The sequence below is a fragment of the Pholis gunnellus genome, assembly GCF_910591455.1.
Source record: "Pholis gunnellus genome assembly, chromosome: 7".
NCBI lineage: Eukaryota > Metazoa > Chordata > Actinopteri > Perciformes > Pholidae > Pholis > Pholis gunnellus.
In genome coordinates this window covers 2,183,318-2,246,959 of record NC_136533.1, presented here as the reverse complement: position 1 = coordinate 2,246,959, position 63,642 = coordinate 2,183,318, and the positions used below count along the sequence as shown (strand labels likewise).

General features: G+C 42.8%; 5 protein-coding genes across 6 annotated transcripts in view; 1 reads left to right on the top strand and 4 right to left on the bottom strand.

Annotated features, from left to right (window-relative positions):
* Window positions 1-5,958: 5,958 nt before the first annotated feature.
* Window positions 5,959-9,088, bottom strand: hyal6 (hyaluronoglucosaminidase 6; the record flags this gene model as incomplete). The annotated part of the gene is made up of 3 exons (XM_079162804.1): window positions 5,959-6,432; window positions 7,704-7,793; window positions 8,153-9,088. 3 exons carry the CDS (start codon window positions 9,086-9,088, stop codon window positions 5,959-5,961), a joined length of 1,500 nt encoding a protein of 499 aa, XP_079018930.1.
* Window positions 9,089-21,383: 12,295 nt separating this feature from the next.
* Window positions 21,384-41,401, top strand: wasla (WASP like actin nucleation promoting factor a). The gene is made up of 11 exons (XM_079162854.1): window positions 21,384-21,787; window positions 26,728-26,862; window positions 27,888-27,974; window positions 28,702-28,798; window positions 29,863-29,886; window positions 34,915-35,122; window positions 35,716-35,758; window positions 37,128-37,281; window positions 38,771-39,408; window positions 39,504-39,612; window positions 39,964-41,401. The coding sequence occupies exons 1-11, from the start codon at window positions 21,683-21,685 to the stop codon at window positions 40,023-40,025; spliced, it is 1,662 nt and encodes a 553-aa protein (XP_079018980.1). The 5' UTR covers window positions 21,384-21,682; the 3' UTR covers window positions 40,026-41,401.
* A 3,872-nt stretch (window positions 41,402-45,273) lies between these two features.
* lmod2a (leiomodin 2 (cardiac) a) lies at window positions 45,274-50,481 on the bottom strand. The gene is made up of 3 exons (XM_079162799.1): window positions 50,044-50,481; window positions 47,000-48,235; window positions 45,274-45,514 (listed from the first exon to the last, which is right to left on the bottom strand). The coding sequence occupies exons 1-3, from the start codon at window positions 50,311-50,313 to the stop codon at window positions 45,494-45,496; spliced, it is 1,527 nt and encodes a 508-aa protein (XP_079018925.1). The 5' UTR covers window positions 50,314-50,481; the 3' UTR covers window positions 45,274-45,493.
* Window positions 50,482-54,503: 4,022 nt separating this feature from the next.
* Window positions 54,504-61,200, bottom strand: asb15a (ankyrin repeat and SOCS box containing 15a). Its single transcript, XM_079162779.1, has 10 exons — window positions 61,150-61,200; window positions 60,028-60,135; window positions 59,893-59,930; window positions 59,603-59,734; window positions 59,100-59,258; window positions 58,636-58,881; window positions 58,356-58,527; window positions 56,616-57,159; window positions 55,889-56,042; window positions 54,504-55,119 (listed from the first exon to the last, which is right to left on the bottom strand). Exons 1-10 carry the CDS (start codon window positions 61,176-61,178, stop codon window positions 54,962-54,964), a joined length of 1,740 nt encoding a protein of 579 aa, XP_079018905.1. The 5' UTR covers window positions 61,179-61,200; the 3' UTR covers window positions 54,504-54,961.
* A 1,045-nt stretch (window positions 61,201-62,245) lies between these two features.
* The window catches only part of LOC306698475 (ankyrin repeat and SOCS box protein 15-like), a 6,586-nt gene continuing 5,189 nt past the window's right edge, over window positions 62,246-63,642 (bottom strand). For both annotated transcript variants that reach the window (XM_079162781.1, XM_079162782.1), the window contains one exon: window positions 62,246-62,749. In XM_079162781.1, the coding sequence (XP_079018907.1) occupies window positions 62,574-62,749 (176 nt within the window). In that variant the 3' untranslated portion in view covers window positions 62,246-62,573. The remainder of the gene's footprint in view (window positions 62,750-63,642) is intronic.

Sequence of the window (63,642 nt, the reverse complement as noted above, 5' to 3'; positions counted from 1 at the left end):
TACAGGCATACAGTCTGATTAAAATATTGAAAACGACTGTATGCTAGCTTAGATAGCATGACCCGTAACTACACGACGCTAAAAGTATGGCTGAAAGAGTGCTGTTTGTTGGACCCATCTGAGTTCCTCAGATCGACTCCTCTGTACTTTAATTTTGAAATCCTTGGGGGGAATTATGTGTTTTCCAGAGGGGTAAGTCATCAGGCTTTGCTTACAGAGAGCAGGAAGTGAACTTTAGATGTTTCTTTTTTTTTCCATATGAGGTGGTTTTGGAGGTGAGACATCTTATCCATCTGGATCATCAGTCGTCGCAGTTTAGACCTCGTTAATTGTTTGTGTACCGAGGTGGTAAATGTTTATCTGCTTTCCCCTTCCCGGCCTCTAATCAAAGCAGCAGCAGATGAAGCTGACGGAGAGGCATCAGAGAGGTGATGAGCAGCTGATAAACAGCCAGTCAGAGCCGCAGACTGAAGCCGGGGACACAGGTCAGACTCGGACTGCACTATTATCTACGTCGTAACGATATAGTGCAGTAATGTCTGAGCGGAGAAGTCACTCTCCCTCTGTGTGTGTTGTAATCCCAGTGTGCATGTGAGCATGTGAGCGCACGCCGACGGTTAGCTCCATCCCGACCGATTGCGGAAGCTCAGGCGGCAACCTCCGGTTCTGCCGAGTGAAGCCGATGCTTCATGTGTTAAAGCTGCATTCTCTCTAGTGTCCACCAGGGGGCGACTCCTCTGGTTGTATAGAAGTCAATGAGAAAATGACTCTACTTCTCTCTTGATTTATTACCTCAGTAAACATTGTAAACATGAGTTTATGGTCTCAATCTCTAGTTTCAAGTCTTCTTCAATACAGCATGATGTTCATTTAGTAAATGATGGTCCATTTAGAGTCAAACAGACCATAAAGCAGGGGATGCTTTAGGGCGGATGAATAAATTAAAAACGTTTTTTTTAAATAAAACTATATATTTATGAGCCGTTTTTAAAGATCTATGTCTTCTTGAAAGATTTTTTATTTTTCATGGAATTTGTTGACTAATAGAACAATGTAAACATGAGGGAACTGAATGCCAGACTACATGGACAAAAACGTTGTTTGGAAGTTCTGTCCTGTAACTTGCAGATCACCGGTTTGATTTCTCACAAAGTGAAAAAGTTCTCAGACAGAATGTTCAACCTTTGCCAGCTTCAGTGCAGACGAGCTGAACACGCAGAGTGACTGCTGACACTGAACTAAAGCTGATTATGGTTATTAGCTAAACGTACAGGAGCTAACTGATGTCTGTGGGTTGCTAAATTACAGGTGTTTGGTTTCTGTGAGTTTAAGACACATTGAATGATGAACCTCTGGAGTTTATTTCATGAGGAGGATATTGGATACAGTGTTTGAGAAAAGGAGCTCTTTAAATGTGGTCGTGTAAAAACAGTTGAAGGAAACCGTGTCTTTAAAGAGTTTAACTTGATCTAACTTTCAATGACAACGTACTTCTCTTTGTTCTCACATTCTCTGGTTTGTGTTTAGAAGATGAAGAAGAAAAAAGCCCACGACAGGAAACGGGAGAGGATCGTGAATTGCAAAATGCTGAGGCTGTTTACTTCCTCGGCTGTCAATCATCATAATACGATAATAATAATAATAACACCGACAGAGTCACGCTGTCAGAATCACTCAGCTGAGTTTGCTTCAGCTCTGCTGAGAGGAGATTTGAAGGCTGTTAATCTGGTTCAGACATGCATTGTCCACAGAGGATGGATCTTAATGACTCTGCTGATCCTCTGACTTTTCATAGCGCCACCAAAAGGTTAAAAAAATAAGCTTTTTGAAAGTCTGAAGAAAGTTTGAGTGAATTTTATTTCGGTTGTCACACATTTGCTTCAAAGCGCTTCACAATCTGTACTGCACTCTATCGTTGGACCTCAGATCAAATAAAACGTAAGGTGCACACAAAGTGCACGATAAATAAAAAAAACTGAAAAAATACTCGTATGTGAATATTTCACATTTTATCTATTCATAATGGCAGCGATGCAAATTTGTCACATTTGCAGAACTTTTTCAATAAAAGGTTTGAATATTTTCATGCAGGCAGAGGATCAACTACCAGGATCCTGTTGACCCGGAGCAGCGTCTGGTAGTCTGTCTGAGGTCAAAGGTTTGATTGAGTTTCCTATCAGTGAAATGCTCTGAGTGAATCTGAGTTCTGGTAAACAAGTTACGCTGTCTATAGGTCTGGGGCTTTTATTGTGAAAGGTAAGAACAGAAGGAGCGGACCTGGTCTGAGCTGCCTTTTGTCAAGGTTGAGTCTTGGTTTGGACTACAAAGCCGCTACGCACAACGTGATTGGTTCAGGCCTTTATCGTCATGACGTTTCACACAAAAACAGAAATGTCAACCTCTTGGTAGCTTTAAAGAACGGGTCAGGAGTTCACCGGTCATTAGGAGTTCGTCTCCTGGAACCACGAACGTTTGTACAAAACTGTTTTCCGGTTGTGGGAGAAAAATGTATTTTTGTCTTGAAATATATTTGTGTAAAATCAATCATATCCATAATTTGAAATGTATCCATGTATATTCACACGCAATAGGTAAAGTTTGGGGATCACTAAAGTCAGTATGGTTCATCCTCCTGGGAGCATGAATATTTGTTTCTATCCATGCTCCAAGTTGACTAATCATTTTTTTCACTTTCTTTGCAAGTTTACAACATTCCTATACATTCAGTGCTTTGACGTCATTATGTGAAGTCTTTCTGCAGGATTCTTCTTTCTCACCTCTTCTCAAAGCTGCAGATCCTGTCAGCTGATATATGACAACAACCGACGTCTCAGCCGATCAACAACAACATCAATACAACCAGCAGGCAGGAGGTCAAGTAGGTCAAATAATAACTCATAGAATCCCTTTTCTGTCCACCAGCTATACCGTGAATAAAATACAAAATACACACAGTTTCGTAGTGAAAACAAATAGCTCAATTAATCAGAAACCATCACCACCGAATGCTTTATTCAGATGCAGTTCCTCCAATTTTCAAGATGATTTCACTTTTTATAAATTCTGTTTGTCTTTCTCGGGTGTGATTGGTCCTCGTTCCCATTTCTCACCCACCTATCCTCCACTCCTCCTCCTGCTAAATAAGATTCTCTCGCTCCAGAACAAGATGGTGGCAAATGGAAAACCCAAACTCAGAACTCTAAAATATCGCTCCACTAACTTGTAAGACTTTACAGATGGATGCTTTAACAGTTGCTACTCAACGGTAGAGTAACTTTGGAAAAACAAGTTAAATGTGAGAGATTCACACATTTTCTGCATTAGAAATAACAAATGACTGCCGGGAAGGAAAGAAATCTAAAAACTGATGTTTTTGGGAGGAAGGAGTGAGGTGTGGGTGTGATTATTTGACATTATTTTAAAGAACTGCAAAGCCAAGAGAGGATGAATGTTCCTCCTGAGTGGATCTGACAGTTTCCACTCAGCGTTTGGCGGTTCGTCGGTCCGATCAAAGGGTCCGTCCTCTGAGGAGCTGAGAACCACTAAAAGTTGATTCATTGTGATTTTCCTGGAAAAACTCTCCTTTTCTTTTATCCATTTATGAAATAATCTGAGTCACTGTGTTTTATGTGCCGGGCAAAGGTTCATGAAAAAAAGATTTAGAGAGAACAGCAGAGTAAAGGGAAAGATGGTGAAATACTGAGTTAGGTTTTAGAAAAGATGGTTGTTTGGGTTAAAATGACGACAACAGTGTTGATACATGTGACAGATGAATCAATGGTGACTTGACTTTCACATGAGGAACAAACCGCGGTCCCCCGGGTGAAGGGTCCGTGTTTGATGGACCCATCCACCATCGAATGCTGGAATGAAGCGGCGTGTGCTGCTAGGTGCATGTTTGAACTTTGTTTCCATACTTCCATTTCTTATGTTAAGGCTGGCTAACCACATGCTGACCTCAGCTCTGTACTTAACTCTCACAAAGAAAGAAAGACACTCAGTGTCTCCCCGAATGTTCAACCGTTCCTTCAAAGCTGCTAATTTGCTATCTGGTTAAAATGAGGTCAGTGATTACAGAACTGTAAATCTGTCGGCCATCACCTGCAGATAAATACATATAACATGCAGCTCTGCGGTCCTGCTGCAGCAGCGGATTAGTGATGAAACTCTAAAGCTGCTGTTTAGAGTCGAGTTGGCAAAGACCTTCATTTACAATCAGCTGACTTCAACACTTTCCGTAATCCTCAGTTGACTCTGTTTTGACAGCTTCTTCTTCTTCTTCTTCTTCTTCTTCTTCTTCTTCTTCTTCTTCTTCTTCTTCTTCTTCTTCTTCTTCTTGAATCATGAATTCGCAACAGAAGCTTCTCCAAACAGTAGTTTGGCGCCCGGCCGTCCCTCCCCGTCCCGTGGGACAAACAGAGACTATTGTTAAACTGTCTCGGTCACGTGACGCGTCCCGCCGCAGCTCGCTGTGACTCATCTGACCGGACAGGCTGACGACGAGCCGGCTGTGATGTCGGCACTCATCACAGTCATTATCCCGAATTAAACAAATGACTGTAAACACGACTCAACTGTCATCTTGGATTCTCGTTGATTTATTGATTGTTTTTCTGAGGATTTTGTAAGAAGTGTAATGTTTGTTTTTGTCCTGCTGCTGGAGAAAATTAACTCCAGAACTCTCTCTCTCTCTCTCTCTCTCTCTCTCTCTCTCTCTCTCTCTCTCTCTCTCTCTCTCTCTTTTTTCTCTCAAAGTTTTATTCAGCAAACCAGTCAAATTACAGAAGTTGCTGGTTGCCAAAGATCTTCTTTGTTAGTTTCAAACTTTTAAAAAAAATAGTTTTGCAGCAGATGATTGTGGATGACAGACCTGCAGACTGTTTTTCCAACCAACCATTCTTTCTTTATCTGCATCAGCTTATCTTTAGACACATAGAGACAGACGACCGTTCTCCATCACACATACGGGCAATTTATAGTCCACAATGAATCGAACCTTGTCTTTGGACTTTGGAGGAAGCTGGAGGACCCGGAGAAAACCCACGCAGACATATGGAGAACATGCAAACTCTCAGTGCAGAAGACAGTTTTGTTGTACGTAAACATGTAAGAATAATTTTAAAAACCCAAAAGCATCATCAGCATTGTTTGTATTCATCCCCCCCGGTAGGCTCTGCATGGTCTGTAGCTTGCAGTTTCACATGGAGACCCAGTTAGTTTCACAGCAAAATAATAATCCATGGAAATAAACAAGGCTGTGTATTTCTTCGAACATATGTTTGGAACACACTGAGCACACAGATTAACGGACACTAGAGTTGCTGTCGGTGCTCAGCCTCGAGGACGCAGTGGAAGGAGCTCACAGCGCTGAGCCTTCTGTGTGACACGGAGCCCCTCGATGTGGTCTGAACTGATTCCCGGTCGCCTGTTTTCAGATTGTATCCGAGGGTATAGATAACATTTGAGTTACAGCAGCTCATGATACGCTCATTTTGACAGACAACAGCTCTTACACACAAACATATTATCTGAGTTGCAACACAAGACTAGAGGTGTAATTGATAGGTTTCCATGCACGGTAAACAGTTGCCTGCTTTGTGTTTTTGTTGAATGACTGTACTGTTGTTGTTGTTGTTGTATCCCTAGAAACAACTGTACAAGGAGCTGGAGGACATTTTTATGTTTTTTTTGTCTTGTGTGCATTGGTCTTAAATTGTCAAATGTTCTTGTTTTGCTCTATCTGTTGTATTCCCAGTCCACACTTCTTCTGTCTTCTTTCTGTCGTCCATCTGTGAAGCACTCTGAGCTGCACCAAGCTGTTTGAAATATAAAGTTTGATTTATTGATTGATTTTTTTGGAGGTTTTCCCATTGATTTCAATGCAGTTTTCTTCATAAGAGGAACTGCAGCTGATCTCACTTCAGGTCTGGCTAACACGCTAACATGAAGTCTTGGCGTCTACAGTATCAGACACTTGATAACCAGACAGAGGCCGAGGAACATGATGATACAGAGACAGGAGAAATGGAGCGATAGGAGGAGCAGGATATCTCCCAGCAGGCTGTTCTCCCCGGGGTGAGGCAGGGGGAAGGCGGGGTGAGGAGGAGGGGGCGGAGCCTGGGGCATCTCGCAGTAAACGCCTGCCCAGCCCTGGTAGCACTGGCAGGTGAACTTGTGCTTCATGTCCAGGATGTCGTGGTTGTTGAGGTGGCCGCTGACGTGGAAGCGGGGGCCCCTGGGCGCCGGGTTGTGGTGGATGTGGAAGAAGCGCGGGTTCAGGTGCAGGTAGGCGCCCGAGTCCAGGCTCTTGCGGACGCATCTGCCGTTCTTCTTGCAAAGCGCTTTGCTGCACAGCTTGGCGGCGGAGGTGACGTTGATGACGTAATGTCCCAGCGGACCGTCGATGTACTTCTTCACTGTCAGGCAGTTCCTCTGGAGGAGGCAGGAGACAGACGTCATTAGTAGGGAGATCAGAGAACCCAAAGACGTTTAAAGAACTTAGTTCAATTAAAAGGAAACGTATCCTGATACAACTTTTTGTATGATATCTTGCAAAAGGTACACCTCGTTGTTTTCGGGAAAAGTCACCAACACGTGTCAATGTATGGGTCGTTACATGAAGACAGTCTTTTCAAAATAAGTTTCCGTTTTCACAGGAAACAACTCTGAAAAATACTTATTGAGGTTTAGGGAAAGATCATGAAATACTTATATATGTTTGGAAAAATATTGTAAAATACTTAGTTGTGTTTAAGAAATAGTTATATTTAAATTACAAAACTACTTATATTGTTTCAGGAAAAGACCGTGACCGTTTGGGTTAAAATAACTAAGCGCTGTTACTGAAGTACACAAATAAATCTGACTTCTTGTTTCATGTGTGGAACGAACAGCGAACTAATGGCTGAAAGATCGATGTATGTTTGACCCATTCCACTCCACTGTGTTGGCTTTCATGGTCTTTAGACTTATTTCGTGGGATATCTACGAACTACGGCGTGTTATTTTTTTGAAGGTATAGCTACCAATGCTGGATGAGGCCAGCCTGGAAAAGGACTGCGGACGGTTTCCAGGACTTCACAGTGATTTGTAAAAGGTTTCAAGAGTCTGATGACCGACCATGGAAACGTTCAACTCCAATGAGAATGAGCTCATTTCCAATGTTTCAGTTGTGTCATAGTATGTTTGAATTTTTCTCTTCAGTGATAATTACATTACAGATTTTCCTCCTTCTAGATTTACAGCCCTGTCTGCTGTAAACAGGATTTTAAACAATCCACAGACATCAGCAGAATTCCAGACCACGTTCTCCCATAAATCAGATGCTTTGTCTCAGTTTTTGACTGTCGGAGTTTGGTCAGAAAAAAACCCCAAATCACTATTTTTAGAAACATTCGGTTCGCTTTGTTTATGCACAGCGACTGCATGGAATTTCTGTCATTAAGATGTATTGTTCACGGATGCTTTGTGGCTTGTTTTGTGTAATGTATTCTATAATATAGTGGTAATGCTATATTATAATATGCATTCGGTTAAAGGCTGTTACTTTGATCTGAATTTAAAGATTTCGGTTTTGAATTTAGTATTGAAACATATTTTAAAACCTCTCTAGTTTATATAAACACCAAGTTTTCACCACTTTTATCAGCTCTAACTCGACACTTTGAACAATTATTTGTTTTTTGCTTATGGTTTACCGTTACCTGTGATCGTGCGTACTCTGATGATCCCCAGAGGACGACTCCTGACGCTCCCAAGACGGCGCTCTCCCCGATGGTGTGAACCAGGTCGCTCTAAAAAAAAAAAAAACAGAATCACAGAATCACAGGGGCCTTTGTATCCAAGTAAACAAACACATGTAACTATAACTGTCTGGTTATAATTGACCCTTTATGGCACATGCAACAATCCAAAAGCTTCAGTTCTTCTCTTGCACTTTTTCATAATCTACCAAAGCTCTCCTTGAGTGCCATGGGAAGGCATCTTTAAGGTATTTGTTCAACTACACTGACGTTGCTGTAAAGGGAACGGCTCAAAACTGTTTAATTACAATATTTACACAAACAACAAGCAACCATCATGACAGAAAGATCAAGTTAAAGGTTAAATCGCAAAGAATTGCGAGTATTTGTTTTTCTACTGAAAAACTCACCTCGGAAAGAACCACAAAGGTGTAGGCGTAGAAAGGTCTGGAGTAGACAAACACTGGCAGGGTGGAGTCCGCACGGGCGATGGACGCGATCCTCATGGCTTCCTTGACTCGGTAGTGGACGAACTTGACCGTGTTGGAGGAGGACTTGAGCTCGTAGTCCAGGTAGATGGACGGGAAGAGGGCCGTGCTCTCCTTCCAAAGCCACATCAGATGGTCGTTGCGCACATGCTCAACGTTGGGGCATTCGCCTGTGTAGCGTTGCGGGTGCTGCTTGTACCCGTAGTTGTAGCAGTCTGGGAACAGGTAAAACCCCCACAGCCCGTCCGGCCTGCGGCCTTCGGCCAGGGCCAGGGTCAGGTTCATGAAGGTCTGCCCAGCCCTCTCGAAACCTTCCTTCGCTTCCTTCTCCACTTTGCTCTCCGGCCAGTTCGGGTGAAGTTTCCGAATCTGTTCCATGGACTTGTTGCGGTAGATGTCCTTGGCGCCCCAGTTTCGCACCCACTGAGGCCTCCAGTTCTCCCAGTCGATGACGCCCAGGCCTCTGAAGTCCTTGTGGGGGATTAGCTTGTCGATGTCTGCCCGAGCCTTGCTCAGGTGTTTGGAGATGCTCTGGTTCTGTGGCAGTCCACCGTTGATGGGGACCCCGGAGTTGGAGTAGTATGGGTAGTATCCCAAGTGGCTGTGGTAGAATATGGTGACATTTGGTCCGCTTAGGGTTTCGTTGAGGTTCGCCACAATGTCGAAAACGCTGAGGTCCAAGTCCACCTTGAATCGAAGGCGGCAGGACTCGGTCGGAGCGTTCCACACGACAACAAAAGGCCGGTGAGGGATCAGAGGCGCCCGGGCCGGCTTCATCTGGTCGCCCAAAACTTGGAGCTTTTCTCCGACGCCAACCCACAAGGCCAGTGCCAGGAGATGGACCCCCATCAGCGCCATGCCCCCTGATTCCTCATGGAGCAATTAGTGGTCCTACGGAAAAAAGGAGAGAGTTGGAATGTTTGGAGAGACAATAAACACATTTTGAGCTTCAGTGAGCAGAGAGAATCAGCCAGGCCTGTGAGAGGACACATGAGTGATGATCAGTGAAATGAATGCTCCAAATTCCACCACACAACAAAACACAAAAGCTCTCCTGTTCTCAGAGGGAGCAGGACTGGGATGAAAAGGATGCTGGTTCAAATCCCAAAGCAGCAGAGACTGTGTGGATCGGGAAAGCAATCACGTTGACGCACATTGACCAGTAACTAAGGGACGCTTTCTCCACAGTCAGAAGGTTCTTCTGCAGGACTGACATAGATTCTCACTGATTTAATTCGTTAACAACATCAGAGATAAAATGCTGCTTTGAAGACGAACTTATGTACTGCAGCTGATACGTTTTTTTGGGAGAAATTCAGATTGTTTACGATATTTTCCAATATAGAAGTAGCCAGAAATACAGCCACGAAAATGTTGACGAACGTAGATGAGGTCTTTACAGGTTGTTGTCAGTCGACCTGCAGAAATAACTTTTAAATCAACATGTGTCTTAAATTGTCATGAGAACATGTTAACTGCTCCTAACAACTGCGGTCAGATCGCAATTACCCCAATCTCTGTCTGATGATCGGGTAATTGTTTGCAGCAGTTCTTCAAACCGAAAAAAAAATCAGTTAAGTTAAAATGTCAAGATATGGTTTATAAACATTTGAAAGATATACATTCTTCATCTGTATCTTTGAATAGTTTCAGAATCACGCAGTTATTTCTTAATTAATTGTCCTTTTATTTAGGAACTACAAAGCTTAAGAACCCATGCTGTTTACACATTCAGAGAAATCATAGTTAGTCTCTTTGTGGCTCTGCTTTTTATTTTCTTCTCTGTCATTCCTCTGAAACTGCTCCCTCCAGCTCCTTACATAAGAGCCCATCTAATTGCTGATGGCGCCTCCTCATATGCAAGTAATTAATATTTCACTTTTTCCAAAGTCGGGTTGGAGACATCGTGACCCCACTCTTGGGAAAACATGGCCACTGAGGTTGCCTCCAAGGACGCCACGGAAAATCTCCCATCATTCTCTTTGTAACCAGAGCAGCAGAGCAGGAAACCACCGGTGGGCTGAGGCTTCTCCGATCATTTCAACTTTTCATTCATCTGAGGAGGCGCTGGCCTGGAGCTGATGTTCTCTGCTGAGTTTAATGGCACGAGAACTTTATGATCACATTAATCTTGGACGCGGATCAGTGAGCTCAGAGATGGAGGAGAAGACGGAGAGTTACAGTCACAAATAAATTGTCAAAATGTTTCCTTCCTAAACATTTTAAGAAGGCTGTAATTTATCAGAAAGTTTTCCTCATGTTTCCGGCTGAGCTTGGGAAAGCATTTCTAAATGCTGTGTGTCTCGCAAACCAGTTTCATAATCCTCCAGGCTGGATGGGTTTTCTGATGACGCCGATCCAAGACAAACACAGTGCGGTGAAGCCACTCAGGCTGTCCTCCAAACCACCAAAAGGCCTGGAAACACGGCAGCTCCAGACCACAAGCAAGACCCCCCAAATGCTCAGTCCAAACTGACACAGGAGATCCAGTTTGATGTTTTGTCTCAGACGGACACATCGAAACGGCAAAAAAGCAGCTGAACTCAACTAATGGGATCCAGATGAGGACAAGGGGGTAAACTGTCAGTGGGATCCAACCCTCATGACTGCTAACCGCGCTACTGGCATGGCTCCGGAGATAGCGATGGCAGTCGGCCGGTCCACCACTTTGGTCCAGACTGGAATCATAACTACTGGATGGATTGCCAGGATATTTAGTTTAGACAGCAATGGTCTTAACTTTTCAACATTTTTAATTTGTTCAAATCTTTGGTTTATGATCAAAATGCCTGCAACACTAATGACATTCCCATCAGCCTCAGATGTACTTTAGCGAAGATAAGCTAATGTTAGCATGCTCACACAATTAACTGGAGCGGTGACCGTGCTGTACATTTCACCTGCTAAACATCCCCCCCCCCCGTCCCCGTCCCCCCGTTAGTGTTGTTATGGCAAGCATGTTAGCATGACTTTAGCATTTCGCTTAAAGCACAGCACAGCCTCACAGAGCAGCCCGAAAAATACATGAAAGGGCCTCAGCTTTTTTACACCGTGCCGGCATGTAATGTCTTCACATTACATGCCGGCACCACAGAAACAATGCATGGAATGGAAAGTCAATTAGGATCCTTCCCGGATTCAACAAAGAAGAGTTTTATTCCCAGAACCCTCAGATCGGTACTGGAACGCCCCCCCCCTCCAAAAAAACAACCTTTAAGGGGTAAAAGAAAGGAAGAAACCGTAACTTTTTATCAAAGTCGGCATAAAAAGGAGGTCAGACCAGATGGATCCTTCACACAGGAGGCCGATGTTCGTGTCTGTAGGCTATTTAACCTTCATAACAAACGTCCTTTGAATAAATGATGTAAATGAACACGCATACATGGCCAATAAAGCTGATTCTGATTGTGATTCTGAAACGTATTGTTCCATTAGCATTCAAGCTAATGAGGTAACTGACACATAGCAAGCCTAACGGGTGAGCTAGCGGGATCTGCTCGGTCCTTTATTCAAAAAAATCCTATTGTCCGAAAAATTGTCCGACGACCCGTTATCCCCAAAACAAACTAATGTTCCAAAGGCCCATTACCAACAAACAGCAGCACAAGGCTAATGATTTTACAGAATGACGTCATCTGACCTTCTGGATTTGTTTTCGGATTTCCCACCACCGTCTATTATTTGTTGTCTTCGTCGGTTGGGTTGGTTAGGATGGTTGGGTTTAGGCATGAGGAGTGCAATTGGTGAAGTTTAGCGTAAGAAATTAAGGGTAAGCTAACTAAAGGCACTGGATCAGGGCGGGTCATGCCTTCGCCATAGTATGAAAGAAATAAAGCATCTGGGAAGGGTCATTCTGCATAATAATTAGCCATGTGCTTCTGTTGCATAAACATTTTTGGATTTTTGGATTAACGGGCTTTAGGAAAAATGTTGAATAACGGGCTGTCGGAAAAAGTTCTTCTTGGTCTAATGGGACATTCTTCAGACTATTGGGGCTTTGGAATAACGACATGGCCCCAGCTGGCCAGCTAGCGAGTCACGCAGAGTCGCTTTCTGGGTTTCTTTCTATTTTCTCTACACTGGGCTGTTTACTCCCCCTTGGCATTTTATTTCATTTTCATTCATACTGAAAAGGGCAAAACCCCTCTCAGAGCTCTGTTCTCTGCTGGCAGCGGTGTGTGTGCAGATGTGGAGATGTTGTATTCGGGGGTCTCGGGCTGGTCTGGATGGATCTGAGCGAGTGTGTTTGATTCAGGACCCGTTTGTACAGTGTAGTCTGGAAAATATGAAGCCAGCCTCGAATTAGCATTTAATGATCCAGCGTTAACGACTTAACAACCAGAGACAGAGTTATTCAGCAACACCACACGTCATGGTGTGTGCGTGTGTGTGTGTGTGTGTGTGTAGGTGTGTGTGTGTGTGTGTGTGTAGGTGTGTGTGTGTGTGTGTGTGTGTGTGTGTGTGTGTGTGTGTGTGTGTGTGTGTGTGTGTGTGTGTGTGTGTGTTAAGGGGCTCTAAAACCACAGAAAGTCTGACTCAGACTGCTGATTCGACTCCCAACATGTACATTTTTTCATTATGTTTATGTGGGGTTGCAAATGTGTCTACAAGACAATTGTGTGTGTGCGTGTGTGTGAGAGTGTGTTAAAGAGATGGCTGTGCATTAAAGCCAGATTAAAGATATATTCTCCAGACTGGAGGTCTTCATTGATCCATTAACAAATAATCAGAACTTATTCAAACTGAACGGCTGAACAGACCCAAACGGTGAGAACAGCAACATTATGTTCCACCAATTAAAGAGCATTAGCAAAACATTTTTCTCCTGTGATGACGCACTATGTGATCAGAGCTGATAGAGAGACTGCTTGGATTAGACACACAAACCCGAGACCTGCAGCAATACAACAGGACTACGGGGTCTTGAAGGATCCTTGAAGACATTAAATCCAGAATATAAACACTAGCGGAGAACCTGAGGAGGCATGGCTCTTATTTATGAGTGTTTTCATTGTGCGCTAATGTGGATGATGCAAAATAAAAAACATAAACATGCAAAGAAATATATTTACGAAGGAAAAAATATATTTTTAATTAAAATATTCTTTGTGTAATAATTTCTCTACAAAATATAACTTATGTGCATACACAAAATATGTTTTCTCTGTTAAAAATATCCCTTCACATGCTCAGAATTGAGTCACAAATATATTTGCATATCCAACTGAAAAAGATAGATATAGGCCACATTTCTAGAAAGTTTTGTTTGGATTTAAATGACCCCATGACCTTTCCTCTAGCGCCACCCTCAGGACAAACGTACCATGTTTAGCACCATTACTTCAAGAATAACTAAATTATCAGGGGAGTCACTCACATACATCCACAAATACAGAAAAATGCATTATTGCAACTAAACTTAGGACTACACAGTTTATTTGAAGCCTTTGTAACTGTCATGCACACTGAATACATCTGGTTCATTTCCAGGTTTCGGTGGAGTCTTGATTATGGTTCACGTGTGGTTTTCAGACCGCGGTCGCTCTGCTGCAGTTTCCAGATGTGGATTTTATGGTTTTATTAACACCAGCGCTCAAAACACCTCACTGCTGCAATAACGACTGCTGCAATAACGCCAAGCTGTGTTTTACATTTTACAGATTAGTCATTAAGCTCATCTGTCCATTCTTTAATTATTTTATTCTTCTCGTGAGAGTTTTGAATCACGTTTTGGTTCTCAGCCGTTAATTTAACCTTTTCTGACAGGCATCTTTTTTTAGATATCACTGGATTGACTATTTGTTAAGCCCCTCCTTCAAACAGCAATTGGCCAATCATAGCTTGGCAACCGTAACTAGTCACCCAGGAGACCGCTAATCGTGTCCCGTGGGAAACCAAAAGTAAATGTTGACTTTACCCTTCTTACACAATGTTACGTAAGAAAGTCCGTTTAGGGCAGTTGTTATGTATTTAGGCTTGTTACGTTATATTATTGTTACATTACGTTGTTACGTTACATTGTTACGTTGTTACGTTGTTACGTTACGTTGTTACGTTACGTTGTTACATTGTTACGTTGTTACATTGTTACATTGTTACGTTGTTACGTTACGTTGTTACGTTACGTTGTTACGTTACGTTGTTACGTTGTTACGTTACGTTGTTACGTTACGTTGTTACGTTGTTACGTTACTATTTTAACACAAGCCCTGATCTTTTTTCTGACCTTAACCAAGTAGTTTTGTTGCCTAAACCTAACCAATCATTCTACAACGTTAACCACGTGGCATTGTGCGTTTGCAGGCCTGATACGAAGCGGATATGAAATGTATTCATGAAGCGCTTTTTGGTTCAGAGACGGGAACATTAAACATATCCTTTGGTTTACAGAAACGTACAATGGCAAAAAGAATTCTGCCGATTGGGTTGACTGAAACGGTGTTCACGGGGCTCTAATAACAAGGATACCATGTCGTTTAACTTTGATTGAATTGAATGTATTATAATATACAGGTTAACTAGATCTCCCACGAAATGCCGCTTTTTTATTTCCATATCTTCTGCATGGATCATTAACTACTGAGGATGCAGATAATCTTTAGCCTTGTAGCATATATCATATGTACCTTTTGTGTGCATAGTTGAGATCATTGTACAGAGTTCTCATTTTCAAAGGAATTAGCTGGAAACATTCAAAATCAGCAGCGTTTTCAACCAACAATTTGTTTTTTCTGATGTGACAAAAACTGTAACAAGATCTGCTTCTAATAGTTTGATTCATAACACAAAAACTTTCAATAACAGAAGATTAAGACAGTTTTATGATTTTAAGATAACGTACCTTCCCGTCCCTGTCGACTGTGCCGAGGATCAAGGCCTCCTGTTGGATGATTTCTTCGTCTCTTTTGTTTAAAAACCTCAGATACAGAAGTTGTCCATCTGATGAGCTGCTGAATTGTCTCTGTCCCCCCTGTCGTCCCTCTCTCAGGTCCCCTGGCTGCTCTCGGGGCAGAGATGACCCACTATTGTTGGTTTGGCCCCTCCTCATCATTTACTGGACCGAACGGCGGATGAAGTTCTCGATGGTAAACAGACTGGAGCACATTCTCGGGTCTAGACATACTGCGGACTACCTGGTTGTAATTTAGAAATGCATTTATTAATGGAGGAAAAGTTATTTGACGGAAAAAACAAGTAATCTTCCTGAAAAATGCAAACTCAAATAACTAGTAAATCGCTGAAAACACTATCTGTGGTGGACCCTCACAGCAACAAGGATGTGCCGTGTGCTTTACTTCCAAAACAGACAACAGTCTAAGTAACTAACACCATAGAATAGTCCAGTTTATATGCTGCAAACAAATAGGTCAACAAAGAGTCTACAGCCATGCTAGCGGCTCATGAGGCTGTTCTTAGCTACAGTAATGGGGAAGTATTGATGTTCCCCATCATCTCAACATCCTCTAAATATGAACATTTATCAGGCGGCAACATCTAGTCTTGAAAGGTGAATCCAAAGCTTCATGTGTTAAAGCTGCATTCTCTCTAGTGTCCACCAGGGGGCGACTCCTCTGGTTGTATAGAAGTCTATGAGAAAATGACTCTACTTCTCTCTTGATTTATTACCTCAGTAAACATTGTAAACATGACTTTATGGTCTCAATCTCTAGTATCCATTAAATTATACTGTAAATATGAAGCTCAAAATGCTGCACCATACATTCCCATGAAAAAAAACATTTTCTGCCAGGAACAGTAAAAAATGGTCGACTCTTTAAATGTTGGCCACATTCAAATTTAAATAACCATCTGTTAAATATATAATATATAACTCCCTAATTCCCCAAAGAATCTCCAGAGGACACCAGTTGTAGCGACGGCCCTGATTCCTGACACTGTAGTGACCCTGGGAAAGGTGTTGTGCTCCACCCGTCTGTCTCCCTCCAGCTGAGAAAACATTATTATTATTACACAGACTGTCAGTACAGCCTGTCCTCTGCATCAGCACTGCAGAAATGTCCAGCATCATCAGTTTACGGCTGCACAAACAGAGACAGACTCGACTCCAAAGTTGACTTCATCACCTGAACTTCAAGAGTCTTGCGGCTGCAAAATATAATGCTCTGACACGAGCACATTTTTGGGCTATTATCTGCTTCCAAGTCTGAATCCCCATTCCGCCCTTTAACTGCAACAATTTACTGTGAACTTGCTCTTTTCAGCTGGTCTAAAGAGAAAAAATTATAAATGCTAGAAAATTGGTCGTTGCCAAAAATGATCTTAAATGACTCGCAGTTGAGAAGAATCTGTACGTGCAAGTTGTTCTCTTACATAATGTTCCAAGTGTGTGACGAGGAGTGATGAAGAAAGATGCAACTCAGACAATCTCCAAGTTAATTACCACACAGATAGCCTGGAAGGTTATATTTATATAGAAACACTTTGCTTCCTTTGGGCCTGGTGGTTCAGGGGTTAGAAACGGTTGCTGATTGGACCGCAGCAGGACTTTAGACTGGTCACTGTTCTGTCCGATACATTAGACTTGGACTCCTGATTGATGTGTGTGGTACAGCGGACAGCTCTACCACACACAGACAAACTGCAGCATCAGCCCCGTTTCATAATTGAACGCTGCAGGGATGAAGTGTTTTTGTAGGCCAACCATAGACTGTGTAACAGGTCGGCGGTATGGGCCGTCGCCAGCTTGGCTTTTTGCAACAAGTGAACACAAGTGACCATATGTGGACTGAGGAGGAGTGACGTAGAGACGCCGTATACGTCTCTGGTAGAGACCTGTCAATCACCGTGTAGCCCCGCCCTAAAGCATCCCCTGCTTTATGGTCTGTTTGACTCTAAATGGACCATCATTTACTAAATGAAGACTTGGGATGTACCCCCAAGTCTCTTAATTGTCATTTCCTCGCTCCAAGAGACTTGGCATGTACCCTGTGGAGGTGAAGCAGCTCCTGTCAGCTGCAGAAATACTGGAAACGCTGAGCTGAGCTGAGCGGCTGGATGTTAGTGCTGGAGGAAGAAGGAGGAATGTGGTTTCCATAAAGCTTTCTCATCATTGAACGAGCGAGCATGCAAGCTCTTCAGACTTTGACACCTGCGATCGGCACTTCAGATCGACTTCAGATTTCAGAATTAATGTGATCTGACCGATTCGATCCAAACACACTCTGGAGATGTTTGGTCATAATAAAACGCTAGATGAGCCTGAAATAAAACACATCAGAGCTCCACTAATGGAATACTTTGTATGTATTGATCTGCTGTTGTCTGGAGTCTGTATTGCCCTTTAAACTACCTGTAACTTCTGTGTGTGTTCAGTGTTTTGAGCCACGTTTTTGGGGCTCTAGAGGCGTGTTTGTCTGTTTTTTTCTTTTTCTTTGCTCAAGATTGAAATAACTCAACACTGGATGGATTGTCATGAGGGTTATTATGTATATTGAGGGTCCTTGGAGGATGAATCTGGTGGAGACGAATACATGTTTGTCAGGATGAAAAGCCAGCCGTCATGAATAATTACGGGGATAATGGGGCACATTTTCAGACGTTTCCTGCTTGAGGATGTTCAAAGTGTCATCTGTAATCACGGAGAGCCACAAGTAGTTGTAGTATGCCGTGCTCACTGTCCAATCACTGCGTAGAATGGCCGTGATTGTCTGATCTGTGATTGAACTTGTAGACAGGAAACGACACAGACAGACATGATGCCGCTCTGCTGCAGCAGTTCTGATTAGATTTCACCGGCAGGCTGAGAGCAGAGAGCCCAGGTTAGACTTCTGGGAAGAGGGCTTCATTACAGACGCTCTACACGTTCGTTTCAACCTTTTTGTTGTTTAACTGACGCATGAATTTCAATTTTTGGTGACGTGGAAGAAGTCGAGAAATCCTTTATTGAACTACAAATGTCAAGAAGATGGAAATCCTGTACTTCCTGGTGAATAATCAATTAATAATCAATAAATCTGATATGAACATTCTCTTCAAATCATTTAATTAAAAAAATAGATTAATAAATAAAGAATTATAATAAAATAAACAAACATTGTATTCATGCGTGTGTGTAATGTGGGATATATATATATATATATATATAAAGATCTATATATACCATATTACCAAAGACATGCTTCCATTGTTTTTCCTGGACTGGTCAATCTAGAGATTTTGGTCTATTTTGCTTCCATAACATGTCTTCCTTCAGACTGGAGGGAAAAAAACATCCAAAATACACATACAGGTGTTTATTTTACTACTTTGTATATTTGTGTCTGTAGATTTCTCCTAAATCCACCGAAAGTTACCATTAATGCCTCATTTGCATATTTAACATAACATTTCAGAAAACTTGTAATACAAAATGTGAATGTACTGAGTTCCTGCTCTGTGTAGAGTTTGGGTGTCTACCGCCATCTAGTGGTTTCATCTCTTCAGAGGCTCTGAGCCTCACATGTCTGCCTCTTGAACAATTTTACAAACAATTCCAGTGGAAATAACTGAGATGCTTCTTTTTAAAATTGCAAACAAATCCACAAAAACAGGATCAGGATTAATTATTACCTTCTCTGCAGCAACAGGGGCAGAAAAAAAGACCAGAATGTGACACTGCTGAGAGCTGTGAGGTTCTGTGGAAGAGGCAACTACTAAATCTCTAGCTTGTGCTTAATGGAAGCATGCTGAACTGTTCTGGTGTCTGAGGTTTGTAAACTCGCTGTGAAGCAGAAGTTTCTTCTTTCAGTCTGCCAACACTCTTTCTGTCACAATTGATCATTTCTCCCTTTTACTTTCCTTCAGTCTTTCTCACCTCTCAGCTGGTGGATTTTTGGTTATAGTTTAAAGAATAAGATTACATAAGAACAATAACTGCAAAGAAATACATTACCACAAAGAGATGCAAAACGACTACACAAAATAGGTAAAACAACGAGAGACTGTCTCTTTGTAGTAACTTTGTGTCTCTTTATGTAGTTACTTGTCTCTTTGCAGTCATTCTGTGTCGCTTAGTGGTTGTTTTGTCAAACTTCACTGTCGTTGTGAGTCTCTTTGCAGCTGTTTTGCATCTCTTGGTTGTTGTTTTTTTGTCTCTCTGTAGTGTCTTTGTGTGTCTTTGTTGTACTTTCATGTTTGTTCGTGATCATTTTGAGTCTCTTCCTGCTTGGTACCGTAAGAATGTGCAACACATTTTCAGCTTATCCATCCATGTCCAGATATTTCACAGGACAGGTGAAAACTTTGACCTGTTGGATCACCAAAACCATTAGAAAGCATCCACTGGGGACCATGAATGTTTGTAGACAATATTTTATCAATCTACCCAATAGATCGAGATATTTTAGTTTTGACCAAAGTGGTGGGCGGACTGAGAGTAGCACGGCTAATCTCAATGCCTGCATTGTCATGAAATGGCCTGATTCCACTCTTGCTCCCCAGAAGATGAACCCTTTACTATTTAAAGACAGCATCACCTTTCCTTTGGAGCCACACTCGAGACAATCTTTCCATTCTTATCTTCTCCTGCTCAGGTTCTAAGAATAGATCGTTGTGAATGGTCCTTGTTTGGCCTCCGCTCAGCGTGTTACACAGCAGAGTGTAGGAGCAGCTGGTCCGCAGATTAGTTTTGGTGTTAATGCTGCTGACGGGCTTAACTCTGCAGCAGGCGGGCGGGAACTGCAGGACACGAACCTCCGCCGACATCCATCTGCCGGCGCCGCCTCCACAACCCTCCTCCTGATTTTAGAGTGTGAACCTATGGGACTTTATTCAGGGTCTGTGTAGGAATGTAGATGACGTGAGTTGTTGATCTTGCTCTGTAACAAAGTTGATGGTTGCAGCAACAGTTTGAAGTCATCAATATTCACTCATTTGTCAAACCTTAATTCTACAGTGCGGTCCAGTGAGGGTTGTTTACTCCGTTGCATGAGCGACATATGTGACACAGGACAAAAACAGAAGAAGTGACACAAAAATGCAGCAAACTAATTTAAACTAAGCCTACAAAACTTGTAAATTTGGGCTAAAACAGCCTGATTAAACTACTTACAGAGCTGCACTCATGGTTAAGTTTATTTGTTGACCGATAACTAACGATAACTAACCTCAAACGCAGAAACACATGGATAAATGAAAGTGTCTTAAGGCTTATTACTCTCTATTTTATGCTCTGTTTTGAACTTCAGAACAAGATCATTATGTAATCTATTAAAGTAGATTAAGGTTTTAATAAACTGTAAACTGCAGAAGAGATATAAGATATATAGGATGGGCTTCACAATTATACAGATATACAGTTAATAGTGCAGATCTCCTCCCACTACTGGCCAACACGAGGATCTAATTTGGGTATCACCAATACAAACCCCCCAATCCTGGCATTGCCCAGCCTTTTGCACTACGCTCATTCCTACTGTAAATCAAAGTCTCTCTCGGTATATATAAGGATAAGTAACTTATGTTATTACATTCAAATGTAAATATTTGTATGCATATTCCTTGTGTGTAGTGTGAAGAGGTTACAAATAAATGAACCGAGTAACCTTGTTATTCCATAATTAAATCCACACTGTCATAAACGCAAACCGTTTTTGGTGATGTTTAAATTCAGTCATTCAGTTATTTTGTTTCTTTCTTTTTATGTATGCATTTAATAAGATTATTATTTTGTACAGCCTAGTCTAAATGTGGCATTATTAATTATATATAATTTAAAATATTGCATTTTAAAATATTCAACAGTTTATAAATTATTTATGAAGAAAAGCGTCTTATTTACATTTTCTTTTTTACGTCCACCATCTGGCTCCTCCCCGCTCTTACGTCACACTCCATCGCCCCTCCCTCTCCCTCCGCAGAGCTGCATTCCTGCTGCCACATCGGACCGAACCATTTTGGTCCGATGTGGCAGCATTTTAGCCTCTCAATTTACCAAAAAACACAATCCCCCACGTAGTTTCACATTAACACAAACGTCGAATTACATATTCCTGCGTGTATGTTCGCCATCTTGGCCGTGTTCTTCCCATTACAGTGGAAAGTTATGGAGTTTGTCCGACCCCACCCCCCTGTCCTTCCTCTTTAAAGTGGTCTGCTCCGCATGGCTGCCATGTTGGATGTACGCATAGCTGCTGCATCTTGCTGGAGTTTCCGACTGAAAGTTGAGCGTTTATCCGCGTTTTAGACCCACAGCAAGTCCTTATTGTTGCATTTAACTCCCCAAACGGAGACGTTTTAAGTTCCTTCTCTGAACCAGGAGTCAAGCCTGGAAAACATCCCAACCGGCGCCTCCTCCTCCTCCTCCGCCCTGCAGCCGGGAGTCGGACTCAGCGGAGATGATCCGGTTGCAGGCCACAGCAACCGGAGCCCGTATGGATTTTCTGTAGATTCGTAGTGTTTGCTGAGTCCGTTACGGGGATAACTGCATTACTGCAACTAGAATAACTCTGAGCCATGAACAACCACTCGCAGCCCCGCAGAGCTACCAACGTGGGCTCCATCCTCCTGACCCCGCAGGAGAACGAGTGCCTGTTCGGATACCTCGGCAGGAAATGCGCCGTAAGTTCCTCCGTTTGTTTACCACCTGCAGGTTCAAATAGCGTGCCGGTTAAGATAATAATAGCGTGCATTCTGCAGGTACATGCAGCCTCGCGTTATTTAAAACACGCCAGCTTCATGCTGCTTCATTCTCAGCAGCAAAAAAAAAAAAAAACCGCCGCCGGTGTTGCGTTCAAATCGGTGACCCGTGAGACTCCTTGACGTTTTTAAATGTAGAGACACCATCAGTGAAGCAGATACAAAGTGTCAGATTCAAACCTCAAAGAGACAAAACTTTACTCTCTTAAAAAAAAAGGTTTGACATGTTTTTAAATGCAGAGATTAATGCTGGACAACAACTGAATCCAAACATTAATAATTAAACACTTAGATGATATTATAATATGATTTAGACTAAAGATAATACACAATATCAACATGTTTCTGTTGGAATATATGTTGTACATCGGTGATGTTTGTGTTTTGTTTATATTTTGCAAACATGAAGACTTATAGACCCCCCCCCCCCCCCCCCCCACACACACACACACACACACACACACACACACACACACACACACACGCATTTTGATAACTGATTACTAATATAGCTGAAGTCATTTTGGGGGCAATAAAGGCTAAATCACCTGTTTTTGCTCCTTTTTTTAAATGTGAATATTTACTTCATTTCTTAGTGTTATGTGAAAGTAAACTTTATACCTTTTGGGTTGTGGACTGAAGGAAAGTGAGATAAGCTGTTCCCACTATTTTCTGTAATTTTATAGACCAAACATTTGATCCAGAGATACATTTGCATAATAGTTGTCCATGTAACTATTTATTAGTGGCATCCCTAACCTTAATTAGAGAAACATGATGTCATAAAACCTTACGCGTAGGCTTGTATTTTGACATGTTCCTGTATTTTTACAGCTCTAATCAGTGTCGACTCGATTCATTGCTTTTCCAGAGTGAGATTTGTAGGATTTTCTGTTTATATCATTGAAAAGTGTTTTTAAATGAAAGACAATTTCAACAGATTAATTGGTTCTAAAAATGATCCGTATCTTCAGTTGTAATGGACCAAACTGATGACCTTTAGTATGTTAGTCTGACTGTAAAGCTTTAGCACATGTTAACGGTAATGTGAGAGTCCCCAGCAGGGCGCCAGGTGGCACGCCAGACGCGTCATCAACAGTGAAGCTTTATTCTATACGTACGTTTCTACGTTACTGGGAGTTTTCATGGAGACAAGGTGGATAAACGAGTGTGAAAGGCCCCTGAAGCTGCTTGAGGAACACGTTTTAAACCTTACCTGCAAACCAAACATCTTACTTATTGATTTAATGGTCTTAAAGTCTTCAGCTGGTTCCAGGTCCGGGCTTCTTTTACGTCTATGAATTTACAGCGTTTCTCTTCGCTCCATCAAAGATGGCCGTGTGTGTTCTTGGCAGGACGAGAAGCTGTGAAGCTCACGTCCTTAATTAACACATATCATGGATGCCACTTGTACACTTCAGGGCCTTCTAATTAAAGAGACTTTTTAAATGTGAAAACCAGCAACACATGTTTTATCCTTCCTGCACCTCGACACCAAATCCTAAGCAGCTCCTCTCTCCGCTATCCTCTCGGATAAGAACAAAAAGTCATAAAATGTGAGTCTGTGGTTTATCTGAATGTCAGCTGGTATCAAGAGGATGAACAGGAGCTGGTTTCCTGCAGCGTCGACTGCAAGAAGCAGCTGCATTCAGGGAGAAACACCTGAGGTCAGAGGTCAGAGCTGTCGGTTAGACTGAGACCAGTGAGGTAGAAATGCACTGAACCAGTACGTCTGAGTGTGCAACACTTTGAGCTCAGATATCAAAAAATGTCTTTAAATCTTGATTCTTTGATCAGATACTTCCTGGTTTTTGTATTTTAACAGTTTTGGACTGTATTTTATCTAGACGAGTTCCTATACGACCCCTTGAGTTTAGTCAACAATAAACATGTCGTATTTTATTAAATAAATGTTTTTGTGAAAAACGTTTTTATTCCTCAAAGTAAGGTGTAAAATATTGTATTGACACTAATATCGTACGATTTCATTCAATACGCTGCTGAGCAGTGGAACCTCCGTCCCACATCAAACATTAACGTCATGTAACGAGTACTGAACACAGCGGCCTGTTCGCAATCTGATCTCCTGAAACAAAAAGCATTTCTATCACGAGGTGTTGGGTTTGTTTTCAGTGTCTTATTGTAGATTTGTCTCGTTAGCGATCGCTGTGTTCTACGTTCCAACCCCTCATCACATTAAACGAGTTCATGAGACGATTACGACTCGTACGCTTCTAAACAACGTAAACTAAACTACACCATGCAACCAAAATCACAGGTATTTACTGTAATTTACTCCTCTTTTTATATATATATATATATATATATAATTGATATTTATATTTGGGAGCAATTCCAGGTGTTAGAAGTGAAGTGAGGAGTACTGTGTTGATAACTTGTGGTCAGACACACAGAACAACATTCAAAGGAACTACAATTCAAGTGTAAACCTTTTTAAATGCAGCAATTGGTCCAAACTTAAACATGAATTAATAATGAATCTAATAACATCTAAGCAGACCAAAGTGTTTCTGAGGTGCTGCAGCTAATCCGCTATCTGGCCTCCGTACTGACGAATGTTTGTTTGGTGGTTTATTTAACGACTTAATGTGCAGAACAAAGTGTGTGTTCATGTGTGTTCGTTTGGTAAGAAGCGGACGTAACCGGGACAGATAATGTGGGTTGTTGTTCAAGGTTTCTTGTGTTCTGTCGCTGATGTTACTGCTTCATGCAAGATATGATTTGGCCCGAGGAGGAAGAAGCCACAATGATGTTCTATCACGTTTATAAATATCAGATTTATCACAATAGTTGCAGATTCATTTTCCATCGGTTTGACGAGTTGTTGCAGCTTTAAATCATCTCAGTCGACATTCTTCAAGTTCTTCCTCTGGAGTTCTGTTCTCATGTTGCACTCGAGAGCAGACGCTGTTTTGAAAACTCGCTGGTGAGATTGAGTTTATTCTTGACTTTAATAAAACAGCAGATGACTAAACAATCTCACCAAGAAACGTGCTTTTGCATTAATTATAAACTTTGAACCTCAACTTTTAAGCCAAAGTGGATGAAAGTCCGTGAAGGGTTCCTGAACAATGGAAAGCTCAACATGTCCAGTCCCACGGTCGGTGTGGTGAGAGGGCTTCTTGTTGACTGAGAGCGTTGTGTTCACGAGCCACGAGGTCAGAAAAACAACCAGCATCTGCTGAGAATCTGTTTTACGAACGTCGGCTCTACAGACACCAGAGTCTCAAATCTCAGATCGACTGTTCTTGTACTTGAATGCACCACCAGGCAGGCAGAGTTCCAACTGCATAAAACTCAATTAAATATCAGCTGACTGTGGATTTTCATTGATTATCCATCTATAGATGGGTGAAGCATTTATTTTGAGCTGTTATAGCAAGTTTAAAGTCTCTGCAAGTTGTTGTTTTAGATTAATTTAAACAAAGGCTGCAGCCAATGAGTGTCATCTTCAAATACTCCACCGGTGATGTCTTGTTTAGTCGGACCACAATCGCCATAAATATTCAGAATGCATTGAAAATGATTGTTTTTTTGTTCGATTGAAGACCTAAACAGTTAATTGGTTACCAACACTTTAACTCCACCCGTCTTGAAGGAAGCACTCTGACTCTGTTGAATGACTTGGCCGTGGTTCTCAGTGTTGTGCTCGTTCTTTTGGGTTCCTGGTTCTCCGATGCTGCAGTAACCTGCAGAGAGTCTGCAGTGTTGCTGTCTGTGTTTTACTGCCGCATACTTTCCCCTCGGCGAGAATTTACGCGGCCTAATTGAGGCGTTTAAAGGGCCGACCTTTGGCCTTTTCCTGTGTGATGCTGAGCGGTGATTTCATGGCGATAAGTGTTTCCTGACGCTCTTCCGACCTGCACTCGTAAATCACAGAGGAGGAAACCCGGTGGCGTTTCCTCTCCGCTCCCCTCGGAGGCTGGAGTTACTCTCTGCCGGGCCGAGGGTTTGACACAGCGCGACTTCAGCAGAAACCCCTAAAATCCACGAACCAGAACAGCCCGAGGACGACCGCTGGACTCCGTTTCCTGTCCTGTGGAAGTGAAGGTCAAACACAGTGGAGGAATGTCACATGTGAACTGAAACGGTCCCTTTTTAAAGAGCTGATGTTCAGCTTTAAGTTAAGTTCACAATAACTTGTTGCCCTTTTTAATACACAGTCCCATCATTTTAGGACCACAAAGCAGGACAGTGGTCCTCAGGTTTTTATAAGAGTGCTCAAATCAGTCACATGACCTCAATCCATGTGATTTTGTGTTTTAATTCAGGCGGCGACCTTTGGTTCTGCCGAGTGAAGTCAAAGCTTCATGTGTTAAACCTGCATTCTCTCTAATGTCCACCAGGGGGCGACTCCTCTGGTTGTATAGAAGTCTATGAGAAAATGACTCTACTTCTCTCTTGATTTATTACCTCAGTAAACATTGTAAACATGAGTTTATGGTCTCAATCTCTAGTTTCAAGTCTTCTTCAATACAGCATGATGTTCATTTAGTAAATGATGGTCCATTTAGAGTCACACAGACCATAAAGCAGGGGATGCTTTAGGGGCGGGGCTACACAGTGATTGACAGGTCTCTACCAGAGACGTATCTGGCGTCTCTACGTCACTCCTCCTCAGTCCAGATAATGTTTACTGAGGTAATAAATCAAGACGGAAGTAGAGTCATTTTCTCATAGACTTCTATACAACCAGAGGAGTCGCCCCCTGGTGGACATTAGAGAGAATGCAGCTTTAAGACACTTCAGCATCGGCTTCAATCGTCAGAACCTGCTTTGTGATGGCATGTTTCGTTTAGATTATTAAATGTTTGTGCTTATTATCCATCCTCTTTTTTCAGACTCTGTGTTCGGCGGTGGTCCAGGTGTACGGCTCAGACCGGAGCTGCTGCTGGGTGAAGCGGTGCTGTGGAGTGGCCTGTCTGGTGAAAGACAACCCGCAGAGGTCCTACTTCATCAAAGTGTTCGACATCAAGGTGAGCGACAGCGTCCCGTGCAGAACGGCACTCTGGGTATTCAGAGAAGTGAAGCAGCAGTTTGTGATAAACGTTCTGCTTCACCGTCACTGTGACGGACAGGGTTGTAAAAATAACTCGTCGCTTTGATATTTCTATCGTAATGAGACGGAGGCTAGTGTGAGTAAATATAAAAGATCAGTTTTAGTTTAGAAGTGTGGAAATAATGACATCTTTGTTGTGACATAATTAGAGTTTTTGACACACAGGAGCCTTCTCTATGTGGGTGAAACGTGGTTTAAACTGATTACATTACAGTAATGTGGACGATTATTAAAACTGGCTGCAGCTAAACGGCTCCAAACTTCATGAACAGACTTAATGTAGAATAATAGGAACGTACATTTCGATGTCTGTCTCTGATGAAAGCAACAAAGCGGTCTTGTTGAATCAAACTGCTCTCTCGGCTCTTTCCTTCGTCTCTTCTGCTGCTTCCACAGTTTGTGGATTGTGGCCACGCTGCGTCCTGCACACTGGAGGAGTTCACGCTGCGCTTTAAGATGCAATCACTTTGTGCAGCCGCAACGGATCGATGTGAACTATCAGCCACAGATGTGTGTTTACTGTCTGTGCACAGAACGTGAAGCTGCTTTCAGTTCTTTTTTATTAAGAAACAAACCTGCAGAGTCTTCAAACGTGCTGCGGAGTTATTCCATTGTTTCTGCTTTGTTTGGTGTCACATGGTTCTTTGGGTTTATTATGCGCTGGATTGTTTTGATGACCCTCCTTGTCGGTGCGTTCAAGTGCACTTTATATTTCAACATTCTGAGTTTTGTACCAGATTTTACATTGTTGGATGTTCCTGCTGACAGATTTCAGATCATTTTCATAGAAATGATAAAGTTGTGACTGTCTGAAAGGAAGGAAGTCGATCCAGAAAACCACTTTAATCTGTGGGAGACGTTGTATGTAAATGTGCTGAGTCACTTCTAAACCTCAAGGATAATCTCCTGATATTTCCGTCTGTTTTGTGTTTTTTTTTGCAGGAAGGGAGAATCATGTTTGAGCAGGAACTGTACCACAACTTCTCCATCAGCAGCTCCAGATCCTACTTCATCTCATTTACAGGAGACGTGAGTGACTCGCTCTGTTTGATACGCTGTCGTTTCTCCTCACAGAAGTCACTCCGGCAGCTTTTTCTTGGCAGTTGTTAGTATTAAAATATGAGATGTGACTGCGTGCGTCTCCTGGTCTGACTCTGTGAACAGATCCACAGTAGAAACGTGATCCTGATGGAAGAACTGGATCCGACTGACTGATCGTGTTCTCATTTTATAATGTCTTTTATCACACACTGACTGTGTTTACACGCCTGCATGTAACCGTGTGAACTCAGCCTCCCTCTTCCATTCATTCAAACATCTTATTCAAAGCTCGGCGTTGTGATATTTGTTCATATCCAAAAGTCCGTTGATATCCACGTCTTGCGTAACGTTTATAAGTAGGTGTGTTTCTATTTCTGACCAGAAATGTGGGCTTTTGTTTTGGGCATCCTTTTAAACCGTGGGTAGTTGTTTTGTGTTGAACACACAGAGCGGTTTGTATGCGTCTCCTACAGAGCAGTAAAAAGCCTTTTCATGTCTTTAGTGGAAAAATGCTCCATTCAGAATATCCAAACGGAATATGATGCTCTCTTCTGTTTACACCTTTATTTTAACTCTCTGAACCCCAAAACACACCGACGGGATTGAAAAGCATGTTGTTGTTTTTTAAACAACTGGTTTATAAAACACGGTTATTTAAAAAGATGTCATTTTAGTAACCGGTGGCTCCTCCTCCTCTTCCTCCTCTTCCTCTCAGACCTGTCAGATCGGTCTGAACTTTGCCAGCGAAGAAGAAGCCAAAAGATTCAGAGCCGCCATCAACGACCTGCTCAACCGACGACAACGCAAGACCGGTACGTTTTAAAACGCTTCAGTCCGTCCTCCTTCTCTACCTTTCACAGCTGGGCTCAGGCTGCAGAACACTGACCAGCTCTTCTGCTAACTAAAAACCCTCGACCTCAGTCCCAAACCTGTGGTCTGCATCGCAGACATCAGTTCATTCCAGCAGCTAAACGTCTCCAGAGACGTGGAGGATTCAGGGTTTTGCTGCCGCTTTAATGAACTAGCTGTAGAAAGGAATACGATCGGTTCATAAGTGAAGCACACGTGATTGACGGCGTGCATTGTATCCTGTGGAGTTCCTCTTTAAGCGAAGCCTTGACTCGAGCTTGTATAAAATGTGCATCTCGGGTCAAAGCGTCGGCAGTCTGTCTGTGAATGAACTTTACTTTACTTGGTTTGGTAGTTTCTGGATGCAGTTCAATGTAAATATGTGGTTAAGCAGTGAGGTGTATGAACTGCCTTGTGGTCCAGTTACAGCCCGTATATGAGGTGTGGACGTACTCGTCGGGACGTCACCCTGGTGGTTTGTGGACTGTGGTTTTTGTCCGTCGCCATCTTGGTTCTTGGAACCAGAAGTACAACAGAAAGATGAATGAGACCAGAGTTTTGGGACGTTTTTTCCTCCTTTTCTCTGCTGCTGTGAGTTTGTATGGTCTCTGTAAACGTTCCTCCAGCTCCTCACTCAACGTGTGATGATGATGAAGGTCTGAAGCCTCACGGGGTTCTTCGTTTGAAACCGAGCTTTCAAATCTGTTCCTTCTCTTCCTCTCACGTCGAGGACTTCCTGAACTCTCTCTCTGACTTCTGTGTGAGCTCTGTCCACTTTGCTGCTGTGATCCTGTACATTTCCCCACTGCGGCACTAATAAAGGATTATCTTATCTGCTGAGTCAGCATGTTACACCTTTGACCTCCTGCGGTCTTTAAAACCGCCGTCTTCTCTTCAGCCGTCCTCAGAATCTCACTAACCAGCTCACGCTCTCCTCTCGCCTCTTAAAAACTCTGAACGTCTTCCATTTTATTTTGTCCATTTTGTTCTGAAACTATAATTCTGTTCATTTTTGATTTTTTTGCAGAGAAGAGAGGTGACCCTAAAAATGGTACGTTGATATTGATTGACACAAAAAAGACGTTTGTAATCAGCTGTTATATCAACGTTAGTCTTCTTTCCTTCAATAATAGATATTTGAACAAACAATATAATTCATGTGTTTTATTGAAATATTCCCATTATTTCCCAGTGGAAAGTTTCCACCTCTGATATTTCCTGAATTCTTTTAAACTACTTCTACATTTATCATCGTGTCCGTAAAACAACAATAAACCTTCTAAACAGAGAAAGAAGCCAACTAGACGTCAAACTACATGAAGGAAGTGAAAGAAATTCAAATTCAGTCTGAAATAAGATGTAAAACTAATTAACCAATAATAACTATTTTAACAACTTGAATTTTAAATAGATTTATCTCTGATAAGAAGAATGAAATGATTCTAACGTCCCCACGGAGTCACATGACCGTAAAGAATCCGTTGACTTAATGTCTCCCTCAGTGAGGGTTTAGTTCTGTCTCGCTGTCAAATCATCGAGTGTTTGAGGCTCTCTGGCAGACATGTTGAGCCCTTTATGAACCCTTAGCCCAAGGGAATTACCCACAAGTCATAGCAATGTGACGTTAAACACGGGGTAACCAGTGGACGCATGGAGACGTAAACAAAGAGGACGGCTCAGTGTGTTCAGCCCGGAGTATTTCATTTACACAGAAACATTAAGGGTTAAAGACGGAACAACAAATTAACTTGAAATCAGAATATTTATTTATTTAATCATCAAATGTTAGATTTTCGTCATTGAAGCTGTTTTGACAAAAACGAGTAAATAGATTATCTGAATTACCTCATGTTGTGAGGAAAGGGGGTTGAGGGTTCAGGGTTTGAGGGTTCAGGGTTTGAGGGTTCAGGGCTTGAGGGTTCAGGGTTTGAGGGTTCAGGGTTTGAGGGTTCAGGGCTTGAGGGTTCAGGGCTTGAGGGTTCAGGGCTTGAGGGTTCAGGGTTTGAGGGTTCAGGGTTTGAGGGTTCAGGTCTTGAGGGTTCAGGGTTTGAGGGTTCAGGGTTTGAGGGTTCAGGACTTGAGGGTTCAGGGCTTGAGGGTTCAGGGGGGACACTGGGATTGGGCCTTAGTTTCTCTGATTGAAGAGGTTTAAACGGTGATTAGTTGAGCTGATATTCCAGTAGAGAGAACTCTACACTAACCTTCTGTTTCTAAGCTGAAGTTTGAAGAAGAGCTTTGATGAAGCAACACGTTGTCTGTTCATTACAGCTTCTTCTAGGCTGCTTTTATTGTGAAACTCTTGACACTGAAACAGGAAGCTGTTCCTCTTTAAATCTAAGCTTCCAGGTTGAATTTCTTCTTATCCAACTGTTGCTCAGAGTATCTTTGTCTCTTGACAGTTGTACAGCGATTTGTTCTCCATGTACTAAACTAAATAACATCTATGAGTTAAGACAACTTTTCTAAAAGCGTGACAGACCACTGAGACATACGAGTAGTTCTCAGACATCTAACCGGACTACAAACTCTTCAGCACTGGTGTTCGTATCAAACAGCAGCTCGTCGTATGAAGCTGATTTAAAAACTTTGGTCGGTCGGTCGGTCGAGGTTAATCTGGTCAGCAGGACGTCCATCTGTGCCATATGTGGACCACATGGTCTCTGTTGTTCCCTTTAAACCCCGGTCGTGGTGCACGTTAGGGCCTTAATCTGTAATCCCCTCGGTGAACTGCTGAAGAACATTTGTTTTGTTCTTTTTATCGTTTACTCGATACTTTAATGTGCTGTTTTTTGTGTGGGAGGAAAGTGATCGTGAATCAGCATTAACGTTAAAAGATGTCGGTGTGAAGGTGGTCAAACATGGTACTGCACCCAAAAAAACAGCATTTCCCCGTAGAACTTCAGGCCTCTGTAAGAATGTTAACGGAGTAAAGTATTGTTCTGTGTGTTGTGACTGTTAAACCATGAAGATTTGATATATCGGTGGACTTTTAACCCTCCGTTACAACAATGGAACGAGTTTAAATTAGTGATTTGATTGCAGCCTTTTAAACGTTTCACGTCGGCACACAAAACTCACCATTTGTCACAAACGCAAGTCCAAAATAAGTCGTGAAGGAACTTAAAAACTTCTGGGACAACGAACTCAATCAGACATTATGTTGTAAATAGTTCCCATCATGCTGCTCAACAGCTACAATAACACAGGACGCATTGACCTGCATAATGATGCGTTCAAGCTCGGATCAGTAAAAATTGGACAAACTGTGAATTTATAATGCAATCATGTTGTGTTCAAATGTTCTTGTAAAATGTAGTTTTTTGGAGAGAAACTTGCATAAATTCTGTTGTTTTGAAGAAGACGAACTGTTTGATTTAAATTCAAACCAGATTTATTTTTTAGTTTAGAGGAACACGAAGATTCTTTCCTCACTGCTGGTGTTTCAACTCATTTTGTAAACACAAAAGTGCAAGTGTTAATTCTAAAAAGACATTTTTATTTTAGTAAATCGATATCAGAGAGAGAATTGTGAGCTGTTTAACTTCCCTAAAGTAGCACTAAGCAGCCTATAATATATTAATAAAACTAATAATGCCAATATATATATTCAGATAGAATCATTTATTTCTTTATCATTTGAATTGTGCGTTTGGTTTTCATGCAAATAACCACTTTAGATGTCGATAACAACACAACACGTTTAGAATGTGTACACTGACTTCAGTGCTGTCAATTGTATTTCCAAGGAAGAAAAGCAGACTTCGTTATTGGCCAATACAATAGAAATGGATTCCTCGCCATCATGAACACAGCTGTGAGAAACGCTGGCAGTGAATCAGAGCTTTTATAATTGAGCTCTTCTCCTCTGCAGCTGCTCCTGCACGTCGTCCCCAAAAGTCCACTTTCATTAAGTTGTTGGCAAACAGCGACGCCGTAAAGAGCGGGATTAACTCGCATGTACTGAAAACACATCAGTCGTCTCTCGAGATCCTCGTTTCCCTGACGTTTGTCTCCGGTGGTGGAGACGGATTCAGTCTGACATTTGAAACATGAGAGTAACAGACGGACCTGGCTGCTCTGGAGAGTTTGTGTCTCCGTTTGTGGGGATAACACACATTGTTTGGGAATGTTGCTGGCTCGCCTCCGACTCTTATTATTAGTGGTTCTGAACCTCAGATTAACTCCACAGTTTAACGTTAACCATCACAGTGTAAATAAAGTTTCACTGACTCAGTAGAACATGTTTCTAGTCTCTGATCTCTGATCATGTTTCATTGTAAACAACCAATCGGTGTTTAGACCAACAGGAGGAGAGCTAGTAACGTTAGCAGCACCGCTAACGGCTAACCAGCAGGAGGAGAGCTAGTAACGTTAGCAGCACCGCTAACGGCTAACCAGCAGGAGGAGAGCTAGTAACGTTAGCAGCACCGCTAACGGCTAACCAGCAGGAGGAGAGCTAGTAACGTTAGCAGCACCGCTAACGGCTAACCAGCAGGAGGAGAGCTAGTAACGTTAGCAGCACCGCTAACGGCTAACCAGCAGGAGGAGAGCTAGTAACGTTGGCAGCACCGCTAACGGCTAACCAACAGGAGGAGAGCTAGTAACGTTAGCAGCACCGCTAACAGCTAACCAACGGAGGTTCACTTCAGTTACATCATGATGCCTTCAGGCTCTGCTCAGTGAACATGAGTACTAAATTATGACGTTATCATGATGTGTTCACATGTAATCTGTAAAACGTAGTGTTGTGATAAACTTGAATAAATCCAGTAGTTTGAAGGAGCTCATAAAGAGATATTAGAGATGAATTATGAGCCGTTTACACAAACTCTAATAATACATCATTAAAACTACAATCTTTTATTTCCTTATCATTTGAACTGTGTTTTTTATGAATGGAAAGAAAACACAATATAAGTTAGTAAAACAAACTTTTAGAATGTTTGGTTGTAGTCATTTTCTCATAGACTTCTATATAACCAGAGGAGTCGCCCCCTGGTGGACACTAGAGAGAATGCAGCTTTAAGACACTTCACCACTGGCTTCACTTTTCAGAACCTGGAGGTTACCGCCTGTACAAAATATTTGTTTATTGAACAAGAATCGCCAAAGTGATCAAATGTTAAACACGAGCAGCCGTACAAATACTTTGTCCCCAAAAGACTCAAAAGAATTCTGATCTTTGGTTAGTTTTCAACACAAAGATATCGAAACTTTGCACATTGTACAAAAGCCTTTCAGTCAGTATCATGAAAGTCTTGCTCCAAACGTGGGACCAAAGCCGACGCGTCCGTCCTCGGGAGACGGCAGATTTGAGGCGAGCCCTTTAGTTCCTGGTCACAGACGTCCAGCGTTCACGGGGAGTCCCGGGGATTTGCACTGGGATTAGCAGTGGATTAGGTGCTTTATGTCGGATGCTGCCCGCGGTTTTGCGGAGATTACGGGGAATTCGAGGACTGAACGGTTTCGGACCGACGGGGAGAGGAGGGACATCCGCTCTACGTTTTTATTCATTAGAAAAGCTCAGAGAGAGCGTTTACAGAAGATCTCTGTCGTATTGATCCTCAGGTACCAGAGATTAGATATTGATGTCGGAGCGAGGAGGGGTCGGTCACAACCTCCCGTCCTTGAAGCCCCCCCGTTCCCCCTATTGATGACGTCATCACATTAAATCAAAAAGTACAAATCTGCAAACAAAGTCCTCAATTTCAATAACATAGATACATGAATAAAATGACAGATTTTACTTTTGGACTAGACGATAAACCACATCTGGAATCTAATTTTACAGTTTGTATAATAATAATAATATTATTAGTGTAGCGTGATGTTTATTTGGTCGTAACATTTATCGACTATTCTATTATCGTGCAGCACAGTATGGACGTGAATAAGTCATGAAACTACATTAAAAGGTGTAAAGGAGAAAATCTTGCGCTTGTTAAAATCTAAAGGGTTCATCTTCTGGGGAGCAGGAATGAAATCGGGGCTTTTTTTTGTGTTGTTTTTGACCATCTGCTTTATTACATTATAATATTTAAGGTGGCAGTGTTGCTCATGAACTCTCCCCCGTGTGCAGGTCCGGCTCTGCACATCGCCACGGTGGACATCAAGAACCCGGAGATCAACAACGTTCGATTCCACCACAACTCCCACATCCACCAGCAGCCTCCGTACCACCTCAACAACATGCTGGGCCACGGCGGGCTGAACAGGAAGGACAAGAAGAACAAAAGCAAGAAGAAGAAGCTGACCAAAGCCGACATCGGCACGCCCAGCAACTTCCAGTGAGTCGCTTTTACAAAAAACTCAAAAAGATATTAAGTTTACAATGATTATGAGGTCGTCTCACCGGAGAAGCTCAAACAGGCAAATTCAAACTATTAATAAATGATCAACAGTCTGTTGACTTTTGGTTCATCAACTTCTTGTTTAAGTTCAAAAGAGACGGAGTAAAGTCAAACTCCAACATTACTGGATCCCGGTGTCTCACCGGTGTCTTTCATTAGAGACTCGCTCTCAAAAACACATCGGATGACTTGAAATGTGGTCATTAGGAATGTAATGTGTGCTGTTAATGTGTATGTGTGTGTGTGTATATGTGTGTGTGTCCTGTCCTGTCTGATCCCACAGTAACACTCCTCTTCTTCATGGAAACAGTAAACATGTTGCGTTGAGGTCTGAGAGCGTTCAATGACCACTCTGTCCCTCTGACTGATGTCACTCTCTCTGATGTGTGTGTGTGTGTGTCTCTGATGTGTGTGTGTGTGTGGGCTCGCTATTCAGCGTGTGCACACGGTTCGCCCACGTGCACACTCTGAACATGCCTCTGTATATTAATGTGTGTGATCTCACCACACGTCTGTCCCGTCTTCTTCAGGCACATCGGTCACGTGGGCTGGGATCCAAACACAGGTTTTGATGTGAGTACACACACACACACACACACACACACACACACACACACACACACACACACACACACACACAGGGAGCACAATAGTGACCTGTGTGGCGGCTGCATGATGAAATCACACAATAGGCTCTTTTTGCTTCCTGCTCATATTCACAAACGTCTCAGAAGCTTCACACAGAACACTTTCTAACTGAAGCGTTCGTCACACGTGATGCGTTCAAAGACCCTCAGAAAGAGGAAAATCTCATTTGGTCAGCATGTAATAATGTGACTGCAGTAGAAGATAACGGAGTTATTTATTGTGAACAGGTTGAATTATCATTTACGGTTTGACGGTTTAGGAACTCCGGTCTGGTTTCCTTTAGCAACCGCAGCAGCTGATGTATGACATCACTGAGTTTGTTCCGCTAACGAACGTCTGTGTTCAGACGAACGTTCTTAACGAGCAGGAGGTCTTAACAAGCAGGAGGTCTTAACGAGCAGGAGGTTTTCTCTTCGCTCCCTCGTTTTTTGTCTCCGTTCACCCGACTGACTGAGCGCGCTCAACGATCCCGTCAGTCACACGGTCCCAGAATGCACTGCAGCGTGGCGGGAACAGAGAGGTGTGAATGTGTTTCTTTTGGAGCTGACGGTGCAGAGCTGCAGGTTAACGTGTGATCTTGATGGGAAGCAGCTGAGTGGGTTTGTTGTTCAGGCAGCTTGTAACTCCTCCTGTTGGCCACCAGGTGTCACACTAACTCTGTGACTGTGGAGTTCATGTTCACTGCAGAGGAGGAAGAAGCTCAACATGTGTCCACATGAAAGAGGACAGAGGAGCACCAGACTCAGGACGTGCTTTTAAATAAAAGTACATTTTAGAGGCTTGACTCCCACTGAAGAACTCAAACTACACAAAGGTTCATGAGGGATTTCAGATAAAACCTGGAAGAGCAACCAGTCAGATCTGTGACGTGATCGTACGTCTCGGCTCTGGTTATTAGCAGAGCAGATGAGTTCTGTTCATCAGATGAAGTCGTTTTTATTAAAGTTGTTTGATTCGGACGAGAGAAAGAGGCAATAATCATAAAGTCTCATAAACGTCTGGATCGGTCAGATCTTCATCGGGCACAGAGCGGTCCGATGGGATGTTAGCATGCTAACGCTAAGATGCTGAAGATGGTAAACGTTCGAGCTGCAGCCTGCCGGCGTCATCGGTGTGAGCACGTTTATCCATGAACACGTTCTAAAACGACCCTCCAGCTGTTACACAAGCAGACAAACTTCTGTCAAGTGTTTTGAGCTGAAAAGTTCAGATCTTGTTGCCGTCGACGTCATCAGCGCTAGGTGTTTGTGTGTGTTTGTGCGTTTGTGTTCTAAATGTTTGTTCGATGTTGCAGCTGAACAACTTGGACCCTGAACTGAAGAACCTGTTCGACATGTGCGGAATCTCCGAGGCTCAGCTGAAGGACCGCGAGACGTCCAAGGTCATCTACGACTTCATCGAGAAGAAGGGCGGCGTGGAGGCCGTGAAGAACGAGCTGAGGAGGCAGGGTGAGGACGCACACACACACACACACACACACACTCTGTCACACACACACACACTCTGTCACACACACACACACTGTCGGGTACCGTTTGATGTGTCAAACTGATCTTAAGTGATAAAGAAGCAGCGTTTCATCCGTTCCCAGCAGGAGTTTTGCTGCAGAACAACAGAACTATCAGCCGTTTGTCTTTTCTTTCTACGGTGCACATCGTCACAGGTTGTTTCTCCTCTTTTTCTTTTGTTATGTTTTGTTATGTTTTGAATAATCAAAGCGTTGTTTTAAAGTCTTCAGTGATGATTTTAATCCTCACTGCTCGATGCCACTTCATCTGACACGCTGCTCCTCTAAAGGTCCTTTAACAAACACCAGACATGTGTTATATGAAGACGTGTTTAATTCGTCTTTGGGTTTTGGGCTGTCGGAGCCGCTGGACACGTTTCTGATATTTGTAACAACCTCTTCAGTTCATCTTGTTTGTTTTTTAAACTTTGATATTTGCAGTTTTACGTGGAGATGTTCTGTGACGATTCTTTTCTTCCTGAGTCCGGCGCCTTAAAACCGCATATCGTCCGATAACGAACACCGATCCAACGCGTTAATAACAACAATATATGGTCTTTAACAGCTGTGTACTTACAGCCAGTTTAAACACAGGGAACGTATTTCCCTCGTTGTCACAAAGCATTTGTTTAAACTCTCATGAGACAGTAAAGCTTTGCATAAAGTCTAAAGTTCAGTGTTTAAAGTTGCATATTAAAGCGTCTGTAAGGGTTTATATTGTGCACTATTATTGCTGCAGGTGTCACAGATTTACTGAATGAACTGAGAACTTCACTGTCTTTTGAAATAGAAAACAAAATCACTGTTTCATTTTGTATGAGCTGATTTAAATTCCTCTCACGGTTTTCATCCTGAAGGATCTCTTCCGTCCGTCTTCTTGTGTTTTCTATTTTTCCGTCAAGACGGTCGAGTTGAAATGCCGATGAAAGGTTTTCCTCTGTTTTTATTCTTCGTGACAGACTTTTCTTCTTCTGCATGTTTTATTCATGTTAACCTCTGCTGGGTTGAAAGCAGAGAGTGATCTGAATTTAAAGGTGTGTGTGTGTGTGTGTGTGTGTGTGTGTGTGTGTGTGTGTGTGTGTGTGTGTGTGTGTGTGTGTGTGTGTGTGTGTGTGTGTGGGGTGCTGCAACTTACAATCAGTTTCATTATCCATTAATGTCTAAATAATTCAATCAATTATTTAGTTTTTAAAACATAAACCGATCCATCCATCAGACGCTCACCTTCTAGAAGCAGGACTTGGGAACCGTTTGCCTAAAAAGATGAATATCAATGAAAATAAGATTTAACTCCACAAACTGAGATCTGGCCTCAGAGACGTTGTTTATGAATCGTTATTATTCCTGAATAATGTGACAGAAACACACAAGCTGAAGACAGAATCTGTTTCCACTGAGCCCGTCTTTTTGTGTGTGTGTCCCCCCTGCAGCCCCCCCTCCACCTCCTTCTCGTGGCGGTCCTCCTCCACCTCCTCCACCACCGCACAACTCGGCTGCTCCCCCTGTTCCTCCTCCTCCCCCGTCCAGAGGAGGACGCGGAGCCCCGCCTCCCCCTCCTCCGTCCAGAGCCCCCGCCTCGGCGCCTCCCCCTCCGCCTCCGTCCAGACCGGGAAGTCTGGGTGCCCCGCCTCCTCCACCTCCTCCCACCAGGGCAGGTCACCAGCCCACTCCTCCTCCTCCCCCCCACCACCATCACCACCGCCACCACCAGCCTCCTCCTCCTCCGTCTTCCCTGCACTCCTCGATCTCCCCACAAGCCCCGCCCCCTCCGCCACCGCCGGTGGTCCAGCAGTCTCCAGTTGGCGGCTCCGCCCCCGCTCCACCTCCTCCGCCTCCTCCTCCACCACCTCCCCCTCCCGGCCCCCCTCCCCCTCCGGAGCTGGACGGCGTCAGCGGGGGCGTAGACTCCCCGAATTCGCCGAGCTCCGGCGGGAAGTCTGCGCTGCTGGAGCAGATCAGAGGAGGAGCTCAGCTGAAGAAGGTGGAGCAGAACAACCGAGCGCCGGCCTCCGGCGTGGGACGGGACGCCCTGCTGGACCAGATCCGACAGGGAATCCAGCTCAAGAACGTAAGACCACGTTCTCGTGCCCGCGTCGCATCGCTTCTTAAACATGTTGTACCTGTAAGTAACTGGACCGGATCGGTTTGTGTGTCTCTCATCAGGTGCCGGATCTTCCGGAGTCCGGACCGCCGGGGTCTGCTCCCACGGCGGGCATCGTCGGCGCTCTCATGGAAGTGATGCTGATAAGGAGCAAAGCCATCCATTCCTCAGGTAACTCCGCCCACACATCACGACGTCCAGGGTTCTTATGGGGGCCCGAGACCACAGGCTAGCGCCAGCAGCTGGTTAGCTTAGCTTAGCACAAAGACTGTAAGCGCCAGAGAGCCAGGCTAGCTGTTTCCCCCCTGCTTCCAGTCTTTGTGCTAAGCTAAGCTGGCCAGCAGCTGGTTAGCTTAGCTTCACACAAAGACCGTAAGCGCCAGAGAGCCAGGCTAGCTGTTCCCCCCTGCTTCCAGTCTTTGTGCTAAGCTAAGCTAACCGGACATGAGCTTGGTATCTATCTTCTCTTCTATCCTCTCTGCAGGAAACACTTAACATTTTAAATGTGTGTCCTTTTCTCAGACGAAGACGAGGATGACGACGAAGACGACGACTTCGAAGACGATGACGAGTGGGACGACTAGTGAAGACGTCTCCCCCCCCCCCCCCCCCCTGCACCTTCCGCTGACACTATAAAATATCCTCTAAACATCTTCCAGCATCCGACTAACATTGCAATGTAAATGTTGTATGAATTGGCTGTATATTTATTTTTGCCTGTTTTTTTGCTTCTTTTTTTTAATGATTTATTATAATTAATCCGTGCAATACCTCATCTGTTAAATCTGTAAAGTTCGTCACACATCCTCACCGTTAAAGACTCTTTTCATCCCGTCATTAGAAAGCACTTAACGCCGCCATCAGCACAATGTGGAGACGCAGCGGGGCTACATTTCATTTATTCATCGTATCAAACGCCAGGAAGTCTGAACTGGAGTCTTCTTGGGCTCGTTGTTGTTGTTTTTGTGTTAATTTCTTGTTTTCGTTCCTCGTGAAGGAAACTGCAAAGGGAGACGTAAAGGTGCGACCGAACAGGCAGGATCCTCTTTGTCGGTTTAAAAACGCGATATAACACTATTTTTCTTACCGTGCTTCTTTTCGTACCTCCGAGTTTCCTAATGAACTGTTTAGTTTAGTCGTGTTATTTTTCTTCATGAACCCTTTTTTTTTGACCAAAATGCGGCGGCTCGGTCGCCTCGCGTGGATTTTCAACTTTACGTTTTTTTTATTAATGACGTTAAAAAAGCCGTTTATTTGCACACAGTTTATATGATAGTTACGTCTTTGTGTTTATTCAGGTGTGCGTTTGTCGAGTCGTTTTCATGTCGTCTCAAGCAGGTTACCGTGACCGTGGACACGTTTAAGAAGATAAAAGGTTTTCGCAATATGTAGACCTTTTTAAAAAGAGCGGGAAAAAAACAGGACTACAAGCATGGCGGAGGACGCTTCGCCCTCTTTGTTCTTGTTACAAAAACATGTTCTACGCACGGTAACTTACACACACACACACACACACACACACTGTGGCATTTGTGAAATGATAGAAGTTTTGTTCTTAACGTCTGGTTGGTTGTTTTTGTTGTGACATCATTCCGTTACTTTTCTGCAGGAGGGAAAACATCCAAACGGCGCTCCGGTCGGTATTTCAAAAACAAATATCACGTCATGCAAAAGAACTAAAAGATCAAAAATATAATTCATCCTCTTCCAGTTAACAAAATATAATTTTATGCAACGCGACTGTAAATGCCTCGTCGTGGAGAATAATACGTTTTTAAAAAGAGCAAATAATAATAATAATAAACCAAATGTGGCATTTGCAAGCAGCTTGTGGGTTTGGCGATGCCTGTGAAGAGAAATAACCCGACGCTCGTTTTAACTGTTCGTGTTAAGAGTTTTTAACCGTCCTCCAGCGAGGCTTTAATGCTGCATCGAGAAGCCGAGATACTGAACCTGTGAAGAGGGGTTGGGAGGGGTGGGGGGGGGGGGGGGCAATGAGAAGACTAAATTGTATACTTAAATAAATGTTAATATTTACAGAGAAATGTGTGTCTCGTTCTTTGTCAAAGTTCTGCTTCAGAGGGGAAGCTGAGCGGAAAGAGACGACGATGTAATCTCACAACAAGATCAGTCGGATGCTTTTATTTTGTAGTTTCCTTTACTAATAGAGCTTATATTTAAAGAGGAACAGCTTCCTGTTTCAGTGTCAAGAGTTTCACAATAAAAGCAGCCTAGAAGAAGCTGTAATGAACAGACTCTTCATCAAAGCTCTTCTTCAAACTTCAGCATAGAAACAGGTTAGTCTAGAGTTCTCGCTACTGGAATATCAGCTCAACTAATCACCGTTTAAACTCTTCAATCAGAAACTAACTCAATGTTTAGAGTTCAGTCATGAAACTGATTCAACATCAAGTGTCTACAGGATTCTTTACGCTCGTGTGACTGTGGTGACGTTTGAATCATTTCATTCTTCTTCATTTGGGGCCAAAACTATTTATCTCGTTTCCAATAGTTATAATTGAAGGAAAGAAGAAGAATGTAAAAGCTGATTCCAGACTGTTGAACGGTACATTCAGGTAACTACAGCAACCGCTTCACCGGTAGTCTGTCTGTGTGGAAGGTAACGGGTACGTCTGTGAAACCGGTCAGTGATGCTGTTCATACTAAAGCTGCTGTGAATATCATTTTATAAGTTCCTGCTTTGGCTCCTTCTATTTAACGTGATTGTTTTGGGAGTATACAGACGTTCATGGTCCCCTGAGGATGAAGCTCAGTGCCGTTAGTTAACTTCCTGTAACGCCACATCAACATTCCTTTCTCATATAGTTTTATCATCAAGTCCAAATTAAACTAGACTAGATTAATAGAGATATGCAACCATTATGTTAATGTTCATATTAACATTACTGTGGAGTTTTTTTGTTATTTTTATGATTTGGCTTCAATGTTTTTATTTTTTTATTTTCATGGCAATAAAGCCACAATGAATGAGATAATTAGGTGAGTATTCTATTAATCTCTGTGGGAAATTGTACCAGTTTAAAGTAAAAAGGAGACAAAGTATTGTGCAGGTTTTTTTGCACAATATCTTAAATACAATGACTTACAATTAGTGGGATGATTTTAATGTACATGTATCGGTAACCTGGTAAAACCTTTAATTATAAAACTCACATTTTTATAATCTCTCTCTTCATTGTGTTATTAACGGGCGATCCAGTGAGTCCAGCAGTGTTTTCTCAGACAGACGCGCTGCAGTTGTCTCTCAGCACGAAGCGTTTCATTTCCCTCCAATTACACTCGAGTCTTAACATTTACGTGGCGGTTTATTAAAGATGCGAAGCGATGTAATGAGGAGGTCACACAGTCTCACAGGGCTCCCTGAGGAGAGTCCATATTTACTTTGAACAGCTGTGTGTGTGTGTGTGTGTGTGTGTGTGTGTGTGTGTGTGTGTGTGTGTGTGTGTGTGTGTGTGTGTGTGTGTGTGTGTGTGTGTGTGTGTGTGTGTGTGTGTGTGTGTGTGTGTGTGTGTGTGTGTGTGTGTGTGTGTGTGTGTGTGTGTGTGTGTGTGTGTGTGTACTTAAAGTACCAAAAGTACTCATTATGCAGAATAATAATCTATATATTTGTTATTGGATTATAATTATTGATGCATTAATGTTGCAGCTATAAAGGTGGAGTTATTTTTGTATTTTATATACTGTTGGATAGTTTAATATATAATATTGCATAATGTATTAGTTAATATATATTTTGTATTAATAATCTTAATCTGCAGTATAACTATACATTTATCTGACCGCTTTAGTTACATTGCAGGTTGTACATTGTAGAGTAGCATACAATGGATACTCAAAGTACCTTGAAAGTGTACTTTAATACAGTACTTTAGTAAATATAGTTACATTCCACCATTCTATGGTTGTATGTGGAGCTGTAGCTATGATACAGTTATACTATATACCACTGGACTGTAATTACATTGCATGAACATAAAAAACAAAAGTTTCACGCTACTGCGCATAACACCAGAAGTTACCTTTTTTGGGGGCGAATGCGCCAAGCGAGCCGTCCTCATTCGGTTTTCAGTGATATTAAAGTATCCGTGGTTTATCCTCAGCAGTATAATGGACATTCCCATTCAAAGCAATGTCGCTGAATGGTCAGAGCGGCGGCCATTTTTATGTGTAGCGTTTGCCATTGCGACCGTTTGTAGCGGTTTTAACTTCCATTTAAACTAAACAGATTCACGGCGAGACGCTGACTCACTGAGGCGAGGTTCTGCGGTAACTAATAAATCGAGCTGTGGAGTAGAAACGTGAAGCTTATTGAGACGGTGTAAAATGTAACAACTTGATGCTTAAAACACACATTCTTGTCACAGCGTATTAAAGCACATTGCTAACCAGATGATTGACAACTTTGTTGGGCTCGTTTTCTGTAACCAGTGCACCATTTAAATATCGTGGAATTAGCAAGCTGGCTAGCTAGCGAGCTTGCTAATGCCACCATGTTTTAATGCTACATCGTAACAGAAAATGAGCTAAACAGCAAGCTGGGTCCAACGGTCCAACAACCGCCATTTTTGCCATTGTACGAGTCGTATGAACACGGAAAACAGTTCAATGACCGCGCTACTCCTGTTCTATTTCTATGTCATGTCACTTGTCGGACTCAGCTGTGCTTTGATTTATTTATGGTATGTTAGCATTAACTTAATGCACGGCTCAGCACGACATTTAGCTCATTAGTTTGAGGTATCCTGTTGTAGCAGGGTTCTTTTTTTTACTTTTGATTTTATGAAACTTTCAGTTTGCTTTAATGTAAAACCAAGTAATCATCTGTCATTTACACTGAAAAGAACAAGTCATTTGTTGCGTACTGTACTGTGTGTGTGTGTGTGTGTGTGTGTGTGTGTGTGTGTGTGTGTGTGTGTGTGTGTGTGTGTGTGTGTGTGTGTGTTGATGGACAGTATAAGCTGCAGCTGCTGCAGTCGGCTCACGTAACCGCTCCGTCTGTCTTAAAGTTTAATCCCTCTGTGAGCTGTCTTTTATTCCAGAACACACACAGCTGATCCTCCTCTCAGGTCACCAACATGTGAAGCCGCTGAACTGTATCGATGTCTGCGAGACGTGTCGTGTGTTACGAGATGAGTCGCTCTGAGCAAAAAAACACTGATTTAAGATTTCGTAGGTAAGAAACGTTCTGCCCTGATAGGCCGAGGAAACACTTACATGCATGTCGGAGGCCTCGCTGTCTGTATCTCTGCTGTCACTGTCAAAGAAAGGGAAACTGTCCAAAACACACACACACACACATATATAAATTTATATATATAGACACAGACACAACAAAGAGACTTCCATTTGAAAGCAGGAACAAGCCTCCATCCTCCACGCTGCTCCTTTTCCATCAATCGGTGTCCAGCTTTGAAAACTGATCTTTTTAAATATATTGTTTTTGTTTTAACTAGTATAACCAAGACAAATAAATTAAAAAGATGAATCCCAAAAAAGCAGACTTTTTGGACAAAATAAAAATAAAACACACATGTACTGACTAAATATACGACCATCTGTTCTGATATCAAAAACTGTGGAAAGTGACAAACAACTTGACTTAATTACCAACCAAACTTTGCACGGTGTGGCATGCTTCAAAAAAAGCTTGCGGAAAATACAAAAGGGCAAAACGTACAAATGTCCCAGGAGCATTTGAAGGCAACAATAGTCGGCTCTGTTCTTGAAGACATCTTAAAGAACGTTATTCTGATCCTGAGTCACAAAGAACTGAAGAAAAGACACTTATGTTCATAAACGTGTCGACGGAGTCAGAACATAAACTTTATTTCTCCACACATCGGTCTTCACAGTCGCTTTCACACAGTAACAAAACACGACAACGTCTGAAACGGACAGAAAAGCAGTCTGCTGCTACGACGTGTGACGAGTTCAATAGGATGCTGTTTTAAAAAGTGACATTTTAGTGAAATAAAAATGAAATGTTTCAATACACAGTGAGGAAGAGTTCAGGTGAGGTGAGCAGGTGAGTTCAGGTGTGTGACAGATCCACCTGAAACGACAAAACATCACACACCTGTTAAAGTTACTGCACAGAAAAATAACCTAAAAACACAGTTATGCTGGAGACTACATTTTAACTTGAACTACATATTATGATGCTGCATCGATTAATTCTGTGAAAAAATGCCCCCAGATATCACACGTTTTGTATGATATCTCATTTTCTGTGCGTTTTCCTTATCGACTATAAGAGAAGGGGATGTGGTCATCGTGACGTCATATTAGTTATTAAGCCATGAGTTTGTCAAATCTTTTTTTCCCGCAACCACAGTAACGGAAGTGATCATATCTGGACTGAGGAGGCGCGACGTCGAGACGCCATATACGTCTCTGGTAGAGACCTGTCAATCACTGTGTAGCCCCGCCCCTAAAGCATCCCCTGCTTTATGGTCTGTTTGACTCTAAATGGACCATCATTTACTAAATGAACATCATGCTGTATTGAAGAAGACGTGGAACTAGAGATTGAGACCATAAACTCATGTTTACAATGTTTACTGAGGTAATAAATCAAGAGAGAAGTAGAGTCATTTTCTCATAGACTTCTATACAACCAGACAAAGGACACACTGGTTTAATCCTCGCTCATAGCTCCTCCTGCCAACATCCTCACTCCTAAAAAATGCATTTTAGGAATTGGGACGTCCTTCCAAGATTTCCTGGTAAGAAGCCGGAGGAATGGGGAGACACAAAATCGAGATTTGGGAAGACTTTTGTCTTTTGACTGTCCTTTTGTTAAAGAAAAGATGAACTGGGGACTTTCTGTCTCCACTGAAGGCCTTAAAGAGTTAAAAAATACTTGATCTGGTTGGTCTTGAACATCATATCATGCTATTCGAGTTCTGTTGTACTCGTGTACTCTAATTCTGACGGCAATATCATTTAAACTTAATTTAACCACATTGCACGGCCCTATTTGTCTCTCACTGTCCTTTAAACCACTGTGGACACATTATGTTGAAAGCTCTCTAAACCTTGTGGGAATCTGAACACTCTGCTCTGTTCCCAGCAGCCATCAGTCTTATCAAACCGCAGTGTAGGAGTCAAAACTATTTATAACCCGAGGGAGTCGAGGAATGACATACCGTCGTCTGGCAACAGTGTTTACACCAAAGACTGTATGTAAGACGTGGACGTAGTCATTGAGACGTCAGTCATTGGTTTGTGGACTGATGTTTTGAAGCCTTCAATTTGGCGATTTTGCCGTCACCGATGAACGAAATTTACCATAATTTACCAAATCAAGAGAGAAGTCATTTTCTCATAGACTTCTATACAACCAGAGGACTCGCCCCCTGGTGGACATTAGAGAGAATGCAGCTTTAACACACTTCTGCATCGACTTCACTCTGCAGAACTTGGTTCACACCCCCCACTGAGGGGGTCTAACAGCTTATGGAGGGTCTTTCACTTAGACTAAACAAAATTCCTTCAAAATAAGATGGGTCGGTGACGGCCTCACAGGAAGTCTTACCCTTTTTAAGGACCCGATGCTGCTCTCGCGGATCGCCGCCATCAGGTTGTCGCGGCTCGACCTCTGCGGTGGCGGCGGAGGTGGAGACCGGCGCAACGGTTCGTCTCGTCTCTTCTGCGGCGACGGCTTCAAAGCGTTCTTCAGGTCTTTGAGAATATCTGCGCTCTCCTTCTCGTTGGCGCCGTTCTTGAGCTTCTTTGACTTTGTCTTTCTTTGGTTTAACTGAGTCTTCGTCGTGTTCAAGCCTTCGTGCTGTTTGACCATTTCCGAGATCTTCCTTGTCGGCGGGTCTAAAGACGGAGGAGGAGGAGGAGGAGGAGGGGGAGGAGGGTGTCTTTTCTGGTTTTCAACAGTCTTAGAAGATTGTGACGTCTTCTTTGGGGGTCCGTTTACTGCAGATGAACCAGGACCTTGTCCTGACACCTCTGGAGGACTCTGCTCCTTGTTTTGTCGGATCCTCCGCTGTCGCTCTTGATCCTGGTTGCGCGTCAGGATGCTGGTCGCTGTCATCCTCGGGCCCGGGAGGTCGAACTGGTAGCCAAGCTTGAGCAGGGTGGTGTTTTCCCTCATTAGCTGGACCATCTCCATCTCCACCTTCCCCCCGCACATGTGCCTCTGGTTGTGGAAGCGCAGCTCCACCAGCGTCCTGTTGTGCTGCAGCGCTGCCAGCAGCGCCAGGATGCCCTGACCGGACACGAAGTTGGACTCGATGTTCAGGTTCCTGACGAAGCGGTTCTCGCGGAGCATCTGGGACACGGCGAGGGCCACGCGGTCGTCGGCGTGGGTGTTGGCGAGGCTGAACACGTGGACGTGAGTGTTTGCGCGCAGGGCCTTGGCGAAGCACAGCAAGGTCTCCTGGGAAATGTCCTCGATGTTGTTGAGGTTGACTTCGCTCACGCCGGGGTCGTCGCACAGAATCCGCTCCAGAGTTTCGGCGACGACGGTCGGGTTCCCGCTCGCTCTGTCGGAGGTCGGGTTCAGGTTTTGGTCTGTGGTTTCGGTCCTCCTCGGTTCGCTCTTCGAGCCCTGCGAGAGACTTTTCTTCTGAGGCCATTTACTCCTCATCGGAGCCTCCTTCTTACACTCGTCTTTCTTTTCCGCCTCATCTTCCTTCGCGAGGATACTCACTTTGTTCCCCTTTTGAGAAATCTTCTTCCTGTCGCCGTCCAGAGTCTTGCCGGCGTCGCCGGTGGTCACCGTCACTCGTTCCCCTCTGCTGTTATCTGGGCGTATTTCCTGCACATAATTGAACAGAAAATTTTCTCGAACCTTGACATTCTCCAAACGCCGACATTTAATTAGCCACCCTCTCCAACGCTGGCAGACAGTCATTAAAGCTGGCATTCCTCCGAAAGTCTATATTTTTAGACTGCTTTCCACCAACACTTTTAAGTAAACTGGTCACGTGACACTTCTACATAATTATATTCATCATGTGGGTTTATGTTTGAACACACGATAAACATGCATGTACAATTTAAAAAGGACAACACAAACATCTAAGGACACTTAAAAAGGCTTCATATCAAAACCACAATTTATTTTTGGCCAAATATGCCCAAGTATGACTCGAAAATACTTTATTACTAGCATTGAATGTGTACTCCAGTGGTCTAGTATTTTTAGAAATTATAGTTTAGAAAGAATTGAGGCTTATGTATTCTACCTTTCAGCCCCATAGTCTGGGCCAAGCCCCCAAAAAACACTGGTTCCTACGTTTCCCACAATGCAACTGGACTGAACTGAACTCCACACCTGCATATAGCTTCATGGTCTCCAAGCTGAGATTTCCACAGAAGACACTAAACACGAACCACAAAGAGTAAACTGATCTTCATGAGGAACAATAGCTGGACTGCTCCTTTAATCCCAAACTGAAACTGAATCTGTTTTCTCATTTATTGATTTATCTTCCAGAAGTGCGTCAGGGCGAAGATAGATCGAGTGAGACTTCTTAGTCTTGTCACTCTAATCTAGATATTATTAAAAATACTGCACATGTTGTCTGGGAATCCAGACAATTATAACATAAATAAAGATTATACTGTAAAATATGAACTCTGTTAGATTTATTGCTGCTTTGCAGATTTCAGATTATAAACTCAAAATATAAATTATTATATATTTTTAGGAATTCAGGCAGCCGGCAGTATATAACGTAAATATAAAAATGACTAATTTAAAAGTAGGTACAATTAGCTCCACCTTTAATTAACAGCTGCAACATTAAAGTGACGTTCACATTAATGAACCAATTATTATAATCCAATAATATAAAATATATCATTCTGCATGATGAGTACTTTTACTTTATGTATATTTAATACTATTGTGCTTTCCTGGAAGGTCCAGTGTTTTAGGGGTATTTAATGGCAGAAATTGAATATAATATTCATATCTATGTTTTCATGGCGTATAATCGTATAATCACCTGAAACTAAGAATGATATAATAATGCACCACATGCAACATTTACAGATTATTGATTGGTGACGTGTTAAATCTGCTCTTGCTGAAAGTCGGCTGCAGGTGAGATCTGTTTTTTTTCTTCTAAATCAAACCAAGAAGATAATAAACAAACATGGATGTTGTGAAAAGCATCATGGGAAATGATCCTCAGTTAAAACAGGCAGTTGTGGTCATTTCAGGCTTGGTTCACACCAACAAAGAGTTACCAAACTTTAAAACTAGATTAAAATGAAGAAAGATCCTTTTTAAACATCAGTTTATTTTTTACTCCAAACCTGGTTTCAATTTAATTCTGTTGCACCAGAACTTTAAAGTTGAATATTACCTTTACAATATGAGTTAAAGTCCCCCTCCTTTATTACAGCCTCCTTACTGAGTCCAGACAGCATGCGAGTTTATTGATTTAAATTTGGGGTATCAAGTGAGTCGTTTTTAGTTGATTTGATCCTGATATACTCATATTAAACCTAGTTTTGTGAAACCTGGATTAGAACTAATCTTGTGTTAAATGAATCCTCGTTGGTTGGACCCAGCCTGATGTGTTAAACTAGCAGAACAGAGTGCCGATGTCTCACCTGTCCGCCGTTGGACTCCGTCCTCTCGTCCTCCAGCAGCTTCTTGTTCTCGTCCTCCCAGTATTTCAGCAGAGCGTCCCGGTCGAAGCTCCCCGTCGGGGTCTTGGCGGTCTGGTCTTTCTGCCTCAGGCCGGTGGGGACGTTGTCGTCCAGGTCGGCCAGCTCCCTCTCCAGCTCCTGCAGCTCCTCGGAGGACAGAGTGGCCAGCAGCTCGTCTTCGTCCACCTCCTCGGACTTCTTCAGCTCCCGGCGGTACCCAAAGGTACTCATGGTTCTGCGCTGGTTGTAGGACTCTCTGGACCCTCTTCTTGTACTTTTATCTCCTTGCGCACTTGATTAAATCTTCTCCTCAGTTGTTGTCCTGCTCGAGTCTCCTCGTTGACTTGTCCTCCATCAGGTTCCTTCAGGTCTGTTGGCGAGTCGGAGAGAGTACTCGTTCGCCTACTGGTCCCAGCTGCCAGAGGGGCCTGGCGGGGGAGAGAGGGGAGGCGTCCCGCTGATCGACCCTGTCTTTTTTTAGGGTGTTGGGTTGGGTTGGGGGGGGGGGGTCAATGAGATAGGCTTACAGCAGGAATGTGAGCCCTCTGAGTGGCCTGTGGGAGAGCTCATCATCAACTCGAAGCCTCGAAAAGAATCGAAGGGGAACAAAACGCGGTGAGACATCGGAGATGAAGCTCTGCGACGGGACTCAGAAACACGGCGTGGTTGTGTGTTGTTGTCTAGGAAACACTTGTTCTCCCTGAGGATGGTGGGATTATGTGCAGTCCAGAGAAGGTGAATCCTGATGTTGTTTACACCAGAACAAAACCACTTCAAGGCAGTGCAGACTGACTCATCAGAGCCTTTCAAATGCAGAACACGCAACTTTATTAAAAATAAAAACAAAGCCGTTTTTAGACTTTTCCCGTGTCATTTTACGCCACTTCGTAAAACGGCTCTACTCAGGTTGTGGCAACAAAGCCACTTAGTTAGGTTCAGAAGAAACATCATGGTTGGGCTTAAAATAAACCTAATAAATAATCATCACATGAACAACGTGACACAAGAACGGAAAACAAACATCAAAATAACTCAATAACACTTAAACACCGATCTCCTTGAAGAAGGGGCTGTGGATAAGAAGTGGACGAAGTCACAGTGATGTCACTCGTTGATTTGTGGGCTGAATTTTTGAAGCCTTGAGTTTGGTATGTTTTTTTATAACCAGAAGTGACACGAGAGGGTGGAGCACAAAATACAACTGGAAGCTGAATAAGACATTTTTAGGATCAAAATGTTAGAATAAACTTGCATGAACTGAAAACAAAAGGGTTAAAGTTGTAAGAAAAAAACACGGACAACTCCTGGACCAGACAATGACGTGGTAGAGACCTGTCAATCACTGTGTAGCCCCGCCCCTAAAGCATCCCCTGCTTTATGGTCTGTGTGACTCTAAATGGACCATCATTTACAAATGAACATCATGCTGTATTGAAGAAGACTTGAAACTAGAGATTGAGACCATAAACTCATGTTTACAATGTTTACTGAGGTAATAAATCAAGAGAGAAGTAGAGTCATTTTCTCATAGACTTCTATACAACCAGAGGAGTCGCCCCCTGGTGGACACTAGAGAGAATGCAGGTTTTCTCGGATGTTTAGCGTCCACACTCGGTTGCTACTGACAGCCCTTCTTTCATACATAGTGCCTTTTTGTATTTTATTACAAATGTTATTTAGATTAATTTCAGACAGAAACATTTTAATACAATAATAGCAATCCACAACTAAAAGCCAGTACTCTATTATTATTATTATTATTATTATTATTATTATTATTATTATTATTATTATTATTATTATTATTATTATTATTATTATTATTATTATTTATGGAGCTGTGCAAGTCACTGCATTTTCTATCATACTGTTCTGCAAATATTTCAGTATAAAAGCCTTGTGTCCACAGGAAAGATATTAGAAGGCTTTTATTTTGAAACAAAACAGAAAATATTGAGTTACACTACGAATAATAATATTAAAAGTTAAGGCAATCATAAGGCACCTCCACGTTGGCATCACCTTTCAGACCCGGAGGTCAACAAACTAAACATCGCACTCATCAGAGCATAAGATGTTGTCATTATTGTGTCCACTCCTGTACTATATGTCACATAACAAGTGTATGGATGTGTAGGAATTGACCTTCAGTTTTGTGTTGTTTGTTTATTTTCTTGGAGGGCTGGTGGCCGTTGTTTGGTTTCCAAGACAGCCAACAGAGCTCAGTGAAGACATGCGTCCATCACTGATTCATGTTTAACAAGATGCTTTGGAAGTCGACTCGTGTTACATGTCCGAAGTGAAAAGACTCAGAGTGACGTGACACCGCTCTCATCCCACAGCGGCTGTAAATGTGACCGTTTGAACCGGGATCATTGCTGATTAGCATCAGTCCTCCAGCTGTGAGGACGGGGACGCGATCGGTTACTCAACGAGGCATCAAACCGGTGGATTCTTCCTGTTTAATTATTAACCCCATTAAATGTGCAAAACTCCATTTCCTCTTCGGCCGAATATCATCCATCAATTTAAAAAAAGAAGAAGTAATTTCCTGTCCTCCAGGCAGCTGATGTTTCAATTCATTTCTACAGAAATAAACTTGCAGAGAAATAACCCGTTACAGTCAGTGACTTTATTCATTTATTTATTTATTAAAGTTATCGGTGATTCTTTTGCACACGTCCCAAACCTCAAGGGAAACATTTATTACACCTTTTTAAAAATGTATTTATTCATTTTTCCTCTGAGACACTACTCGTCTACTTTACAAGTTAATAATTGAAAGATCATTTATTGTCATTATGCATCACAGGGATGCACAACCAAATTCAGTTGTAGCCTATTTGTAGCAGACAAAAATGTAACGAAATTCATAGAATCAACTAGCTGCAGCAAGTACAGCTCGTTCTGCTGCCACCAAGTGGGCACATATTTAAAGTAAGGCTTTAACTTTAGTTCAATTTAATCCAAACAGACAGGAACATATCAGATGTGCTGCAGTGGGGCTACTGAATGGAGTGTTATGTCACCTGAAAATCCCGCGCTATGTTACACACCTCTTGTTTCATTGTCTCACTTTAATCTGTTCGTGCTTTGCTTTGTTTTATCACATTAACACACCTGCTGCTGTTCTGTTTTTATTTTTTTTACAGCTGCCTCAGAGCTGACCCGACTTGCAGCTGGTGTCAACAGTTTGGAGGTCGTTCAAGCCTCTTGTCTGTTATCAGGTTCTCGGGTGACCCGCCAGAATGTGGAGCCACGTTGTTGTTGTGGTTGTTGTTCCTGCAGGTCAGGAGGTTCAAATTAGAGTCAATCTGCTTTCACTGTCTGTCAGCCAGAGGAAGCGGCTCACACGTCCTCAATGTGGTCACTTTGTGTGTGTTGATGTTCAGCGCTACAGCTGGAAGTTTGTTCAGTTGCAGTTCCTCTAATGGCCACTAGATGGCCATCTCAACACACTATCTATAACTTTAGTCCAGACTGAAATCTCTCTGCAACTACTGGATGAATTGACTTATTTGGTTTGAACATTCATGTATGTTTTTAGGTATGAATGTTATTGACGTTGGTGATCACAGCAGGTGAAACCTTTGGATTTATCTGGTGAACTATTTCCACAACCAACACATGGATCGGTCTTAAAAGGGGACACCATGAGTTTGGTGTTTTCCTCTGCCGCCATCTTATTGATTTTTTTTCTTTTTTCTTGGAGCAATAATTGACCATATTTGGACGAGAGGGTGGAGCTGTGGAGAAGCGAGGCCCGGCGGGGACATAGCATTAGCATAGCAAACGCTAAGTTCCCAGCTAGCACTAGTAAGCGAGCTTACTTAGCAATTCATTATTCACATTAACTGTGATATCAATAAGATGCTACTTTTGGCTATTGAAAAAACTTAAAACAAAATGTACCTACAGGAAAGAATTTACAGCCGACTCCTTTGTGTGTCTTTTAGTAAGACAAAGCTTCATGTGTTAAAGCTGCATTCTCTCTAGTGTCCACCAGGGGGCGACTACTCTGGTTGTATAGAAGTCTATGAGAAAATGACTCTACTTCTCTCTTGATTTATTACCTCAGTAAACATTGTAAACATGAGTTTATGGTCTCAATCTCTAGTTTCAAGTCTTCTTCAATACAGCATGATGTTCATTTAGTAAATGATGGTCCATTTAGAGTCACACAGACCATAAAGCAGGGGATGCTTTAGGGCGGGGCTACACAGTGATTTATAGGTTGCTTCCACGGCTTTTGTAACATTTTCGTCGCTTAAAAATATCTTATTCAGCGATCGGTTGTACGTAGCTCCACCCTCTCGTGTCACTTCTGGTTTGCAAAATAACAAGTTGGCGATGGTCAAAAAAAATGCTTCCATCACGATGACTATGTCCACTTCTTATATACAGTCGCTGAGCCACGGGAAGGCTTTAATGTGAAACATCTGTGCAGAAAGTACATTTTACTAATACGAAAAATAAACAAAAAACTGCAGAAGCAACTGAAGCTAGTTTTTTTGATCCTGTGACATTATTAAGATGCCGGCTTTTATTTGAGAATTTACAGTATTTAAATACTCAACCTTCTTTTGGTTATTTAATGGTCTGAACTTCAGCTGGTCTGTTACATTTTCCACAAACAGTCACAATTAAGAGGTTCTATCCTCCAACACCTGATGAAGTGACTGATCACTTCCGCTATTTAAGGGTGAATAGTAACAATAATAATAATGCCATTTTGAAACAACGTGAAGATAAAGATAAACATACACTTGTTCATTACAGATCTGGTCCAGCAAGTGGGAGTAATAAATCCAGCCCCTGTTACATAAAACCAGATGTCACCACTGACATTAAAGACTCGGTAGATCAGACGGACGTCCCCTCAGTCCTCCCCACAGATGAGTTCGGGGTCCAGGTCGTTGTCTTTGAACAGCAGGTAGTCCTTCAGCCGGTTGGGCAGCTGGACAGACATCAGAGCGCTGCAGCTCAGGTGTTTCCTGATCACCACTCTGCTCAGGTGAGACAGAGAGCGAGGGTTACCTGGAGATCACAGAGAGCAGCAGTTTGGACACGTTTATCTGGATATTTGGATAAATGAAACGATAAGAGGAGCTACGTCTCCTGGTGTTGATGTGTAATGGCAGCTCTTTATAGAGACTAAGTCCCTCCCCGTCCTGTGTCCACCACGGGACCTTATTTAAAAAAAATGTTGTAGAAATAATTTCCTGACACCATTTGAAATGTGCCATGAATTACACAACTGTTTGTCAATTCAAAATATAATTGTATAAGTCTGTATTTACTGCTCAACCCTGAACATTCGTAAATAGTTGCAGGACATTTATTTAAAGCAGGCTTATATTAGAGACATGCCTTTTATTTCTAATTTCACATGTTTAATAATAATATTTACTTACTACATTGTTTCTATTTCTGATTTAATTTCCTGTCGCAGGCTATCGTAGTGCAATTTAGTTTCCATTATTGAATTACAGCTAGATAGATAGCTTAGCTATTGCACAAATGTAACTTACCTGGTTTCTTTTAAAAGGCTGATAAAAAGAGTCACTTAGAGTCACATACGCTACTTTTGGGTGTGTTTTAACACTTTAATGACTAAATGCTTGACTTGCAAAATTATCTTTTAAATTGACAAACGTGTGATTCATAAAACACAATTTAAATTGTATCAAAAAATTATTTGACCCTCGCCGTTGACTACCGTTTGCATTTTCTATGAAATAAAGTCCCGCGGCGGTCCAACAGGACTTCCCCTCTCTCGTTGGGTTTCACCACACCGTTGACTCACGCGTGGTCCTGTGAATGTGAGGCCACTCCTTGTGTTCCTCCAGCATCTTTGTCAGTTTGCCGCAGAGGGAAACCGGACCGACGTACTCGAGGAGGATCGACACGACTCGGCCCACCAGGTTCACCAGACAGGAGACGCTGACGAAGTCACAGAACTGACGACAAAAACATTTATTGGAATCAGGTGGTTATTCAATTTATAACTAATATATTAAATAAATTAAAATAATTCACATCTATTTGAAAAACATATCCCAAAAAGTATGGCTACGTGCACTTTTATTTCCGCTTGAAGTTTTTTTGTACATATTGGAAAAAAACTATTTATTTTGAAGAAATGTGTTTCCCTCATGAAGACCGTGAGGTTGGGTTGAAATTTCCTGAAAAAGCAACGAGCGGACCGTCAGTTATGATTATTTAGTCTAAACTGCTGTTTCCAAAGACAAGAAGGAGCGTTCAGACATAATTATGCATCAAAAGTGGAGCAATATGATATTGTGAATGTAACTTACTCTCTAATGCAGGTTGTAGTCGTTTTGATTTACTTCTCTCTGATATTTCAGAACAACTTTTCCAGAAATCTGCTGTTATCTCACTGCTATTGTTAAAAAAACGGCATATTGACATGCCGGGTGCGAAAACCTGCCAGACCCTTAACAACCTATTGCGCTTCAACGTTTCGTACTCTGAAACATCATTTTACTTCTACGGCAAAGGCAACAACTCACTGCAACTTTTTCCTCCTCGTCATGTGAGTAATCGGACTCGCTCAGGTCGTCCCAGTCCTCGCCGTGGTTACAACGGAAACACTTCTCGGCGTCGTAGCCGTTGTTGAGCAGCAGCCTCATCATCGCCTCGTCCTTCAGGCAGTACTGCAGCGCCGTGGGAAACACCGTGTCGCTCACCATCCTGAAGTAACAGTTCACGTCCGCTTTGGCCGCCAGCAGCAGCTTGACGATCTCGTAGCGCCGCGACCTGACCGCCACCAGGAGGCAGCGCAGCGGGTCCAGGTCGGGTTTGGCTCCCGACTTTAGCAGAATCTCGGTGCAGGTCGCGTCCCCGTTGGAGACGGCAAAGTACAGCGGGCTTCTCCTCATGTCGCCGTAGTTGTCGGAGACGTGAGGGGCTAACTGCGCGTTGACGTCGAAGCCTTTCTGCAGCAGCAGCTCCAGGCAGTGAATGTGGCCTCCGTCAGCGGCAGAGTGGACGGGGCTGAGGCCGGACAGACGCAGGGCTCGTCTGGTGGTGATCGGGATCAAAATCCTCAAAGCTCTGTTGGAGAGGAAGAGTAGATCATTATAGAAGCACTAAAGCATCAGAAATAACCTACATGGCCAGTCTGAACGTTTTACTTACAATACCTTTCTTTGAGGCAAAGCTAATGGATCAAACCTGACCTGTCGGCCCATTTATGATACGAAATATCTTAGATGCTGCAGAATGAACTTGAAGAAATCACCCATGTAAAGTCAGCAATCTAAGTAACCTAGATTGCAAGTACGATTCGTGTTGGGGACTAATGCACGTGTGAAAAACTCAGTTAGGGTTTAGGCAACAAAACTACTTTAAGGAAAAGATCGTTATTTGAGATAAAATAATCAGCAAAGGGCCGTTACTGAAGAATGCCAAAAACATCAACTTCTCTTTTCAGATGGGGAACGAACTGCGGTCTCCTGGGTGAAAGGTTGCCGTTTGTTGGACCCATGCACCTCGCTACCCCATTTGTGGAATATCTACAAATTTCGGGGCATTATTTTTCCGTCGCTTTTGCAACGATTGCTCGTTGAGACCAGCACGTGCAGTTACAAAGCTGAGATGACTGTAAACTGCACCAGCCGCAGAACAAACGATGGATGGAAAATGATTAATATTCAGAGTGCATCACGTGCCATTACTAAAAACAGAAGTAGATTATGGATACAGGCCATTAAAAAGGCCGGATTGGGGTCCCCGGTGGTCCTAAAGGCAGCACGAGTCTGTGCAGCGCCCAATTCATGTCCGGTGTTTCTGTTTGCTAACATAAGCCAGCTAGATAATGGGTAAAATTAGCACTGTGTATTATTCTTACTAATGATGGATGAGAGATGGCAAGTGTGATTACTAGTTAGGCTGTGACCTACTTAACCAGACCAATATAACTTAGTTTAGCTATCGTTGATATAATTCACAGCGTTAATTTACCTAGCTAGCTCATGTTAGCAGACAGAAACATACCAGACACCACGTGGGCACTGCAGAATTGCTCCGCCTTTAGGACCATTGGGACCCAACCTGAATCCATAACATGAGTCATGTGATCCCCTCACATTAATGAACACTTTTCATCCATCTTTCCCGCATTTGGTGCAGTTTACTGCACAACGACTCTGTGTCATCTCATCATCTTTGGAGCTTTTGGCTCTTTTGTCTTGACGAACAAGCCTTTGCTGATCGCTGCGTCGACGGTTCTGCAACATCGACCCACTCACAGGTCGTGTCCTTCGTACGCGGCGTGGTGGATGGGCAGCTGGGAGCTCAGGTTGTGGATGTTGGGATTCGCTCCGTGCTGCAGCAGGACGTCGATACAGCCTGGGTTCCCCGAACCTGCAGCGTCGAACAGGACGCTGTCGCCGTTTGGCGCCTGGGCGTTTACATCAGCACCTTTTGTTTAAATGTAAAAACAGAAACAAAATCATTTCGGAGCAAGAGCACGACTTTTAAAACTGGTTTCAAAACACTGAAATGAAATCGGTGGCGTTAGCGGTTCACCGTGTGCGATGAGGAGCTCCAGGACTTCAGAGTGGCTGTACTCTGCAGCGATGCCCAGAGGAGTCACTCCATACTGGTCTGCCTCTGAGACCTGACCTCCGTTCTGCAACAGGAGCTCCATGACTTGAACACAGCCGGCTCTGGAGGCCTCGTGCATGGCCGTCCACTTCTTCAGACACACCTGCTCCACCTGAGCTCCTCCGGCTATTAGACTGGAAACCATCTGATGAGATCCGGCTCGGACTGCTGCAGAGAGGAGGAACTGATGGTGAGGATGGACAGAACGTTTGTCTGCTGTGATGGACAGGATGTTCCTAAAGGGACACCGTGTTCTGACCAGGCGGCAACCTCCGGTTCTACCGAGTAAAGCTGATGCAGAAGTGTCTTAAAACTTGCATTCAGCGGGGGGGGGGGGGGCGACTCCTCTGGCTGTAAAAAGAAGTCTGATTGTACGGAAGTCTGACCTAGAAGCAGAGGGGATTCGTTCTTGCTGCTGGTCGTGTGAGGAGACGCTCCGTGGTCCAACAGCATCTTCACGTTTTCCACGAAACCAGCTCTCGCTGCTAACGTCAGGAAGCTCTCGCCCTCCGGAGTCTTTTCCTCCAGAGTCAGACGGAAAGACGCTGAAACCCACAAGAGAAGTTCAACTTTATTTCACTGGATTCAGCTGTAAAGGGACTCAAACTACTCGATCGTTGTTTACTGACGATGTTTTCACATCCAACTGGTTTGAGTCCAAAGTTACGGCAACAATGCCGGCACTTAATAATAACCATCATTAATAAATGATCAATTATTAGTTTGATAATTATTGGTAATGCTGTAATTCATGTTATTTTATCAAACGTTTGTGTGACATGAAGTTTATAAATGATGTATTTATCATAGCTGATCACAATCTGCATCACCATCAAGCGCTCTGTTCTCTCCACATCATGGGAAATATAAAAGCGGACCTCTTACCCACCGCACAGCACCGTCTCCAGGACCAGGACCAGAGGTTGGACCGCCGCCCTGTGCAGAGGATACCAGCCACGCTCGTCCACCTGATAGAAGGCTGCTGGGAAATCACAGAGCTTCTGCAGTGCCGACATGTCGCCTGCGGGGACAGTTTCAGTTGAGTCATTCCTCTATTATTGTGTTAAGAAATCCTTTCCCTGAAATGGGACCAAATACTGAGGACAGAACTGAAAACATGAGGGATGTGAGGAAGTGTCTGCATTTTTAGTATCTGACACCAGAATTTGACCTTTTTACCTCTTTGGATGGCCCCCGTGAGCTTCAGAGCTTCACTCCTAAACAGACAAAGGGAAGATGAAGGCACATTTTTGGGAATATGCGACATGTTGAACGTTCAGATATTTCAGGTGACATTGTTTCATGTTGCCGTACCTCTCGGGTACCGTCAGACGTTCCCGCTGACACGACTCCTGGATGCTCATCTGAACGTCGTAGTGCAGAAGTTGCTCTTCATCCAGGTCTTCAGCCGCATCCATCCTCCTGACATCACACAGGTACAGACGCACAACGTCACGACTTCAGCTCCTAAATGAAATGTCTTTTTCTGTTCGACCAAAGGTCCAAAACTCAAATACATTCAGATCACTGTGATAAAAGACAAAGAGAAACATAACATTCTCGCCTTTGAGAATCAGAATTCCATGACCTCCATGTCATGTATTTTCTTGAAAAAAAGGAAAACTTCATTTTAAATTCAAGGAACCTTGCCAAATCCTAAAGCTCTACTCAGCTCTACATTCAGTAGCCACAGATGGATTAATGAAAGTACCTCAGGGCCAAAAGTGTCAGGGGCCGCCCTGGCCTTCACTCACAAAATGTAATTCAAAGAGACACGTACCAACCAGGAAGAGACTCAAAACGACCACAAAGAGACACAAAACGACCACAAAGAGACACAAAACGACCACAAAGAGACACAAAACAACAAACAAAGTAATTACAGAGACACAGAATTACTACAAAAAGACACAGAATTACTCCAAAAGAGATACAAAGTCACAACAAAGAGACTCAAACTGAAGTCAGACTCAAAAAGTGAGGAACGACTACAAAGAAACGCACGACAACTCTAACATGAATCACATGCAGTCTGGTCTGTCCTGCTCTTATGTAGAAGACGCGTTGGGGCCTTTTAGTAACATTGAATCCTTCTAAAATAATCCTCAAACTAAAAATCTTCTGGCTTAAAGAGCAACTATCAGTTCATTGCGAACCAAACTAACTTCACACAGTTTGTTCAGGTGAAGACACTCTTGACTTGACGCAAAGCTTCTGCATGAATTTACTTTGCTAAGAGCTCTTAATTGTTTTCCCCGTCAGCTCTACTTTCGGAGGCACTCTGACCCCTGACCTCCGTACTGTTGATCGGACACAACATCGGTGATCCAGTCACCCGAGCAGGTACACAACCGTACACACTTCACTGTATTCTGTGCAGGAAAACCTGCAACTTCCACCTGTAACATAACAAAACCTACATGGAAGGATTCTCACCTGATAAAATGTGTCAGTGTTGGAGTCATAGGACGAAGCAGCAGCGAAGTGTTTGCTTCATGGCTGAACTGCTCCGTCACACACACACACACACACACACACACTCCACCAGGCTATTTATAGGCGTCACCTGTTCCAGTGTATTTAACATGCAGGCCGGTTCCACAGCACCTAATGGAGTGTAATGTGACTCCGCGCACATTTTCCACAGCTAATAACAAACAATAATGAAGCGGTCTGTTGTATGAATATTTATTGAGTCATTACGATCCGCCGTGAGACGACAAGTCGGTGAGGACCTGCTGCGAAAATGTGGAGGCTTCACGGGTGAAATGACTCTTAACCTTTTCTCCATCTGCTGCTGATCTTCGGCCCCTTTTGCTTTGCATGTTGAGGGTCAGATGGAGACTTTTCACTTTCAAACCAAACAGTTCTGCATGTTTTTGTCTCTTTTAATACTGAACACTAAAGCTCGATAACATTGATTATATCATTTTAGAAATGTAATAATAAAAGTATTGAACGTCCACCATCGATATACTGTACATTACCGGCAGCTGGGGATCAACAATCAATATGACGATCAGCCAACGTGTCACCTTGTTCTGAAATCTCGTGTTGCATCAACATCTATAATGTTTAACCATGAACGTTGAAAATCTTTCAGATAACACGACGCTACATGTTCTGTCCTCCAACACAACACACCTTTGACAGCACCACCACTCCTCTCTGCAACTCTCTCTCTCACTTGTTTCCACCGTTGTCTTCCGGCAACAAGTCACGTGACGCGATCACAAACAGAACGGTAAAAAAACGGGTTTATTTCTCTGCAGGGTTCTTTCATTAATGTTGTCAGACAGATAACAAACTCAGCATAGCAGAAACTAGCACACAGGAGTTTCCCTCAGTGATTACATTACAACCCGGTTTGTGTCTGCAGCCTTCTCCTTCAACTCTGGACCAATTTAAAAACCATTAATGTCCCCATTAGTCACTTAAATACAAAAACATGCGAAAATAGGTTAAACAGGTTGAAAAATACCAAAGTTACTCTTTAATGCTTGTTTTTTCTTCTCATCTAAGACTACTTTTCCCAGCAGCCCTGTTGCTTCCCGCCCCTTCCCCTCTCAAAACAAACGTTTTTCCTTCCTTCTCCAATCAAAAGTGTGACGCCAACAAGTTCGGAGTTTCATTAAAGTCTGTGTCGAGTAGAGAAATCTTGCAGAATGATTATTAACACCAAAATGTGAACATGAAGAAAGGAAAGTGCATTTAAGTTGCAGTAAATGAGGTGAAATGTGGAAAAAAACTGATATAAATACTAAAATAATTATATTAATACAACAATAAAGTTTTTTGTACAGCATCGTACCCAAAAAAAAATAAATACACAGATTAAAAAACGAGTCTTGCTGTTGTGTTCATATGATGCGTTCAGGGTCCTGGCTGTAGAGGTCGAGCTCCTGGTACAGCAGGAAGCTCTTCAGCCGCGGAGGGAAGACGTGCGAGTTCATGATTTCGGGATTGTTGAGTCTCTTCAGGGTCAGACGCCTCCTGAGCTCCAGTCTGCAGAGGTGCCTGAGGGAGCGAGGACTGTCTGGAGAGCAAGGTCCAGAAAAATAGTTTACTTTACAGTATCATACTGTAGTAAAACACAGAACCGAGAGGATTAAACACAAAGACATGGAGGGGAAAAAACACAGACTTTGTGCAGGATAGAGACGTAACTAAAAGGCCTTCAGTGCTGCTACTGCCCCTTGAGGCTGCAGTGTTCATTACAGCCGCAATAATAATAATAATAATGATAATAAATAAATAAGTCATGATCTATGCCAAGAGTCTTACCAGTGCTGGAGTTCATCCTGAGGGTGCCACTAGAGTTATTAAATTCTAAAAGATTCATCCTCTGGAGAGCATGAACGTGATGAGGACATTCAAAATTAAAAAGCCACTTACATTTTGTTATTTTACGTGTACTAGAGCAGTGTTTCCCAAACTTATTTTTTCTGGGGACCTACTTAATAACGAGCCTTATATCTCTAGATCACAAGAAGAGTGGATTTGTGGGTAAATATATTATCTTGAATCGGTAATGCAGCCATTTAGAAGAGCTGTACGTTAAATAAATAAATCTCAACTTTGCTTTTACGCATGTGTTATTGAAAACACATACAAATGTTCAATAATGCAACCAAATAAATGAATGCCGGCCTTTCGTATAAGATTCAAGGTTATAAGTAGAACAATACGAACGTTCAGGCTCGTGTGGCTCAGAGGTGAGCTGCAGATATAAATCAAATGTATTCTGCGGCCCAAATAAAATCTCCTGTGACCCACCTGTGGGTCCCGACCCAGTCGTTGGGAATGACCCGCGATAAATGATCATTGATATCAACTTCAAAGCAACTGTGATCGATATTATTATCATAACAATGTGTTTAATGAACCTCCAGAGAATTATTAGCTAAATCTGAAAGCTCCCCTCGGCTT

Excerpts from the sequence above, each read along its gene's own strand:
- wasla (XM_079162854.1), top strand. The coding sequence starts at position 21,683 with ATGAACAACCACTCGCAGCCCCGCAGAGCTACCAACGTGGGCTCCATC. Across the intron at positions 29,887-34,914 it reads GAGAGGTGACCCTAAAAATG|GTCCGGCTCTGCACATCGCC; the intron begins GTACGTTGATAT and ends CCCCGTGTGCAG. Across the intron at positions 35,759-37,127 it reads ATCCAAACACAGGTTTTGAT|CTGAACAACTTGGACCCTGA; the intron begins GTGAGTACACAC and ends TCGATGTTGCAG.
- asb15a (XM_079162779.1), bottom strand. The coding sequence starts at position 61,178 with ATGACTCCAACACTGACACATTTTATCAG. Across the intron at positions 60,136-61,149 it reads ACACTGACACATTTTATCAG|GAGGATGGATGCGGCTGAAG; the intron begins GTGAGAATCCTT and ends GTGTGATGTCAG. Across the intron at positions 55,120-55,888 it reads TCACATTCACAGGACCACGC|GTAACCCTCGCTCTCTGTCT; the intron begins GTGAGTCAACGG and ends TGTGATCTCCAG.
- lmod2a (XM_079162799.1), bottom strand. The coding sequence starts at position 50,313 with ATGAGTACCTTTGGGTACCGCCGGGAGCTGAAGAAGTCCGAGGAGGTG. Across the intron at positions 48,236-50,043 it reads CGGAGTCCAACGGCGGACAG|GAAATACGCCCAGATAACAG; the intron begins GTGAGACATCGG and ends AATTATGTGCAG. Across the intron at positions 45,515-46,999 it reads GCATCGGGTCCTTAAAAAGG|GTGGATCTGTCACACACCTG; the intron begins GTAAGACTTCCT and ends TTGTCGTTTCAG.